We start from the raw sequence: 71,288 nt of genomic DNA, 5'->3' as shown, positions 1-71,288 counted from the left end.
TCTTACAAACACAATCAATGCTGATTATTTCATCTGCATCTTAAAATTTGTGTAGATTTAGTCATATTTGTTGTCTTTTTTTTTCAATTAGGCTTCGTTTTAAACTACCAGGCAGCAGCATTTGCTTATTGATCCGACATAAAAGAGAAATGAAGCAAAGCACAAATCTTACCCTTCTCCACTCCTCTCTCGTAGCCGTCAAACAGAGTGTGAAGTCTGGCACAGTTGTACATCACAAACACGCCTCCTCTCGGCCCTTTGGTTGACACGCTCCCTTCTCTCTGCACATCCAGAGTCACCTAGAGCAGACAGCTGTCAGTCAATATAGCTCAACTAATTACAACACAGAGATCTGTGTCATCAATGTCTCTGTGAACAGAGACACATTTGCCCAGTCAGTATTAATCAATCAATGCAAAAATATATAAAAAATAAAACACACACACACAATCTGCAGTGATAACTCACAGGACTACTGTGAACGGTAGACAGCAGCTCAAATCTGACAGTGGCTGAGGTCATGACTCTGATGATGTCATCCCATGTCTGACCTAGAGGATGACAAGGCTTCATAAGAAAGGAGCGGTGCACACACACACGCACACACAGACCACACTGGTTAATGTGCGCACACACCTTCTACTTGACCTCCATACTTCATCTCTGACGCCTCCTTCATCTGACCTCTTCTCAACCTGCACGAGCAACAATAGAGACCATAATTACACGCACAGTTGGGCTACAGAAAAGATGCTGATGACACACAGGTGAAGAAAAGTATCAACAAGGCCCACAAGTGTTTTTTAATTTAGAGTTTCAGTAAAATAAGTCTGGTGAAGAGATGAGGTGGAATAAGGAAGTCCAGCAAGACAACGGAATATAGGAAACACAAAGGCAAGTATAGAAATGGTGAACAGGCATGATGAGAGCGATGTTGTGTCTTACTGCAGATACTGTGCAGCAGTGATGTCAGAACCAAGAGTCTTCACAGGCCGACACACCAGATGTCTCTGCAGACACACAGAGCAGTGCAGGTAAATATAAAAACATGCTGCACTACATGACTGACTCTGTATTGTGTGTGTATTTGTGTACGTGTGGTGGTTACCTGTGCATGTGTTGCTCCACGAGCTCTCCACAGCATCGCTATCTGCTGCTGGCGAAACTCATCCTGACAGGAAGTCACATGTAACACTGTTGCCGTGACTACCTATGAACGAGACAATAGAAATATACAAGAAATTTGTTTTTTTTTGTCTGTTACTGAGAGAAAAAAAAAATATTGTCTGGGTGTGTGTGTGTCTCACTGTGCAGTGGGCCATGGCTAAATCCAGTTGTACCAAGTGTAAAACACTGTCCCTGCACACTGAAACAGATATAACAAACGATTGATTAGCAGGAAATATGAAGTCTTCTCTCTGACCAAAACGTGATCCTAAATTAAATATCAAAGGAATAAGTAAGATGATGTCCATGTCACGTCTTTCCTTTAAGTCTTTCTTTAATCATCTGTAGACAAGCAAACGTTTTATAGTTAACTGTTTCCATTAAAGGAGGTGCTGTTGAGGATTCAAACACTATTTTTACAACTTCAAGTTGTTCCAGTTACAGTGGCATTAAAGGCACTGTGCTTTCAGAAAATATCCAGACTGCTGCACTTTTTGCACTCTTTGTATACGTACTGCAGAAAGTTATACTTAAAGGTGCAAAATCTAATGCAACTGGCCATACACTCCTCCTAATGTCACAGAGGCTCAGGAATAATGTTCATATAAAAAACTGAACTCACCAACAACAACAGTACAGCCAGTACAGTACAGACCTCTGTATTTTGAATTTGAGTGTAGTAACCGTTTTTGGCCACATTCTTACATATGGGGCCTTTAATAATATACTATGACAAAGCTAAAAGGTTTATTACATTTAATGTTAATCAAAAATGAAAGTCAAGGTATTCTTTCAGATCCTTAGTTCAGTGCTTCCGTAAAGTCTCTATGCTGGCAGTTACAGCTTCAAGTATCCACTCGTGTTGTACACCTGCAATTAAATGGTGAACATAAAGCGTGTTAAAAGTAAAAGGGTCAGAATATTTTCTGAAGCTACAAGTGACAAACCATCAAACAGATATTTTGCTCCGCTCAAAACATTCTAGACAAAAGGAGACGATGTCACAAACATGCAGCCTTAATTAATGTTCATTTGATATACAATCATAAACAGAACAGTCAGTCTGTTGACGCTATTGTTTTATACAAGCTCAAAAAAATGCCAACCTTAGGCACAGACAAAAAAGGAGATAAGGGTTTCAAACAGAATCAAATTACACTATGTTAGGTGATGTTTTCAACATTTTTAATGAAAGAGTCACACAAAGACTTAAGCCTTTGTCAATGTGGAAACAAATACCGTATTTAAACCTGATTGAGTGATAAGTGAAAGAACACGGTACTAAGTACAAGTGCAAATAGCCACCATGATTAAAATGTGATATAAACCTACAAATCGCTGATGCGAGAAGCTGACGCATTCTGACAGAGACAATGATCACAGATGTAACAGTGACAAAAACTGAACACAAGCTGTCAGCTGGACACTTTGGCTATGCATGATAGACACAGGAGTAAGAAGCCAAGTAGGTCAGTTTCCACATGTGTTCAGATCAACACCAAGATCCACATTAATGCCAAAAATAAACAGGGCCAATCGCAGAATCACAAGGAAAAAAACACTTGACAATTGAGGCATAAACCGTGATAACAATCATCATTAGATTATCAATCAATAACATAGTTATCAAACACACTCGTACTGTGACCTTACCTGTGCAGGTACCAAGACTTGGGTCATATCCCAGCAGCCCCTCCTCTTGGAACACTCTTTTCAGGTTGACCCTGAGTGTCCCCTCATTCTCATCCACCTCTGACTTCCTTCCATTCTTCTTGCCTCTCTCCATTTCCCTCTCTCTGTATGGGCAGTTCTCCAGTGCCTCCTGGACCTTCTCCTCCTGCTCCTCGTTGGTCCAGCTGGCTGGAGCGATTGGCCAATCGATTCCTAAATCTTGAAGAAAGATGCTGATGTTGCTGTCTTCGGGAAGCATTGGGCAAAAGGACACTGAAAATCTGAAACAAGGGCAATGTCACTCTGATGGCTTCATTCTTATCTACATGTAAAACATTAAAGTTTTCAGAAGAGTGTAAAGAAAGGGAATTTAATGTCATGTATTGAGGGTTCTGGAATTGTTGGATTTATCCCACATACTCACCCTTGTCTTCTCAACAGTGCCCCCATGTGGTCAGCCACCAGAATAGTCCTCAACTGGCCAAGGGTCAGTGTATCAGGAGTAGGTATGTTGGGTTTAGGATGCAGCACTGGGCAGTTCACCACCACAGAGCCCTGCCTCTGACTCGAGGGCTTCAGATACTCTGTGGCTCCGCCGGACAGAACCGCTTTGAAGGCTGCAGCCCGGTCCACCCTCACCCTCAGCCCATCATCCATCACCTCACCAGCAGCCATAGGGAGAACCCCACTGCCACGAAGGGACCCGACCATGGACATCACTGCTGGAGGAACCTGAGTAAAAAGAGACCCAACTTACTGATGCACACATGAGAATAACATGAAGTGGGCGAAAAAGCTGGAGTTCAGGTAATAATATAAGCACAAATGTCGAGTGCTTGATTAGTCCCACTACAGGAAAATGTGCAGTGTTACAACAGCAGATATGGTTGTGGAAATGTGTATAACATAAACAGTGGGTAACCATAGTATGTATCATGGGCACATGAAACAGTGTTAAACTGGTGTGTTTTACACAGTTATGTGGATGAAAATGACATGTAGTGCATGTGGTCTATGGAGAAAAGTAGTGGTTATAACATCAGCAGGGAGGAATGGCCTGCGGTCATCACTACACAGATCAGAATTTAAAAACATTTCAATCATATCTTCATACAGTAAACATTAGTGTTTAAGTTTGTTTTTCAAGACATCCAAGTCTGAAAATGCAACTATATAGTGTCTGCGACAAAAAAACATATGTATTTTGTGTACTAGTACATTATTACAAAAGCTCATATTACAGTGTAGGACAACATAAACAGCATCACCCTGCATAAACACACACAAAACTCTTATTCTAACGAGAGTCTGACACAAATAAGAGACACCTGACCTCTGTGTGTGCGGTTTGTGTCTGACCCATATTATATCTGCCATTCATGGGTTAATAATGACCGCCACAGGCTGCTGTGGGGGCCATGGTCAATAATGATGGGACAGACAGTGGATTGCAGAGGTTTTGCTGCATCCCTGTAACATTTTACGTGTCTGAATTGAAGATATGTTAAAGTCCAGTCTGCTCATTTATCTGTTTAATTAAGTAGTTGAAGCATTGGAGCAGTGTGATTAAGCAGATTGTTCCAACTAATGAAAATGAGGGGGGAAACGCCCAACTATCAGAAATTGTGAATTAGAAAACAAGCACTAAACTTCTTAATTTTCCTTTTCTATCCATCTATTTTCAGTGATCGATGTCTGTCTTTTGCCTGACAATTCTTAGCTGGTATCATTGTTATTATTATTATTATTTGCACAGTTGCAGCTTTTTTTAATTTAATTGACTAACTTTACGAGAATAACTATGATCATATATATTATTACGTATAACATATAATAATTTCACATTCAAGCAAACACCATCCTTCAGCGGGGCTATAAACTATACTATACTGTTTAGTGAACTATTTTATTTAGCGGAGGAACAAAACGTTTACTTGAAACATACACAATTATTAGTGTAATGTGCCAACTAGCTGTATTTACCATGTGAAAATTATATACTGTTCAATGGCGACGCCCAGTGTAGACTTCTGCTTTTATTTTAGACCTTTCTTCGATACATTTATAGACACAGACGATTTAAAACTTAAAATGCTGTCAAACACAACAGGTATCAATCAAAACAGCTAACCTGTCCGTCCGCATACAGCGTGTTCAGCACCGTGGTCGGCGACAAGAAGTCTCTGTTTCGCAGGTTTTTGACGCTGCTCTCCTTAAACCACAGCTTCTCTGGTTCGGGGAAGATTCTGTCTCCGTTTGTTCGACTGGAATCGTGGACATTTTCACGTTTCCCCCGCAGTGCAGAGCTCAGCGCCCGGACAGTGGGGGTGATCCGCAGAGGCGAAGGCTCCTCGATGTTCTCCATCATCGCCACACCGACGCGAACAGGTGAGCTTGCTAACAGGCTACCAGCACATCCACACTCTGCTCATGTCCTCTGCATAAAGGCGGTCCCTCTTATCGGCGGCGATACAATCCACCGAGTTCTGCGCGATTTTCCAGCCGCACCGATGATCAATGATCGATATTGGCAGCAGCAGGAGATCTGTGTCTGCATCCGCTGTTTTTCCTCTGTGCGGAACCAGTGAACAGCATCCGTGTGTCTGTCGAGCCGATTTTTCGTGTTGGACCGGGATGATATCCCTCGAGTACCACAGCGCCACCCCCTGCATGACAGTGCAACTACAATCTGAACGGACCCACATTACACAATTTCACAATTATCACAAAAAAATGCAAGATTTTCAAGTAAATCTAAATTTCAAGTGAGTTAAGTATTGTACACATTTTATACACATTTTATACAAGAATGGAGATTATAAGTAAGTGCGTAAGTGGACTTGTCAAATACTTTTGACCTTTTGATCGTTGATATTTGTGGTAATCAGTTGATCATTTAATATTTAAAGAATAAACATTCATGGGCAGTTTTGGTTTTCCAAAATAGTTGGATGTGGATTATTTCTCCCTAAATGTGTCAATTTCAGAGAAAGAAATTGTGGTAGGCATTCATTTTCCACTTTTCATTCCAACTAGTGCAGACGATTTATGTTTGTTTGTTTTAGCAATAAACAACAAAACAAATGACTTACTTTTTTTTTTAATTAACATTTCTTTGTAAAATAAAACATTTGACAGAGTCACCTACTATTTCACAAACAACCTTTTAGGCAGTATGGAAATACAACAAACATTATATAAATGCATCAATAACCCATTTTATTTATTTATTTATTTAAAAAAGCGTCCATAACAAATAGAAACCATTACAATCCAAAAGGGTAAACAAAAGGAACAAAATTGGAGTTTACTATTTTTTGCTAAATGTACAACAACACCATGTTTGTATTATGAACAACACAGACGAAGTGACAAGCGAGTCGACTTCCGGCTCAGAAATGTGACGTCACGGACGCAAACATACAAGGGAGGTCTTTGTAGTAAGTTGAGACGCTTCGGCTGCAGCTTTTTCCAACAGAGAGAAGATGCACAACTGGCAGGAGAACGAAATCAAAGAACTTCTGACCATCCGGGGGTCGGAGTCGATCCGTAACCAGATCACGGGCACGGTCAAGGACTCGGTAGTTTACAGCAGGATCACCAAACAACTATCGGAGCGGGGGGTGTTCAGGTCACACATGCAGGTGATCAGCAAACTGAAGGCGCTGAGGAAGCAGTACCTCAAGTATCACCAGCAGAAGATCCGCTGCGGGAGCGACCGCGTCGACTGGCCGTTTTACGAGCAGTGCCACCGGGTGTTTGGGAACGCCCCCGCCGTGAACCCGGTGAAGCGCCAGCGGAGTCCCACTCCTCCACCTGCATCCTCTCCGCCGCCGTCGCCGTCGCCACCGCCTCCGACTCCTCCGCCGCCGACGTCCGCCCTTAGCGACGAGCACCAGGAGGTGGTGGTCGGCCTCTGGGACGAGGTCGACAAGCACCTGGGTCCCGTGGAGGCAGAGGACGACGAGGACCAGTACAGTCCACCAGAGCCGCTGCACACCATCAACACCTGTACGTATGTGTTTTCTGTTCTAGAGGAAATAGAAGTGGACAGAGGGCTTGACCTCATTTTATATCATAATGCATGTCCACAATACAGATTCATCCAGATGTTGTTCAATCATCTCTCGTGAATTACAACGTTGTTATGCGATGTATAACGATGTTATAGATGAATAGAAACAAGCACGTCATCTGTTTTCAGACATAAGCGCTGGGAAATGCGTGGAAAATAGGTTGCGGGCATAATCCGGAGTTTGCCGTTCACATCATAATCCTGCAGAACACAGCGGGAGATTGTCTGAGCCAGACGTGTTTACGTCAGCAGGAATTTCCGGAACAGTCATGCAGAGGAGGAGGAGGAGGAGAGGGAGGAGGTGGCGCCTGGCATGAATTCGCAGGATCCAGGATCCTCTCACTGTGAATTTTCCGGAGATTTCCCAGCTGGGTTCTCTTCTCACATGAGCTCACTTGGACATTTGCCTGGAAAAAGGAAAAACGTCTGGCAGGAGAAGTTCGGGAAAATGGACTTTTGTAGACACTTTAATTCAATTTAAGGACTGGCAACATTGTTGGCATTTAGATCACATATTCATATATAATACTTGGCCTTTTGTAAAGGAAACAGTGATAGAAGTTGAACTATTATACTACTATTAGAGCGTAAAACGAATAGAATAATAATTACATCTTATTTCTATACCACTTTTCATGAACTAAAAGTCGCTTTAAAAGCAAAGAAGGCAGCATTAATTAGTTTGTCATTCATCAAAGAGGTTAAGCAAGTGCAGCTCACACTAGGCTGTCATTATAAAGTCATTTAAAAGGAATCGGGACTTCAATAACAGACTGAATGGCATCATAACCAAATCATACAAAGCTCCAGGGACAGCTTTGAAGTGTCTACTCAGTCCTACTCAGTCACCCGGATTAAAAAAAAGTGTCCACACACACCTTTGTTACCCAAAAAACATTTCTTTATTACCATCCAGGTGTCATTTCTGTATTGGACCTGAAATATTACCTGTTTAGTAATAATTATAAAAAAGGAAAGCTGGTGTGCATTCACAGTTTTATTAATCCTGTCCAGGAGCCAGTGTTTGTTTGCAGACAACAGTTCAGCCTCTCAAGTTCTGGTCAAATGTTTAAAAACTGCATTGCTGCTGCTACAAAGTCAGGACGCGTTTGTTAAGTTACTCTTTCTATACATCCAATCTTCTTGAATTTGAATCTGTTTTTGTTATAATAAGGGTTAACGTTTCTACTAGATTTGTGTAGTACAGTGTTAATACGAGTATAGTAAGGATAACATTTTGTGGCAGTTTTTGAAGATCAGATTGTACTTGGTCTTGTCTTAAGTCGTTGTCAGAATTCAGGATTTTAAATCGAGATCGGTCAAGACCACAACTCACTAATTTGTAGTCAGTGTCTCCTCACTGACGGACTGCTTTGTGTCTTTTGTTTTTTCCAGCGTACAAGGTTCCGACGAAAAAAAGGAAAACGACAGTAATGGACCAAGTCTCCGCTTTAGTTTCGGCAACGGTGGCCCAGCTCAGCGAGATGGACGCAGCCATGCAGGCACAGGAGGATGCCCGGCTGCAGAGGCTAATGGACCACGAGAGGGAAATGCAGAACGATCTAATGAGTCAGCTCGCTGTCATGCACGAGCGGATCAGTCGAGAAAACCACGAGAGACAACGGGAACTTGTCGACAGGATTCTCTCTAGATTCCCTTCGCCTTCGGGCCGCTGACGGACGCTTTCTTTGCGCGAGCGGTGATGCTGTGTGACAGGGTTTTTCCATGTGCAGGGACCATTTCTGACTCTGCTCTCCACCAACTGACTAGTGCCTGACAACCCCCCCTCCCCCCTTTTTACTATTTCCACTGCATTGAAAATCAATTCACTGACATCATCTGGCCTTTAAACTCGACTCTACTCGTCTGCAGCTGAAAGGGATTCAGGTTAAAACCGTCGGCTCTGCATCAAAATGAAAAATGAATCCTTGAAGTTGGATGGAAGTAGCAGTTAAACACCAAGGGGCAACTTCACTGGTGGCAAATACAACTCCCGTGAAAGTCGATGGAAAAATGAGCAGTAAACATTATGCATGATGTTGAGGATGTTCCAATCAGAGGAAATTGACTGCGAGTATTGTCCGATGTGAACGTTCACTTTCAAAAACCAGGGTTTGTTTTGTAGTCTGCAGCTAAAACCAGACCATGTTCACACTAAAGCCCTCGCGTGTTATCTGTACAGTTTAACAAACCGACACAAATGAACAACAACCAAACGATGACTTGAAAAGGAACGCAGGCACTGATGTAGCATCAGTCCACTTCTGCGACAGTTTGTTCAATACTTATTGTAATACAATGCAAAGACAACTGTTGCTAGTACACCTATCAATCTTCCTGTGAATTACACGAAATGTTCAATCATTTTCCACAACCGTTTTTTAATTTAACCTTTGTGTGTTCATTTGAGTATTTTTGTAGTTGTAGTCTAGATGACAGCACTGGCAGACATAGCATTGGTCAGGTGTTTTCATGTAGTGCAACATGTCAAGACGTTAAATCAACTGAGAAGGAAACCCCTTTTATAGGATTTCTGCAGCGTGTGTGTACGTTCTCAGTCAGTTCAGTTTACACACACACACACACACACACAATACATTTACAAGTACAATCAAAGTCATGTGACAGCGGGAGTACAACGATGAGGTTACTTTTGTTACTTTTTGTCCTAGTTTTCACAAAATTAACTGTGAAATTAACTCTCACTGGAGTGTTGACTATAATCATTTGTTCACGTGGAGGAAAATGATTTATTAGGAAACACTCACCGGCCACTTCTGTGGGTATTTTATCTACCTGATAACATATCAGACGTGGTCTCTTCTGCTGCTGAAGCCCCTCTGCTTTAAGGTTTGTTTCCAGTCTGCCAAACTAAGAAAATGGAAGGACATTTTACCTAATATGTTATATTGATGTAAGTCAGTGTTTCCCAACCCTGGTCCTCAGGGAACAACACACCTGATTCAAACGAACAGCTCGTCATCATCAAGCTCTGCAGAAGCCTGATAACGAGCTGTTCATTTGAATCAGGTGTGTTGTTGAAGCAGGGCAACATCTAAAAGATGGAGGGGAGTGTTCCCTCAGGACCTGGGTTGGGAAACACTGGTGTAAGTTTTTTGTTTTGTTTTTTTTATTCATGATATTGAATCATTTCCCAGTCCGAATTGGCAGCACTCAGTGTTGATGATTTACTGTTTTCTGGTCGTCACTGAATAATTTTCGCGTTTTCTGCCCATTCTGTGTAATGAAAATCGTGTTGTCCTGTTAAAGCTGTAGTGCGGAACTTTTAAATGGGGACATATTATGCAAAATCTTTTTTAATCATTTAAGTCTTCATATTTGGGACTCTGGAGTCCCTATCAGTTGGCAAAGTGTGAAAAAAGGTGACTCACTTTGAAAACCAGAAATCTGCGAAAAGTAGAGTTCTACACAAACTTCCAGCCTCAGAGGATTTATCTGTCCAGTGGATACATGTTATATATGACGGCAATGTGCCTGCTAGAGCCTGCAAATGATCACTTTTCCAAATGCTAACTCCTGTTAGCTCCTAGTAGCCTCTTTGGCTGATGTCATTTCCTTCCCCATTAAGTTTGTTTTACTCTTTTTTTAAGGTGGACCTAAAGAGATACTACTAAACAGAGAGTTCTGAACAGGGCTGTTTTGACAGGGTGATTGAACTGCTGTGGTGCTTCATCCTTATGGTATTTTGACCAAATCATGTCACAGACATGTTCATTAGGACACCAGGGAACTAGGTTAACTTGGAGAAATAGGGTATAATATGTCCCCTTTAAATCACCCTTGAATTTGTTTGTCTGAAAATCCCAATCCCAAACAGCAATTTCTGAAATACACCAACAACCGTGTCATATTCGAAGTACCTTAAATCAACTTTTTTTCCCATTCTGATGCTCCGTTTCCTCACCACTACGTCATCTTAGCCATGTCTACATGCTCTACGTGCCTCGACTTGTCAGATAAGACAAGCAGCTGAACAAGTGTACCTAATAAAGTGGTCGGTGAGTGTAAAGCTAGAGATTTAACCCACGATTTCAACATGAAAGGGCTGCGAAAAATGTAGAAAAAGAACACACAAACCAATAGCGTTTCGAAATTGAGATTTATTAAAAACTGCTATTTTGCACCTGTCAGGTGTCACGGCACAGATGTAGAGGTGCAACACAAGAGTAGGAAAATGATGACCAGGAAGCTCTTGAATGGCTGTAGTTGGTGTCATTCTTGGCTGACACGGAATTCCCGGTTGCGTTTACTGACGTCGGCAATCCGGGAGAAAACGTGTCATTGAGGAAAAAACACCCCCCCAAAAAAAATCAATCGCACTTCTTTCCAAACTGTCATTTATGCATTAAACTGCCTACATGTTACTTTCAATTTTTATTTTAGGAGAAAGAAAAACCGATACCCTTCCACCTCCCAGGAGCTGAATGAGAACATTTAAACCTAAATACACTTTGTCCGCGTGGTTCAGTTCAACATATTGCACATACTTTTATACTGTTCTTTACTATGACCAGTGTTTTTACTTTTGAAATAATATGTTACTGTGTTTTTTTTTAAGGAACAATAAAGTTCTCAGCTGGTATAACATTCATTTACTTTCAGACTGCAAGTTTTCTTGTCGGTGACTCCCGTTGCCTCGGGAGGTCTCTGTGCGTTGTGGGATGGAAACGGACCTCATAACCAGCTGGAGTCCAGAATCACAGCTGCATTATGGGTTCCGTTACAATCCCACCCACCAAAAAACAAGGGTCAGGTCTGCACTGCTCTGGTGACAGGTTACAAACTAGGAAAAAGATGTAAAAAAAAGAATAATAATAAACATCACTGTGATGAACTCTGCCTTTATATAACATGTTATACAGCAGCAAACAGGCCTTCAACATTTTTATTATATTGGTTTTGTGTTCTCGCTGTAAATCATTGTTAATCTGAGGAGCTCTGTTTCCAGTGTAGAACAGAAAGTGTACTTTAAAAAGGATGTGGCTGTTGTAACACACACACCCACACACACACATAAACAGTGGTTCCCATGACAGAGGACACTGCATTGACTTCCATTCATTTCCTGGAGATTTACGCTAAACTAAACCATACTTATTTCTGACCCAATCCTAATCCTGACATCAGCCTAACTTTAAAACACGTCTTCACCTTAAAATGTAGTAAAAAAGTGTTTGTGTCTCCATAATGTGACTGTATGAACAGATTTAGGTCCCCACAACATCAGGAATACACACATTGACATCAACAGTAACGCTTGACATTTGTCTGTAATGAAACCAAAAGCTCTCAGATGTGGTTTCACACTCATGTGACTAGAGTGGGAAAATGTACATTAAAGTCACATGACAACATGTTCACTGAGTGTTAAGTGTTATTGTTACTGGGATGAGTTAGTTCACCTGCTGAGTGAACTATCAACTGTTAACTGAGGCACTTTTCTCAATACTGAAGGCAAATAATGTTTCCTTTTCATTTCTCATATAAATTTGATTTACTTCAATGTTTCTTAATCCCATTATCTCCCAGCAGCAGAAACTGTGTTGTTCTGCGCTCTAACATAAAACAAGACCGACCATGGAGTAACTTCCACTCCAAAAGTGTTACCAAAGCACATCATTTTTTTCTCTCTCTAATTTCTGTGATTAAAGTCAGAATTGTGACTTTTTCTCTGAATTTTGACTTTTTGTCTCTCTCTCAATTTTGAGATTAAAAACAGAATTGTGACTTTTTTTCACTAATTATGAGACTACTCAGAATTTTGACTTTTTTTCTATTAATTATGAGATTAAAGTCAGAATTACGTCTTTTTCTCTGAATTCTGACTTTTTTTCTCTCTCAATTTTGAGATCAAAAGCAGAATTGTGAGTTTTTTCTCTGAATTCTGAGACTAGTCAGAATTTTGACTTTTCCCCTCAGAATTCTGAGATTAAAGTCAAAATTATGACTTTTTTCATTGAATTCTGACTTTTGAAACTAATATTAAAACGACGCACTGGTGACCAAATTAGATTGAAAGTTGCAGAATAAAGAATAATATTATCAAAGAATGAATGAATGATATGGAAATACTACTTTACCTCTTGTGACAACACAAATCCAACCATGTAGATGTGTCACTGAATGAGGAGCAATGCTTACTTTAGTCCTGGCCCTGCAGCTTCCTCATGATGCAGAGAAGAATAAAACAACACTTTGATTGTTTCTGAGGGAAAAACACGAAAACAAGTCAACATTTATAAAAAATATATCAGGAAAACACTAGCTTCTGAAATCACTTGATTTCAATTCCTCCATGTCTGTCCGTTACATGTGGCAGCAAAGAATTCACTGACTTATCAAAGACACCATCGTTTTTATAAATAGTTGTTTTATGTTTGTGCAAGATCTTGAAAAACCTGTTGAGAAGACGAGGAAAGAAAGCCAGAAGGAGCACGAGAGGTCAGCCCCGACGAGGAGGAGCTGATAAAATGATAAAAGGAAAGAGAGAGAGAGAAAGAGAGAGAAAGATGAAGAAAAACAAATTAAGGAAGAGATTTTCATCGTGGGATTCCTTCCTGTGGAGCGCTAAACAGGTTTCAGGCCGCCGGTTTGAAGCACTGTTGCTTTAAAAGCTTCAAATCAACCTGGGGAATTTTTTTAAAAATAGTGAAGCATAAAAGACAAAAGAGGACAAGTTCCAACAGGTTTTCAATTTGTCGTCTTGACTTTTGTTAAGAAAACCTAAAAATGTGATTCTCTGTCTTTCTGAAAATGACAGAAAAGTAAAGATGGAACAAACATTCCTCACTCCAGTGAAAGATAGTTTGAAGAGAGAAGTGAAGTTTGAAGAGAAACTGACATAAAGAAGCCAAGAAGACTGAAAGCAAAGCAAAGTGAAAGTTGCACAATCACTGGTGTAAGTGAGTGGTTTATAAAGTATGTTAAGATTCTCAGCTCACCAACATGTCAGAGCTGTGTCCCTCTGCGTCTGTCTGCCAACAGCTCACAGTCCACACTTCCTCTTTAAATACTCCACACATTCATTTCACTTTCACTTCTCCTGATCACACAGGACTCCTCCTTTCCTTCCTTCATCCACTCCCTCCTTCCTTCACTGCTGGAAGGAGAGAGAGAGACACAGCTCATCCACTGAGGATTGACTCGTTCAGTTTTATTTCTCTAAGCTTATTTACAGCTCAATTTTACCTGCAGTCAAGTCGCGTAAAGTTGGATGTCTCGTGCTGCTCTGAAAAAAATGTTGAAAATATTTTGTATTTAAAGGTGGTTTATATAAGAAATGTGTCCTCAGAGATTGAGGAAACATTTTGTACTGGATTCACAGTCAGTATATATTTTAATTCGCAGGCGGTAAACTCTCTTTATGTTTGCTGTTTACAAAGATATCACAAAGGATTTAGGGCCAAATGTATAAAGAAAACATTGGAAAACAGCCTTACTTCTGAGATTAGTCGGAATTTTGACTTTTTCCCTCTAAATTTTGAGATTAAAGTCAGAATTACAACTTTTTTTCTCTGAATTATGAGATTAAAGCCAAAATTATGACCCTTTCCCTCTGAATTCTGGGATTAAAGTCAGAATGTTGACTTGTTTTCTCTAAATTCTGAGATTAGTCAGAATGTTGACCTTTTTTTCTCCAAATTCTGACATTAAATTCAGAATTATGACCTTTTTTCCCTCTGAATTCTGAGATTAAAGTCAGAGTTATGACTTTTTTTCTTTGAATTATGACTTTTTCTCTGAATTCTTACCTTTTCTCTCTGAATTGTTTCTTTTCCTTTTTTAAATTTTCGATCATATGTGGCCCTAATCATCTTCCGTACAAAGACATCTCAACCATTGGAAAAGAAAAACGAGGGTCTGCAGTGGAGATGTGTTCAATCTGTCATCGACTCGATAAAATTAGCCACATTTGCTTGATGTTAATAAAAATCAAAGTGATGTGTATGTGCATGAACACAGTGCATCAGTGCTACATCTTCATTTTAATTTTAGGAGAATCTGATAATCAGACCGCTGCTTTACGTAGATGTAAAGTTTTGAAATAGCGATAATAAAAGAAGTATAAATACATACATGTGAGATTTTGTCGAGGTGCAGACCTCATTGCATACAGTGTAATTATTAAAAATATTAAATGAAGTGAAAATGTGAGAAAAAAACTAGTCCTAATCGAATAACTTAATAGATAAATAAGTTATAGGAGGAGATTGAATCTGCTGTGTTGACTTTCATTGAAAAACTTTGTTGTGTCTTGTATTTTGAGAATTATTCAGACTCACGCATGTTTCTGATATTATATTTTATATTAAAATATAATATTCATCCAGATGGAGCGAGCACTGGGAGTGGTGGGGGTCAGACATCTCAAATCCTCCTGGACAAACAAAACAAAAATAGAAATACCACCAGACTGAAACAAGTATATATTGCTTTCTTTTGTTTTATAATTGTTACATTTATTTATTTGTGTTATTTGTCATTTCAGTGAAAGAGATTTCTTTGTGTGGTTCCTCTCAACTTCTCAGTTCCCTGTGAACCAGACTGACAGCGATGATTCAGACATGAACGCGTGTTCAACTCACACGTCGACACTTGTAGTTTAGAAAATGACATGAGGTGTGTGGATCTTTCCAGAAAACAGATTTTACCTACTACTACAGCATCGATGGAAAAACCCTGACATCATTTTGTTTTAGACTGTAGTTTTAGCCAGTTCTTAGCTTCTTCTTTTAGTCAGAGTCGATTGTGATCATCACATGATTCAGGGAGAACCTGCTCTTTCTTTCTCTCTGGTGTGGAGTAAAACAGGATGGACATGAAAAACTGGCCACAGTGGAGAGACAATAATCCACTGATGATTAACGCTTTAAATGTGATTGTCATTATACTGTAATACATATCATCAGGTCAGTTATAGTAGGTTTAAGGCAGACACATTTGCGTTGGCACATATTTAAACTCATATTCTTATAAATTAAAAGACATAGACTGAAAGGGTATAGGCTAGAGTTGAAGCTCAAGGTGATTTTGCTTTTACCCAAAGTACTTTTGTTACCCATTGGCACATTCTTTAAAAAACAAAATCCTAATCAAAACAAGAAAATAACATTTATTTTCCAGTTTCGAAGTGCACAGGTCCACTAAGTCATATCATTATGTCTGTAAGTAAAGGAATAGTGCATTACTTGTTTCATTAAAGGTAGAACAGACGCTGTCATTAGAATTTAGTGTAGCTTCAAATGGTGCATTTAAAAGGTGCATTTAAAATGTACAGTGTGTAAAATTCATTTATAAATGTATACATTTTCCAAGTGTGTTGGAAAACACACCGAATGCAGCAGTCAGTTAGCGTCAAAATGTAAAAGATGTTTCGTTTGTCCTCTCAAAATGACAGCTTCTTCAAGCAGAGCTGGCTCCTGATATGAGTTAAAACGGTTTATTCCAGTTCATACAAAAGGGTGATGGATGAAGTTGGACAGGTGTGGTTAACAGAGCGTGACTGCAGGAGTCCAATCAGCCCGTTTGGGTTTCAGCCTGGAAAGTCCGGTGGATTTGGTAGAGTAAGTGATTCTCCCTGGAGACCTGCAGCGGCCACAGGGAGGAGAGGTGGTGGTGGTTGGAGGAAAGATGGCTGCCTGTTCTCTGGTGGATCAAATAGCACGACAGCATTCACACGCTTTGTCCTTGAATGGACCTGGACACTAATTTACAATGAGTGAAGTTTAGCAACAATGCACGACAGATTGTTGTACAGGAAACACACGTGGCTTTTACTTCCCTATGGGGAAATTTTGTTTGTTTCCAAGAGTAAATCATTCAGTGATTGGTTGATTTTTATTTTTTTGCACAAATTTCAGTGTAGACAATTGTTTACTATTTTACAGTACACTTTTGATTCTCTGTAGACACCTGTGTTTTATTAAAGTCAGGCCACAGCTGCGGGTCTGATTAGGTCATATTTTACTGGATACGAGTTCTGTCAACAATGTAACATCACATAATTAAATATATATATACATATATATATGCTTATATACTCTATAGACACATAAAAAACAACAAAGCCTTTAGACTTTGCACAATGCTCTCGCTCTCTCTCGCTCTCTCTCAAACATACCTACACGTTTATATATGTATAATATATACGTATATATACGCATGTATATATGTATATATACAAAGTGGCACCCCTGTAAATTTTAATGATTTTTCTTTATAAATCATTGTTTTTGTTAATTCATTGTTTGGACGAGAAATTTCAGTTAAATATATCATACAGGAGACAAACAGTGATATTTGAGAAGAGAAATAAAGTTTATATGATTACAGTAAGTGTGCAAGAATTATTTAAAGCGGACCTAGACTGGAAGTTCCAATTAACGCTATTTTTTAGTGTGTATCTGCGTCATTACCTTGTTTACAAAGCCCTGAAGTTTCGAAACAAACAGTTCAGCCATTGCTGAGAACGCTGTGTTTTATTGTAGCTAGGGATATTCGACAAGAATATTCATATGAAAAGTTCATGCTACAGTGATATTCTACCACTGAACAATTGAACTAGTGCATTCAAAAGTTTAGAGAAGGTTAACTTAAGTTCACCTGTAAAGGTTATAGTGCATTTTAGGTGCATTCTGAAATTGAATCCAAAAGCCAAACATCCCTAACTTTTTGTGAGTAGTGTATATATATATATACATAAACTCACTACCTATGAAAAAGTATACCGAGAGCATAAATTAGAATTACAATTATTTTAAATAAAGTATTTATATTTACATTTATAAACAACTTAGTTCTAGAAAGATAAGTCAGGTGATAATGGACTTCAGGAAATGGGGAACTGCAAATCAAATTTTCATAAATTTCATTATGGCTTGAGAAGTACAAACATTTAGGATTAACTCGAAATGATCATCTTCCCTTTGAAGACAGAACACAGGTTTGTTTAGACGCTGCTGGCAGAGCTTTAGGTCTGATCCTTGATCTTGGATATAAAACATACAGTATATAAATCTTGTATTCGTCCTGTTTTAGAGGAGAAGGTGTCTGCAGATACTGCAAGCAAACCAAAATAGTTAAACGTTCAAAATTAAGGGAAGCACCATTTTCTGGGTGTGAATAAATCTTCCCCTAAAAGAACCATGTGGTGTGAGGCATCAAGGTGATGTGCTGCAACTATGGCATAGATCCATTAACATGCCTGACAACAGACTGACCAAACTGTGTGGAGGGTTTACAAATGACAATCGCTCTGTTGTGTACTTCTGTAGGATAATGCAAATCCCTCCCTTACAACACAACACATAACCAAAGCTACGGAGCTATTCCATCTTTAATTATTCTACGTGGCTCTGACACACACTCACTTTTTTTTTGCTCAGTACGAATTAAACATGAATACAGACGAACACTGAAACATGACGCATTTGACTCAATTTAATCAGGGTTTTTCAGAGCACTTTAAAAAAAAACAACAACAAATGAGCAGACAGACTGGAGACACATGCATTTTTGTTTTACCATTTGTTAGCAAAAGAATGAGGACGTTAAACGTGTTGTTTCAACAGATAAATCCTGCTCTAATCGCTCGATCAATCTCTTGAGGCGTCATCCTCAAGGATTGGAGACTTTTTTTCAGGCCCGTGTGTGGAGTGTGAATAAGATAAAGTCTGTTGTAGTTGTGGCGTTTGTTTGCATAATAATGTGTTGGAAATGTGCAAGATTTCCTCATCTTCAGGTTGAGCAGCTTCAAAACAGACGTTTCTCGTAACTGTGGGAGAGAGAGAGAGAGAGAGAAGATGAAGTGATATAATCACAGAACAGAAGAATTAAAGTGAATAGTTTTGAAGGAAAGGTGCATGTACCTGTGCAGGCCGTGGACTCCACCCTCCATCTGAGCTGACGCCGTTCTCTTTTCAAATTTCAGATCTCCTGAGTACATCATGGCTCTGCGAGGGGGAGGAACCAAACATGATGACACCACAACACTCTGACCATTATTCACAGATACGAGATATTAGTTTGTTTTACTTAAAACTGTAGTGCATGCTGTTATAAATATCCACAAATGTTGGCCTTAAAGGTGAATTATGTAATAAATCTAAAGCAAATGGCCATGAAATCCTGCAAATGTCACAGAGACTCAGGAGTAATGATCATATAACATTCTGAACTCACCAACAACAGCAACAGTACAGCCAAAATATAATATATATATATAATATTAAAAATACAATATCTTGCAGACTGCAAATCATGTGGCGCCACCTACCGCCGTCTACCAATCAGTGCAGTCAGAGTCTCGTCAACCACGAGTTGCCAGTTACGTCAAAAAACGAAACCTAAAAGACCTTGGTATTTTTAATTTGAATTCTGAAGCTCGAAATAATAAATTAAACCAAAGGCAAGGTTTATTAAAATAAACAACAAGTAACACTTTGACTCAAGTATTCATAATTTGGGAGTTTATTTCCAGGCGATTTTGGATATTATTTAGCACCAAGAGGAGCGTGTTTGCTGTCGAAAGATGCATAACCTCATGTGTACTTGTGGCCCTGAGACGATCTTGCAGGACGAGCATGGCTGCGCGTAGTTGTTTTTAACAAACGCGGGGAGGAAAATTAATACATTCATGCATACTTTTTGCAGTCAAACTCTATGGACAAAATGTAATAACTCATGAAATCGCAATTAAGACTTTTTAATACTTTTTAAGACCCTGCAGACACCCTGTAATAAAAGCTTGGAGTATGACTGAAAAAACAAGAAGTGCACGCAAAAAGTTTCCGAAAGTTATCTACTGCTCCACAAATACGGCAGTTTGATAGGATTGACACTTCTGGTGCCCACCGCCCCAGCGCTGCATTTACACAAACACTCCCTCAGTCAGGTCTGACTGAACCCATTTTCATGTGAAGAATGCAGCATAGAAATAATGCGGTACCGTCACCAGTCTGTCCTCATTCACATCCACCTCAGAAATAATTGACAAGTTCATTAAAATGCAATGAGACACTGATTGATTGATTGTGCGTGTGTGTCCTTACCTGAGCTGTGTGAGGCTCTTGGCACCAATGTCCTGACAGGAGTGCTGAATACCAGCCAGCAGGTAGGGAACAAACTTGTGGATGGAGCCTTTGTCTTGCACGGCTCCAGAAACACCCTGAGCAACTTTAATCTTATCGCTCTCACTGTGAGGAGGGGGAGCAAGGGGGCGGGGAAAAAGAGGTGAAAATGGTGATGAATCTGATGCCACAAAAAACACTTACAGATCATCTGTCTGTCACCGATATATCCGCAAATGGTGTACTGCCATCTAGAGGTTGGAAATAAACAAAGCCATTTGATACTGTTGTGATAAACACTTATTTACAAGAACAACTTGACGATGTCAGCCCCTCTGTCTTTTATCATTGGACTCACTGTTCCTCTCCTCAGCAGCCTCAGAAACTCTGAAAATAACTGAAATGAGGAAGTGTTGTCATCTGAGAAAAACTAGACTTGCCTATTAACATGTCGTGAGACCAGACTGGACCAACACTTGTGAGTCTGATTTATTATCAGAAAAGATGCCATGTAATTCTGTCATGTTTTACTGTTCTACGCAAATAAAACAAATGCAACTCAAATATCTTTAAATTATCATCCTTGAAACACAATGGAGAGTAGAAAACAATTTGTTAATGACGTGGTAATGCTCTTTTACATTTAAAATGTATTACACAGAGTTTAACTGACACAACGTGTGTATGTTATGCTTAAGCATGGCTTGAATAAACCTGGTGTAATAAACCTTTTTTAAGAGACAAACACTTTTAAACACTACACATAGTCAGGGTCATTTGCAAATTCAGATGATTTTTCTTATCTGTACCTGAAGTATCTGGTTTGGGAGCCCAAGTTTTTGTCCATTGCATCCAACGAACCCATGCCACGGTATTTCTTCAGCCTAATGCCGTCAGAGAAGAAATATTCACCTGGAGCTTCACTGGTGGCAGCAAGCAGAGAACCCATCATCACTGATGACAGAGACAGAGATTCAGGTTTGAAAGTTACACTCATAATAATGAGTGAAAGGCTTAAATGAGGTAATTGTGTTATCACAACTTTTATCCAAAAATCCTCTTGAATATTGATTAAAAAACACAGCAGGTGAAGACATAAGGGAAATCTATATGCTAAAACAAATACTTATTTAACATCATGCTCAAATATCTAAATCACAAACTTCCTGCCAAACCTGAAACGCTCACATTTCCTTCCATACCTGTGGATGCTCCCAATGCCAGAGCTTTAGCGATGTGCCCGACATTCTGGATGCCGCCGTCAGCGATGACCGGCACGCCGAAGCGCCGAGCGTACTCTGATACTTTATAGACAGCTGTGGCCTGGGGTCTGCCACATGCCAACACTGATGGAGAGAGAGAGAGAGAGAGAGAGAGAGAGAGAGAGAGAGAGAGAGAGAGAGAGAGAGAGAGAGAGAGAGAGAGAGAGAGAGAGAGAAGGATTAAATAACTACTGCCTTTACATTAACCATAGTCTTGCACTTTTGTATTAGAAATCTCCGTCTACAGAAAACAGAACTCGCAAGCCGTTTCATTCCATTATTATTGATAAAACTCGACTCTGACGGTTTGTCATTTTAGCCACATGAGAAATAGTAACTTGTAACATGAACACAGATGAACTCTGAAACATGAAATCACAGATATTTTAAATTAAACTGTGAGCAACTTGCATCACAATCTTGGTATCCAAGCACTATGTGAATTTTGTCGTGACATTTATTTAAGAAAGACTGAGGAAGTGAAACATGTCACATCAGCAGATAAATCCTGCCCCACATTAGAGGATTTTCAAATTCGACTTGATTTATTTTATTTTTTTCAAGTGGGAGACCACAGCCACAACGTACTTTGTAACTGATTATTAATGTTTCAACCTGAGACGACACAGACCAGACGATCCAGTTAAGACACCTAACAAGGACATAACACTAAGCATTTAATCAAACAATTTCAGGGAGGAGATTTCAGGGATTTGGGATCTCACAGAAACCTGCGTGATATAATGCAGGTTCAGAATATAAACAGACATGGAGCCGGACTGTTGGCATCATCAGTTAATAGCTGGTTTATGTGTGATGTTTTGTGCTTAGGAACGCAAAAAAACAGTGGATGAATGAAGTCATGGCTGAGAAAACAACTTGGCTTCTACAAGTTACAGTTCTAAACCAAAGTACGCAACATCCATTCCTGGTCAACTCGCTCTGATTGGTTATTGTGGGGTTCTGCTCATACCTCCAATGACTGTTCAGTCAGAAATATCAAGCATGTTTAATACCTTTACAGTTTTAAATTGGGAAGAGCGATAAGCTTCTGTTAACCCTAACCCCTCACACTACAGTATCATTTGGCCAGATAATCTGTTCAAATCAGCCTAAAATCGGCCAAAGGGCCAGATCAGGACTAAAATCTAGTCAATTATCCTCGAGTGAAGAGCAGGTTTCTCCTCAAGAACCACTTTCAAGGGTTTGAGACTTTTTCAGGCCAAGTTCCCTCAAATTCAGAAATGCAGTAGTTTGGTTACAGTACTAAAAACCTTTGAAAACAAATACAAAAACATATAAACTAAAGGCTCCACTCAGACTTTGTAGTAACAAATGGCTATGGCAAATCACCCAGGGAGGGGAGGATGGGCTTAAATGTGTCTTGGTGAGACATTGGCATCAGCACATGTAAAACTATGTGGTTGCATGCGTTGCAGACCACTTTGGGATGTGGTTCAAATGATTGGATGCATTGGGGTCCATTTACACATTAAGTTAGAGCTGTAGATATGCATTTGTGATAGGATCACTCAGGATGAACGTTAATACCAGATCTGAAAGAAGTCAAACAGAAGTTTGCATAATGTATAAACAAAGAAAACAGCTGTGGTGTTGGTGTTTTTTTTTTGCCTTCTCACAGTAAATTAACTCTGTATTAGGTGAGTGATAGAGATTTTTATTTATTAATTTTAAAAAATGCATCTGAGGGAGACACGCACATGCAGACATAGCCAGTAGATTGACTACTATTACTTAAAAAAAATGCATCAGTCTAATATCAGTCTAACTGACTGTAAACAACCTATGTATATCCAGGTCTAAGATCAAAAACCTTCAAAGCTTTGATCAGCTCTCAAATGTAGAAATCTCGATTAATTCCAGGAATGCCTGTCCATCTGAATGTTCATCAGATAAATGGCAAGTGACCTACAAAGGGCAGTGTGTGCAACGCTGACTTTGGCGTTGTTTGAGTAAATAATGCAAGAGAACTGGGTGCTGCACTCATTTTCATCACTTTCAAGGACCTGTGGAAACCCTGAAGATCCAAAGCTAGATCTCAAAATGTACAACAAACACTGCCATTCAACTGATTCCACCTTGTTCTTTTAAGTTTTCAACCCATCAAGCAAAGGACAGTGATGTTCATTCACAAAGAGCCAACAAGCAGATACTGCCCTCTTCCTATTTTATGCTCGGGAGTGTTTTTTCTTCCTGGCAACTCAGGGCTGCATCATCTCCAAAATAGTTATGTCATGTATGATGTTGCATTATCATCATAGATGGTACACGGAAAACCCTGCCATTTTGAGATCATGGTGGAGTTAAATATGTTGAAGCGTTAATAGACGGCAATAGCTCTATGTTCAAGTCTCGTGTCCAGAAATATTAGTTGAGAAATAAAGGCATCTAACAAAAAGAGAAAAAAGCTGTAGAGATACAAAAATCACCTCATCTTATTACAGTGTCTCAGCTGTGATGCTGTGATTCTGTTCAGACTGAGCGCGCGTGCACGCACACACACTCAACTGTCCTGAGCTGGACTGCAGCCATAATTGCTACCGCTGCTGAAACATGTTTCATCAAATTGTCAAAAATTAAAAAAAAGAAAAATGTATTCTAGGTAATGGGGGCGGGACTAGATAAGCCTTTGCTTCTCCCACTTTCCCTTTTGGTCATGTGTATGAATTAAACTGATGATGTGTGCTGATGTTGATTTAACTGTCATGCCTGAAATAAACAAATAAATAAATAATTTCTCAGTTTATTGATTGAAATGTGAAAAATGTTAATTTGGTGTTTCCCAGTTCTTCAATGAGTTGTTTTAATTATAAAATTATAATAGGCTCAAAATGATTACTCGATTGTGAAAACAGTTGGTGATTTACTAATTGATTAATGAAACACTGCAGCCCCACACAGGTGTATGCAGGTGGGCCACAGTACGAGGTCTAAACTGCCTATTACAAAGTTGTCTGAAGACATGAATAAGATGAATAAAGAAATGTACAAATGTTGAAGCTTCAATTAAGCTGCCACCAAAAAAAACAAAAAAAAAAACATAGCTGTCTGTTCCAGCCAGCCCATGAGCATTAATACCTCAGCTCTACAGAGTCTCTGGCTGCAGGCTTCACCTTTAAGCCACTCTCTACCTTTGCTCATTCCACTGTCACGTTAGGAATGGATTCGATTTGATCATGACTTCCTGGTTTGGTGCCATCACACGTCTGATCCAGCCACGTAATTGTGACGTATTTTAGTTTCGTTACTGCTGTATTTTCATTCCAAAATCTGAATAATGAACAGACGCGAAAGAGAAGGAAAATGAGACGGATCGCGGACAGTGAGGGGACGAGCAGATTCATGCAGTCTTTGTTAACTAGAGAAGCAGAAGTTAAGCTTCTTCTTCTGGAGTTAACACTGCGCATGTCAAAATAGTCCATTCCGACTTAATGCTTGAACTGTGTGTATGCACACCACAATCAGGTAATTGTGCATCCATGTAAACAAAGGAATTGTAAATTCCAATTGTAACAAATTTTTTCTGAATTAAGACATTTTGCACATGTAAATGATTGACGCATGACCAATAGTATTCATAAGCAAATCGAATGATACGATAGGTACAACAGATGGAGGATCCACTCAGGATGATTGACATTAATGTGGACATGGGAACTGGCAAACTCCAAAACCCAGAACACCTAATGCCAGCTCTCAAAACCAAACAATCCATCTTCCACTACTTCTAATAAAGCAAAGCTGTTAACCATTCAGTGCAGCAGGCTGTGGAGTGAGAGGGAGTTGGGTGTTTCACACTGTGATATTTGGAGCCAATAAGAGCCCAGCACAGGCCAGAGGGCAGACTTACTGCTGTATCCAGTAACAGAAGTTGGGGTTTTGGGGCTGTGGAGCTCTAATGCTGGTGGTACACTGAGGGGAGCTGGACATGGACAAACAAAAAACATGAAGGTTGGAGGGTAGGAGAGAGGATTTAAGGGACAACAGAAAGTATGGAAGAAGAAGGGAATGAGGTAGGAAGGACAACAAGACGAAGATGACAAGAATGAAGAAAAGTAAGCACAAGAAAATTAAGAACAAGAACTGATGATCTGAAATGAATCTATAAAAGATCAACTGACCTAAAGAAGAAGAGCCAGATCTTCCACTACGCCTTTTAAATCATAACCATCCATTTTCTACTGCTTTATCCTGCACAAGAAGGTGGCGGGAGGCACTGTGCCAATCTCAGCTGACATAAAGCGATAGGCAGGGTACACATGGACAGTTAAGCCAGTCCATCACAGAGACACACAGAGACAAACAACCATTCACTATCACACTTACGTTCAATTTAGTGTGTCCAATTACCAAATCCCCATATTTCATGTTTTTGGACTGTGGGAGGAAACCGGAGAAAACCCACGCACCCACTGGGAGAACATGATTTTAACATTCAAAACGTAATTTTCTGCAGACAACACAAACTGCACAATTTAAGTTTGTGGATTGTCATAAAAAACCATGAGGTGATCACAGCTGAACCCCAGGCAGATGACACTTGTGCTCTTAAGCAAACTGCATGACTAACAAAGGTAATCAGTTAATAGATTTCTGTAATGACAGCAGCCACACCATCCAACGTATCACAGACAGAATGTCAATCAACCATCACAGAGGGCTCAGTGCTCCAATCTTAGCTTCCTGAAGCATCCTGCAACTTGCACCGTCTTGCTTTATAAACACAATACAAAGATAAAACACACTGTGCCCATAAACCTTTCCGTCAAGCTGACGCAAATGTCATATCCAGGGTTTAGATCAGAAAGCAAACTCGAAGCTTCCCACCCTCACTCCTAAGGCCTGGTTCACACCAAACATGTCATGTGTGCTTTGCTTTTCAGTTCCGTCATCTATCTATAAATTCCAGGAACGTCCGTGTGTCTGTTATTCGCATATCTCCCGATTGTCCGATTGATTTCAAATTTGACAGGTGTCTTGCTACAGTTATGAGTAAGTGCCACTTGTTTGAATAAGTAATGCAAAAGATATCGTTAAATATATCAGTAAAAGTAGCACACATTGGCTTTCGCCGCTCTACTTCAGTCACTCCCCCTTTCACTCACACAGCACTGACAGGACAAGGCACCCGACCCAGCAGGTTCAGAGGAAGCTTCTTTCCTGCAGTTGTCACCCTACTGAACTCTGGCTCTCGAGCTCTAGTCCCGGTGACAACCAACCATGTAGTTAAATTTTCCATATTTATTGCATGCCATTATGCTAGTATCAGTATTTTCCTTCTACCATAAAGAAATAAAAATGTCACTGAACTTTTGCGGTGTAACAGTAACAATGAGCACTCAAACACACCAAACCAACAATTACAAAAAATACACAAAAACAGATTTTGCACAAGCACTGCACTAGTGTTTTTCATTTCTGCACCCATGTTCAGAGATTAGAATGTTCACACTGCACACATCTCACACGAGCGAGCCGTGCAGCTCAGGCACTTCTACTTTTAGTTTCCACACGCCTGGCGTGCGTGGTTTTGAGCAAAACAGACAGCGAGAAGATCTGTTGATAGTGATAATGACCTTCTACCACACCTCTCACTGTAGTTTTAGCGTCTCGGCTGAATCTAAGGCCCACTTTACATTACGCTTTTTGCGACAGCGGCGAAATTTACCGATGTCGCGACATCTTTAGACACACCGCCCGGAAATCTGGCAGGACACCCGCGGCGCTTCCTGCAAGTGAGCTGTGGCTGCATTTGTGACTTTGCCTCTGAAAGTTTCTTTTGCGTTGATTTCCTCCCTTCAGATGTCTCTCCATTTTTTTACGAATACAAATATTTTTATTTTATTTCTGAATTGAAACTGGAACTTTGGCAGAAAAGTTAATCAAAAGACACCTGAAGAATTGAGAGAAAAAAAAGGAAAAGCCCATCCCGGATATCCACATTCCACAAGAAGCTCCTTCTAACTTCGCATGTTCCACTAGTAGAGTAGAAATCTAGCCAAAATGTTATATACCCTGTAAAAACATTCAGTAAATTGTACAGACAGTGGGACTACGACAGCAGGAATTCTCTTTACACAGGGTTCCCGCTGTCGCCAAAAGCGTAATGTAAAGTGGGCCTAAATACATGAAAAACTCTCTTCCTCTCTCTCCCCGTCTGAGTAAACAAAAATCATATAACATTTTCTACCCATTCAGAAAGTGACGCCATAATCACATTTGTGGTGTGAGAAGATGAGCGAGGGAAACACAGCAGACACTCGGCCAGGGTAAATGCACGCGCAGGAGCACAGGCGTGTGAAGTGAGTATAATGCTTTTGCCCTTCGCCACATCAAGTAACCACATTAGAGGAGCCACACTGGCTGCTTTGAGGCTGGTGAAGCAGTTAGTGAGGGCTGGTGGTGTTTGTTGAGTAAGCTCGTCAGTCACTAACCCTCCTGTGTGATGCAGATGGAGCCGCTGCCCATCCCCACCCTCAGTGCGTCTGCTCCTGCGTCGATGAGATTCTTAGCTTGAGCTGCAGTAACCACTGCAACAGACAGAGGGAGACTCTAAGAAGGGATCAAGGAAACCCAGAAACCTTGCCGGCTGATAAACACTCATGGTTTTAATAAATCTCATAAAAAGTGCGCACTATTCTATCATACTGTAGAATTCTTATTTTGACTATGTAATACTGCTTAAATCCATGTTGTGTAATGTATATTGGCGAGTGTAGTGTAGTGTAGTTACCATTTCCTCCAATGACCTGTAGATGGGGGAACTTTTCTTTGATATATTTTATCATGTTAATCTGGAAGATCGAGTTGCCCTGAGATGAGTCCTGAAGGTAGAGAAGGAGCACATTTCAGTCGCCACATTTACATGCACAGTTTAGTCCAACTAGGCTGTAGTCCAACTAAGACAGACAACGGGAAAAACTTGCATAGTCCGAGTATACACAAGGAGGGGAATATATATGCATTTGCCATGGACTAGAGCTGAACAATTAATCAAAATTATATCAAAATCACAATACAGCATACAGTAATTTTCAAATCGCAGGAGGCCCGATATTTATTAAAGCCAAAATATGTCAAAATATAATTTTAGATTCATTATTGTCTTGATATACATGTTATTCTACAGACTGAACATGTTTGTTTCTTACAGATCTGCACAAATATAAGCCAATGATCCTTTTAAATATGTTTTTCGAATGAATGAGAAAAATATTAAATAAATACAAAAAAAGAAAAAAATCACAATTTCCTCGGATATCGCAAATCATATCGCAATCACAATTCCTGTCAAAATAATTAGATAATTTATAATTAGATATTTATTCAAAATCGCCCAGGGTCCTCCCAGTGAGCCGAGCCTGACAACAGTCCGTCTGTGTGCAATATACATGCATGGAAAAAATCTGAGCATAATCCGATAAATTTCATCATCATTGTAAATCTGTTTTTATAACCTGCCATAAATAAATAATAAATTGTCCTTACCAATACTACCACATCCACCCCGCTTTGCACCAGCAAATCCAATCTGTACTTGTCATCGTTGTGGGTGCCGATGGCTGCGCCACAAAGCAGTTGTTTACGTGGATCTTTGGAGGCCAGAGGAAAGTCTCTGTTCTTTTTCAGGTCTGTGCGAGCGATGATGGATACCAGCGAGCCTTCTTCATTTACTATGGGAAGTTTTCCTGCAGGGAGATTCAAACAGGCTCAGACTGGGAGTGTTTCAATGCACAGTCAAGTCAATCTACAGTTCTAGCTTGTACAAGTGCAGATGGTTCAGTGGTCAAATCCAATGCAGCATTAGTGACTTTCAAATCAAAGTATAATTAAATACTATTTTAACATTATTACTTGTCTTTTAGCATATCAGGTGAAAAATAAAAGGCACCCCTAAAACAAAAAGATAAAAGCACTATAGTTGCACATACATTTTATAACTTAAGTCTTACAAGTGTAAATTATATTGAAGTGTGTTCATCTTTTTTTCCTTCTTTACTGAAAACTCTTTACTCTGATTAAAACTGCTGCCGACATTTCTCTTTTCACATCACACCATTTTTCCCTCCTCGCTCATCATCTTTCTCGGTACTGTCTCACTCACTGTGTACAAACAAGGAGTGCGCGTCTGTTTACCTTTAATCATGCCAAAATGTAGTTTTAACTACTGCTCTGTAATCACCTGCACATCTGCTGCTGCAAATATTTCACAATAAAAGCCTTGCTGAAAAGAGAATGGATTCAGGGAACTGATATGACAGAAAGCTTTTACTGTGAAACAAGAACAGAATGTGTTGCGTGTGTGGCATATGTGACAGATACAGATGTTGAAACTATGAATATAAAAGATAATTATCCATTGTCTGTACTTGCCATGAAATCTAAAAAATAGACCAAGAGCTTTGTTCTCAAGGAAAGAAGAGCAGTGCAGTTCACTCGATTCAGACATAAATGAGAAATATCTCACACGCATCCATTGTGGACCCAAATCACTGATGTGATTGGCTCAGTGTTATTTCACTCACCTTTCTTACTCCTCTGGAGGATTTCATTGGCTTCTGTCAACGTCACTCCAGCATGAGCAACCACTAGGTCCTCTCGCCCTGTCATGACCTGTGAAGATGGTGACTTGTAAACGTGTATTCCTAAGGTTTTTGGGCACTTTGAGCACTATCAAGTTTATTATCAAGTTTACTGGTTATATAAATTCTTAGCTGATGAATGCATCTTCAGTTTGACAAAGCAGTGTTCGAATTAACCCGTGACATTTGGGGGAGCCCTATTTTCAGGTGGCACAACTTCTAAACATGTCAAATGCACACACGTGTGTGGAAGTGAGAGGCAGCACAGTAATTTTGAGTACTATGAAAACTGACTGTAATTTCCCTACCGTCTTACAACAACAGTAGGAACCATAACAACTTTCCAGTCAAATCAAGTGGCTGAACAAACTCAGTGAAGAGAAGTTCAAGAGGGAACACAACCGTAAAATAAACGAGCGAATAAACACATATAGATAAATTTGACTATTATTAGCCCATTCTTTCAGGAACCTCATTGAGCAGAAAGTCTGTTAGCTGTGACACAAAAATGGACAATGTTTCAGAGCTCCCCCTCAATGTCTCAAAGTAGACTTTCAGTGAAGGTTGTGTCCTATTCAGAGGAGCCGATCTCCCTTTCGTTCCCCCGTAATTTTAAACCTTAAAGTTAAGTTCCTTGATTGTACTTTTGTGTTCACCCTTTAATGCCATGGTTTCTGTAGTCACCTCTGGAAAGATAAGGTGCAATATTTAACCCAAGAGACAGAATGTATACGTTTAAACTCCATCTACCTCACTAAGTGGCAGGTTGTGGTCCTCATCCTTCAGGAAATCTATGTCTCTAGAGGAAATGATGCCCACCAGCTTGCCACCCATTTTGCCATTGTCTGTGATGGGGATGCCACAGAAGCCATGACGAGCCTTGGCCTGGAAGACGTCTCGTACACGCTCGTTGGGACTCATCACCACAGGGTCTGTGATGAAGCCCTGCTCATATCGCTACAGGAGGGAAAGAGAGAGGGAGGGAGGAGGTGAGGAAAAGGAGGGTTGGGATGAAAAGGAGTTTTAAAAAAATGGGGGGTAAATAAGAGAGCTGTTGTAGGAAAACATCACTGCCTACAGCAGAGGAGCAAAGGGTGCTGGGTAAAATATAGTTCAACTGGTTAAATCTACAGCCAAAGTGACTAAAAGGACAAAACAAGCACAAGAGAAAAGAGTAAGCGAGATAAAGATACACATATATGACATTGGGGCTATCACCGTTTGCTCAAAATTTGACATATTTCGAAAGTGAAGTGGAGCTGAAATTACGTGCTCAAAACGCAGGCTAATAGACCGTAGAATCCAGCAGAGGTTGCACATAAGGTTTACCAAGGATTGTAAATAAAATGGGTAGGTAATTCTGTCAAATGATTCCATTTTAGTTAACAGTTGTTGGAACTTTCTGCAGTTGTCATTTCCCACTCCAGAAGTGTTAATTCCATCCTTTTTGAAAGTATAAATACTTGAAAAAAATACACTGACAGCACTATTAATGGAGAAACAAATAATATAAGTCATAAAGTCATTAAAACTCTGCTGTTTTCCAGTGTGTTAGGGGAGCAGCATCAGTTGCATGTGGGTGAGTTCAATTTATTTCAACAAGTTATGGGTCATAAATTTGATTGAACTTGATTTGTGTTCAGCGAGAGCCCTCCATGACAAGAGTGTTGAGGGAAGTCACGACACTGAGAAAGATGTGAGGCTGAGAGAGAAGGCACAGGTGAAGAAAATAACAAAAAAAACCTCAACAATGAAAAAGATTGATGCAGGGCTGGACAACACATATCTAAGATGTCATCGAATCATTATCAACTGTGATGATGACTTTTCCTGGTTTAAAAAGATATACTCGTATGTATTTTATTGAATACACAACAAACGGAATCACAAAATCATATTAAAAAAAAGTCACTTAAGCTTTATACCGTGAAATTTATGGACCCGCGACCTGTCCAGGGTGTACCCTGCCTTTATCCCTATGTCAGCTGTGATTGGCACAGCACGCCCCCACGACCCTCATGTGGAGGATAAAGTGGTAGAAGATGGATGGATGGATTATATTTTCAAAATAAAATAAGGGGGAAAAACATTGACATTCATCTATATTACCTTGACTTTGCGAACTTCATTGGCCTGGAATTCTGGAGTGCAATTGTGATGGATGAAGCCAATGCCACCTGTCAGCTGGGGAGACAATGATTCAGTGTCTGTGTGGTGACACGCAGACAAACTAAGGTTCATTCATGTCATTCAATTAATTCATTGCTTAACATCCAATGCATGAGAGAATGTGGTCCGTGATTTACATAATTGGAAATGGAGAATAAGGGAGCAGAACTGGGTCTCAACAACGTGTTGTGTGTGTCACACTTACTGCCATTGCAATGGCCATGTTGGCTTCTGACACCGTGTCCATGGGAGAGGAGACGAATGGAGTCTTCATGGTGATTGTTTTAGTGAGAGCTGATGTCAGGTCCTGTATTAAAAAACATACACAAATTCAACATTTTAATCTTCAACCATGCACTTCATCTTTCAGTGATACCAACACTTCATGTCAAGTAAAGTAAATATTTGATTGCCTCAGGGTCCTGATTTGTGTCATAGTTTACTTTACAGGGTCAATGTGACATCTGTGATTGTACGTATGAGAAGTTATGTTCCAACTCCATGTGACAAAACGATTGTATCCAGTGTTTATTAGTCCAAAAACATCCAGATATGGGGATTAGGCAAATTGGACACTCTAAATTGACCATTGGTGTGAATGTGAGAGTGGACTGTGATGGACTGGCAACTTGTCCAGGGTGTACACCACCTCTCGCCCTATGTCAGCTGGGATTGCCCCGCGACCCTCATGTGGAGGATAAGCAGTAGACGATGAATGCAAGATAAACATTCTGTACTTTCATGATTTGATACCAACAGTCAATTGGACACGACATGCACAGGCACAGGCTTGACTTCAGAATAACACTGCCAAACTTCATTGGGACACCTCAAAATGTTCCCTTGTAAATACATTATATATGCTGCTTTGACCATATTTTAATCATGTTTATGTCAATGGCAACAAGTACAAAATGAGTCACAAACAAACTTGTGTGTGTCCACATACTTTGCTTTATTTAATTCATGATCAGAAAAGAGCACAACAGTGAAGAGAAGCACCGAGTGCCCATAGGTACAGCCATTATGTGGTTATAGTATATTTAAAGCAGACAAGTTCTTATTTGTGATTGAAAATGCAGTGTTTACAAACAAACATCTTCATATACTCTCATAGATCACAATTAATATGTGTAACAACAAGCAGCTCAATTTATTAAAAGCATCTTGGTTAATGACACCAATTAGATATCATAATAAAGACAGACATCCGTCTAAAACTATTATTGTGCTTCTAAACAATAGAATTATATTTTAAGAATCACATTCATGTTAGTTCAGGGTTAGTGAAACGTACAAGTGAAAGTACCAGGAACAAAAACAAAGTATGGCAAGCCTTAATCCATTGAATTCTGGGAATGTTAGGGTCTTAGTAAATCTATTACAACTCACCACTTGATCCGCTGTGAAGTCGATATAACCTGGAAGAATGAGGAAGTCACTGAGGGAGAAACAAGAGAAAATAATAAGGTTTGCCCAACATAAACACATCAAGGTCCTCAGAAAACAAATGATGTGGATCATGTATCAGGACACAGCAATTATGTTTTAGTAAATATTTTCCAGATCAGAAATCTAAAACCAAAAGGGGCATTCAAGGACGAAAATGACGCAAGTGACTCAGCACACTACCAACATGGATTTCTTTTTTGAGAATCCTTAGAACTTATCACATTACAGTTTGAGGACCTGTGTAACATGTTACTGCTACATACAAGGTATGATCAGTGCTGGTGCCGGAATCACAGTGAGGGTCATGTGACAGCAAGACCAGAGAGAGAGAGACAAGAGGAACAGGCTTGTGTGTGTGAGCCAGGGCCTATATTTGGGACCAGTGTGTGTGCAGAAGGAATGTCACTGCCCCAATTCCAAGAGACTGTGATCCAAATGACATTTTTTTCCCTTTCTAGACCAGGCATGAACAAGACAAAAAAAAGATATACTATCTGTAGGTTAAGTTCAGAGCAGTCATAACTTCACTACTGCTACAACCATAACCATCTTGTGAACTAACGTACACTGACCATGTGCTCACAATTAAAACGCGGGACTGGAATAAGTGAAAAGCAGATCATAAAAGTTGTTCAATAAACGTTTATTTAAAATGGAGATATCTGGTGGTGATACTGCGGATTGTAACTGCTAGGTCAGGGAACAACGTTGACCTTGACATAAAATAAAAATCATGTTTACTTCTCTGGTTTATCATTTAGGGCTGTTGCAGAAATACAGCATATCCCCGGTAGCACACGTTTGAAGCCGGACACGCTTCAGTCTGATCATGGCTAATGTGTTCTTCGGCTTCTGGGTCAGCTCTATTTAGTTTGGTGGTGTTGCCCAATTAGTTAGCACGTTATACCATGTCATTGGGGTGCGCCTAAACAGGTTAGCTCGGTTCTCGGTAGACATTACTTGTAGGTGAGCCCGTCTCCTCCGGTGAAGAGCTGTTGTCCTGATAAACCGTCGTCGGGGACGTAGCTGGTCTGCCCGCTGATCAGATAGTCCGCCATGGCTTTCAAATGTGCACCGACTGTTCAGTCTGTCAATAATACACCAACTCCACACACGCTGCGGTAGCAACGAGTGAACTCAAACACACAGAGGCCCGGGAACAGACACCGAGAACTTTCTTCCCTTTACTTCACCGTCTGTCCGTCCGTCCTCCTGCTCCGCGAGCTGCGAAGAAAATGCAGACGCCCGCAGAGTGACCGAGTTACCGCCACGAACTGGGCACAAGCGAGTCGGTGCCTTACTGAAAGTCTAGAAGCACCAGGTCGAAAAGCGTGTCCCCCTTTTCTGTAGCTTCTCTCATCTGGCCGCACACGTGCGCTATTCCCGTCGGACCGCGGCGTTACTGACGCATACGTCACATCCGGTCGTCCCGCCCCCCTCATTTTAATATTGGCTGAAGCCAAAATCTCTCCGTCCAAAAACGTAGCATTTCATAAGATACAGGCAAGGCAGTTTGTATTAATCTCCCAGTTTTTTAATACAAATCAAATATTAACTAATGTAAATAAAAAAAGAGAAATATTAAAACAACAACAGAGATATGGTTGATCAATACAACGTTAAAATAAATACAATCAATTTGCATACTCTGCCGCAAATCTCATTTCCTCTGTAGACATTTAGACTGTGTTGATGTTAATGAGATGTCTTATTTAACATAAAAACAAATGTTAAAGGAATAAAACTCAATATAAACTGAAAAAAACATATTTAAAAATAAATAAACAGGCCCATGGAATGATGGGTGGATTTCCTAAAGTGACATCAATGAGTACAATTGGATTTTTAGAAATAATGAAACTGCCATGTAGAGTCAGGGTCAGTATGGCTCCGATATCAAACTGATATCGGAGCTGTTCAAACTGTTTTGGGTAGAATCTACTCTAGATTTGAATTTTCTGCTTTTATTAATTTGTTTGATATTTGTTGATTTTACTTTGTAAGGACAAAGTATTTTCCTGCACTCTTTGCTTATTGGTTTGTTTCGAGTTACACTGAGGTACTATTTTGAAAGTTGGTGTTAAAAAAAAAAAGGTGTAGAAGGTGGTGAGGTGTAAAAAAAAAAGGAAGAAAAAAAAGCACTCATTCTCATGAAGAGGCTTCATCTGAAAAGAGCATCACTGTCCTTCTCTGGAGTGAACACTAGAGGGTGAATTTTTACCCACACACCATGCGCCTGTGTAACAGTGAACCTCGGTCTCTTCCACACATAAGGTCATGCAGAGTTGTAGGGCAGTTAATGCAGTCTTGGCACACAGTTACGTCTAACTATATTTAGCTGCAGCTGACACACCAGACCCTGCATCAAATAAGTTGCCAATCTTAGGTCAGAGGTGACCTGGGGTTCTGCAGCAGGAACCACTGACGAGAAACATTAAAATCTGTCAAAATGCTTTTTTTGGGGGTGTGTGGACCTGAGATTTATTTTTTATTAACAATAGTAAATGTGTGGCAATTTAATGTCCTTAAATTGAGTTTGCCACTACCTACAGTATTCTCAATCTACAAACCTTTGTGTAAAAGTAGTTATGGTAGTGATATTTACCTACAAGGACGGGTAGATCCCTACATTTCCTCTTGTAATATTGACAAACAATAACCCTGATTTTATATTTGCAAAAATCACTTCTGCTTATCGTAAACTCCTAACTTAAGAAGTGAACTTTGTGCCTACATGTACATACGTGTGAGAGTGTGTGTGCATGTAATGAACACACAAGAGACAGGAGCTGGTTTTAAAAACTCTTTCAGTAACTCTATTTCTGTATTAATGTACAACCGTTGAAAATTACAGCAATTTTTTTTTATTATTATTTTTTCCTTTTTTTTTTTTTAAACGATCTATCTATCAACAGCCATTTTCCAGAAGAAAAATGTGAACAATGTGAGCAGAAAAAGGAGCGAAAAGAGAGCAAAACAATAAAGTGAAAGGGATTAAGGTAAAGAAAGAAAGGAGAGCATGAGATGGGCGGGATGGAGACAAACAGGTGACGTTTATTTTCTGCAGCGGAGTGTTTGCGCACGTGTCGATATGTGCATGCTGCGTCAGTGTCAGTGGGTGGTGCTGTAGTGTGTGTGTGTGTGTGTGTGAAAGACCGAGTTTACACTTGCTGCTCCATCATCTGATCAGAGGTGTTTCTGTTGAGACTCACACTAGTTTTGATCTACATTAGCTGAACAAGTTCAAGCACCAGTATGAGAGTATAAAGAGACAAGAGTGGGAGTACTTCAGTAGTTTTATATAGGCAACAATGACTAGCTGCCATTTACCAAAGTGAAGGTGTACTTATTATGAAACAGTGGTGACAAAAATCTAAAATAGTTGCCATGTTATCACACATTCATCTTTGTCTATAACATGCTGCATATACGACAATACAGCATAGGTAAGAAAATACTGTATTTTGTTGTGTTTTTCACAAACAATAATGTGGTGACCATTTTTTCACAACAAAAGCACCGTGTTCATGTCTACTGAGAATTGTAGACTGCCATGCTGAGCTGCATCTGTCAGGTGGTCAAAAGCTTGAATCAAAGCAGAATGAGAGCAGTGGCAGCCATTATTTCTTGCTTTCTCTGACTGTGTTTGGAAAGTTCGGAACATTTAGTTTTGCACATGTTCAGACAAATTGATTAAGTGCGACAGTGCCTGCTAGTCACTATTGTCTATATAAAACCACTAAAGATCGGCAATCAGCACCACGTCTTTAAAGAAAAAAAGTTCCCTTTCCTGATACTTCATTCGCTAAAAGCTTCTGCATACTCGCATACGTTTTTGTGTCTCCAATTGCATCTCTTCATTTATCATTCCAGCATCACAGGAATAATGTTGAAGAATAACAGCTCACTCACACACTCTTAACAGACAATGTGTTGCTTTTAGCTGCTCATAATAATAAATGCTTATGTGAATCAAAAGCAAGCCCTCCGTTTTCAAAACGCATCTTTTTGACCTTTACGATCAGAACTGAAAAGCTCCAATGGTGAATAAACCATGATGAGTGTGATGCTCTGAGGACGAAACGAGGCGAAGATGAGGGTGATGAGAGGAAGGGGAGCTACTATCGTGCCTTTCTGTGACCCTGCAGCATAACAGGAGGGAGAGAAGAGAGCAAATGAGCAAGTGTAAAGAAGCAAAAAGGAGGGGCGAGTACAACTGCACCAAATGATAGTCATGGAAAGAAGCAAAAGGTGGGAGGGGCAAGGAAGGAGGAAAGGAAGGAAGGAAGGAGATGCTGGTGCTTCGCAGTCACGATGGAGCCTCAGGTGTCGTGAAAATCCTTCAGCAGCGTGCGTCGCCTCTGCTCAGCAATGTGCATTTGATTCTCCAAATCCTAAAATAGACAAATTATTTTTCAATGTAGGTCAACAATAAGTCTGCAAATATTTTATTTTTCATGCAATTGAAACAGTCGGGCTTATTAGTCTGTCAAATTAGTCAGAATCATTGTAGTGGATGGCATGCTTCATTACCACAAACACAAATAACACGTTTATTTGGCCTTAAATAATAATTAATTTTTATCATATTTGTCTGTTGGTCAAACACAGCATGTCCACATACATTACAGGAGCACTGTGCCAACACTAACTATCCACTATCCACTATCATCTGTGACAGCAAAAAAAAAGTGTTATAAAATGGTTAATTAGGATTCCTAAAGCCAAAATCTTACGAAGCTCTGATCTTTTGAATCAATTTAGCCAAATATTTATTTACTTTAATGTATTTAAACTGCTGCCCAATAACACGACAGGTGAATCACAGAATCCACAGAACATACATTTCTGCAATAGTCTTCTTCCCCCCTCTTCCACGAGTTTGTGTTTAAAGTGAAAAATCCTCCCATAATGCATTATGCTGTCATACCCCTCTGTCGCTGGCGCTGAGCTCCCCCTCGCCTCCCACCACTCCTCTCTCGTAGGTGTCAGCTCGCTCCACCTTCCATGACAGGTTTTCAATCTCTGCTTCCAGCTGAGCCTGCTGATACTCAAACTGCAGAGCACAGACAAAAGAAAATCAGACAAATGGGTAAGGGGAAAGAAGATAAAAGAAGAATTTGTTTAAATCTAGATTCATCGACATCAGTCTGAATAGTCACTACATTATTATTACAATATTTGTTCTGGTAGAACAATCAATCAAAGAGAGGAGTTTGTCTCACCAGTTTTTTGCGTGGGCCAGACTCCATGTAATAGGCATATGGATACGTATACTGCAGTGTGTAGCGGCACTGGAAACATTAAGACACACATATTATACTTAAATAAAAAGTGAAGTCAGACTGCATCAGAATTAAGAGAAACAATGATTGTGATTCAGCCCCTTCACTGGTTAATATTAAACCTAAGATGTAAGACACAGGGAAGCTCTTCATTTCTGAAATCCTCCGGTTAGGACAGAAAAAGTTATTAATCTGATCAAATTTGTTCTTCTAAGAATATTTCAATGAGGTTTGAAAAACATGATATTCCTTAGGTGCATGCAAATAATTTATATTTTATAATAGTTATGATGGTGATAAGCTTTCACGTTGTACACTTTGTTAGCACCGAACCCATCAGTCTCACAGTTCTTGTTGACGTTGACAGATTTTAAGTCAAATTTAAATGAACTTCATGGTATAATTATATTGAGGTTCAATCCAAAAATGTTTTATATTAATATAGTGGAGCCATTTTCGCCTCACTCTCTTCGACTAAGTAAGCAAATAAGTACCTTAGCCAGTAGCTTTGCAGCATTATGCAGATACTGCCAGTCAATCCAAGTTCCCAGGTTGTTCATCACTCTCTCTTGGATTTTCTCCTGGATTCTCTGGTACGTCTGAGCCTCTAGCTGTAGAGACTTGTTGTGATTCTCCCACTTGAGAGGAGGAAAAAGAGGAAAACAAAGGAATTTGTCAAATCAATATTTGCTTGAATTTCATCCAAGAAGTTGTTTTTTTTAAACCAACAGTTTTTTTCTGAAACCATTTTTTGCTACTTGAATGTCATTAGGATAAACGATGGACAAGAAAGTCCTTACCCTCTCAAAGTAGAAGAGGTATTTCTTGAGGGCCTCTCTGGCCTGAGCCTGTTGGCTTTGGTTGACTATATCAGGGTTTTCTTTGTAGCGGCTGCACTCGTAGTATTCACTGCCATGAGTCTTCCAGTCACCGAGACACATCCAGCAGAAGTCTGACAGGAGAAAACACAAACTTATGGACCCAGCTACAAACAAATGACACAACATTCACAGTGACTCTCTTCATTGAAGGGCTGGGATGTAAGGTAAAGTCCTGACATTTCCACATTCCTGACCTTTCATTCTAACCATGCGTTTTCTTCCACTTCTTTAAGTTCAGTGAGTATTTTTAATATGATGTATTATGTCATCAGCAAAGCTCGTCACAGAACGACGCATTAATGCTTCACTGGCTGCTACAGGAGGTATGAAACCCTGAGACACGCTTCTTACCGTGTTTGCACTTGGAGCATTGCTGAAACAAAGACAAAAGGAAGTCAAATTAGTAAACCAGGATCATTAGAAAATAAACAATTAAGCAATACGTTGATATAAATGTATTTTGTGCCTAATTTAACACAACTGAGGTTCCGAGGCTAATAAAAACATAATACAATCTATGAATTATTTCCTGAGAAACTATGTGGGAGCAGTTCAAATCACCGAGTCTGAACCAATATTTCCTGAAACATTGAGTGGCTCAGTCTCATGACCATCCTTTCACCATATATGATGTCATTTGTTTCAGTGCTTTTTGAGATAGTAGATGGCAAGTATAGCAGCAGCAACAACAAAACAGGGAACACATATCTGCCTAAAACTGAATTCGCCAACTTTCAAACTATTAAAGAAGAGGCCTTGAGCTCTCAGTGAGTGAATATATTTATAGCATTTCCTGTGTTCTGGGAAAGTGTGATGTTTTTCAGCTCTGACTCACCATGTGATTACAGCCTCCGTTCTTCTCAATGCAGATATTGCACTTGGGACACTAGAGGAGAAACACATCATTTCAATCTATTGCAAAAGCATCATGTATCTATGAAGCAAGTTGTGTCTGTGACGGGCATATCTCGACCTAAGATTTTGGATATGGGTTGAGCATGGCCCGATGGTGTGCATCCTTGATTTTCACATTTTTTGGAGTCATTTAAATTTTCGCTGATTTATCACGCTACACAAGGGAGGGGCACCGTCAGGATAGTCTTTCATAGTGTGGCAGCGGGGTGTGGTGAAGGCAGCGGCTGCTGGAGGAGAGGGAGGAATGGCTCAGCCGGTGATCAGACAGCTGGACAGAATCAGGTCTGCTATATAAGCATGTTTGTAACCTGGTTCTGATCTCTGGCAGTAGGCTGGGTCCAGACACAGAGAGAGGGAGACACTCATGGAGAGTGGCACGAAGAGAGACAGAAAGAGCGCACCAGAGTGCCGACTCAGCAGGAACAGCTGTCTTCATTTGCTTTCCTTATGGTTGACATTAAACAAACTATTTACTCAAACAACACTGTCTCTCCCAAACGAACTGTGAGTGGAAAAGCTCACACATAGCAAGCACAGTCCCCCCAGGCTACTTTTAAAACAATGCATCTGCAAACACTGTGTCATAAACATGTGTTTGTTGTACAGACACTGTGTACAAGCTCATAACTTTAAGGATTGATGAGTATTCTACTGTGACAAAACATAGTTTTACCGTGAGCGTTTTAAAAATGCATGGATGTGGCCACAATGGCCGCGGTTCTACAGGTCGCAAATACCCTACTGCTCTCTCCATATTGGAGAAATACCCTATAGACAATAGGGCAAAAAACTATGTTTGTTAATGTATTGAAGCGTCATAGCCTAGCCCGACAGTTTTCATTAGCCCAAATAGCTCGACAGTTGACAATTTTTGAATTCATCTCCTACAACGTCTAAAGTAAAATCTCTGCTTAGCATGCCAATGTCTGCAACTCCATGTACTTTTCATAAGGTATGCACACCATCCAGCACATATACATGTCCTACAGGCACTGCACTAGTTACATTAAAATAAGATTACAGCACAGTGTTGGCAGAAATTGTTTTTTATGTGTTGTGAAATGTGAAAAATGCAAGCAGGTTAAAGTGACAGGAGTTACAATATCTTTAAGTGTTTTGCGTGTGTGTTTAGAACATTTAGATTCATCATACATCTTTAGTGTGTGCGCTGATGTAGTTGGCCGTCTCTGAATCGTCGGCACATTTAGTCAGCCATTTTCGGATCGTTGCACAGTCTGTGGGTGCATGGTACATCTGACGGCATTTAAAACTGTAAGAAGAATCAGAGTCATACAGAAGTGAATACATTTTACATGGCCCCATAAAAAAACTCACATGTTCTATCGCCATGTACAAATCTGTCACACAAATATGCAACAGTATAAAATCTAAAACATAATTTGTGGACGGATTTTGAATAATTTTGCAACATGGGTTTCAACCTGTTAATCTGGCTCAATGTGTGTGTGTTTGTGCGAGTGTCCCCTACCAGAAGACTTCACTGCATCGGCTACACTGAACCCTGCGTGCCCGAGGCTCCTGCACCTTTATGACGATGGGACAGTCTGCGCCCGGACACAACTGCAACTGGAAGTGACTCTGTGGGTCCAAGACAGACCAGGAAACATGAGTGGTGTGAGGATTATTCAGATTTAGAAGGACAGGTTTACTGGAAGCAGGTGTTCACAATGTTCCAAGCACCACAAAATATTGTAATTTGAGATATTATAGTTCGCATTGTTACAGATGTTGAAGCACAAGCCTAAGTGAGGTTTCCTTACACCCTCACCATATACCTCGGACATCTCACTTGCTATACTTGCACAGCATCTGAGCAAACAGTCAGCACACATACACAGAAACACACACCTCAACGTAGTCTCTGAAGAGGTAGCGTCTATATTTGTCCTTCAGCTCCTCTCCTGGCAGCAGCGGCAGGACAAAGTCTTCAGGCATCTGCAGGGAACAGTCTTGAGCCATACATGAGATACCTACAAAAACATACACACAGCATATTTTATTATAGAGAGTCCAGAATCACAACAAAACAGCACCATGTACAATTCAAGCCCTACAAAAGCTGAATGTTTAAATGTTGTTATGAGTGACATTTGAGGGTTTACAGATTAAGTGTGACCCAGAAAGTGGATCAGTGAACATGTCCTTCATACAGCCGATAGTGAAATACTTATCAGGCTCTGAAGGACTCTGGCACATGGAGTGAGTTTTTTGCGAGACTGTTAACTTGCACAGGGGCACACAATGTTACTGTTGACACATAAATAGATATGCACTTGTGGCACACTCTGGACAAGGACGGTCTGGTATTTATTAACACCAGATGGAGTCATCAAATCCCAATATAACACCTCCAGTATCTACAAAGCCACAAGCTACCAGTGAAATTCAAATACAAACATGTTAACACCTTTAACTAATAACATGTGCACACAAAGACCCAGTCAGGATGTAAACACATTTGTGTGTCTGAGAGATAGAGGAAGAAGGCAAGAGCTGTGCGTGTGTGAGTGAGAGAGAGTATGAATGTGTGAGAGAGAGGAGGGGCAGTTGTGAGAGAGAAGTCATCATGTTTTGGTAACACAAAGTTGCATATCGGAGCTTTGAACACGGTGTCATTATAGGTACAGCGTATCCCTTTGGTGAATTTGACATCAGTCCAGTGGCTGTAATTAACATTACGGTAGATCAGAGACTAAAACTGATGAATCCACCTACCTACTCCCATGCCATCTTTGACCAGTACAGTGCAGTGCTGCTCCCAGCATGCTTTGCAAAAGGAGTGCTGACATGGCAGTGCCAACAGAGAGTCTCTCCGTACGACCTGTAGACACACACCACAGTGGAGGGACTGATGGGCCTGAAACACACAAACACACAAATCATGAGCACTTCAGCAAAAAACCCATGATCTAATTTCACCCTGTAAACAATGTCTTCAAATATTTTCTGACTTAATTCTGCCTTTAAAAGAGCAATGCCCAGAGCATCAAAAACTGGATTAGGTAAGCTGAAATAAATACTTGTCAAAATACATGCATGATTATTAAAGCTAAAAATCATAGAAAGCATCCAATATTTGCCATCAAATTCACACATGAGTCCTGATTTATGGCATCTGGTCTGTTACTCACAGGGACTGATCTGCAGGTGCTGCTGGGCTGGACCAGAGCATCTGACAACAGCAGAGATGAGTTGGACTTATATCTGTGGGAACATGAACAGAACCAGGGGTCATAAAAGGACGAGAAACAAAACAAATTGGAGCTGCAGTGCAGAATGAAAGGTAAAGAATGAGAAAGCAATCAAGGAGCAAATACAAGAGGGGACACATAAGTTGCAAAGAGACTGAGATGATGGAAGCACAACGGAGAAGTAAAAAAAAAGAGAAAAAATGGAAGGTGAATTCAAGAAGCATAGAATGGGCAAAGAGCAACAATTAATTCAATAGTAAAAGTAAGGTAGGCAGGATCATGGATGGAAAGAGGACACATACCTGTCCACTATTTGTGTAACCTGCCAGTGAAAATGCACCAGGATCAGTTTTGCTACAGCTGGCAAAACCTAAGAGAGACAGAACAAAGTCAGAGGGGAGATTACTGTGAAACTGTCTCGATGACATTCAGCTTAAAGCATTGACATGTTGCTACAGTTGCAGATAACTGACTCAAGTGTCGGCTAATCTCAATCGTTTTCGCCTTTCATGGACCCTCAATCTGCTGCAAACCCTGCTTCAATCCCAGCAAACGTTTGAACAACACATTATGACTTTTCCTCGAGAGTTCAAATGAAACTTGAGCTCAGGAATCCTTTTTGTATTAACTGATTCATCATCATATACCGATAACTATCTAAGCTAACAATTTATAGTCAAAGAATTGTATTTATTTATTTTTTTCATTTTGTAGATGGTCCTCGACTGAAAGAAAGCATCTGGCCCAGGCACTGAGACATCATGTTCTGTTTCCTACTGCATCTTGACAAACCCCTACTATTAATCAGATTAACAAAGCTTCCCTCTGTTGCTACCTTAGTAGATTTCTGCTGATATTCCATTTGCAAGCAGGACAGAAGGATGTTATTACTATTCTCTGCACAGTGGTTGTTTTATAAGTGTTAATGAAATGTAATGAAACCACTCTTTCATACTTCACAATCCTCTGTTGACAGAGGCAGAAAAATGTGACAGTCAGTTATCACTACTCATGGAGGGGAGCTGATAAAACATTGTTTGAACTAGTGACACTGAGAAGGTAATCAGATAAGCTTATATTATTCTTAGGACCACTTCAAGCAATAAACAGCCAAAAGCCCGTCTGAAATGAGTTAGCTTTAAACTGCTTTGCACGTGCTTCCAAGGACACGATTATAATGCAAAGTCTGTCTCAAAGGTTGTGTGATCGTGCCACTGATCAATTTATCTGATTTTAAGACATGCTGTCAACACCCCCTTGTTTCTAAGTTGATTTCAAATTAAGCTTTTGCAAATTCTACAATGATAACACCATGTGCAGCATTGAACAGTCCAGCTTTGCTCACCTTTAGTGCAGCAGCCACAGTGTTAACCTCCTCTATCAGGACCCTTTGACTCTCTTTATAGGTAAGACAGGTGAATTGGTACTCCTCTGGGTCAAAGGAGTCAGCTCCCTGTTGTTCCACATCACTGGCCACACCCTCATAGTACGCTGCAATATCACCCTGGTCCTCTTCATCTCCTCCATCATCATCTTCATCCTCCTCTTCTTCAGAGTTCACCCCAAAGTCTTCCTCATTGCTGTCTGACGCCTGGCTGTTCATGTCCACAGACATCCAGTCGACTGAATCACTCACCCAGACAGGTAGACAGCCCGCACACCTGTCGGAACTAAGTGGTCTGGTTGGTCGAAATGGCTTGTTTTTAAGCCCCACGTTCTTGCTTCTCCCTGCCCACCTCTCCACCAGCTTGCGGCGCTCCTCAGGGTCACTCTGCCTTCACGTCTGCCTGAGGCGCGTAATAAGCGCACTCAGCAGCAGCGGAAGAAACAGAAGAAGTCACACTCCCCGTCACTCATTGGGAAAGCTGGTTATCGTGTGATCTAATGATCTGAGGAGAGAGGGAAAAAAAAGACTGGAGGGAAGAAGCGAGAAAGGACAGAGATGGAAGAAACAGGAAAAGAGTGGAAGGGAAATAAGTGAGATCCCAAATTTAACAGAAAGCTCACATTTTTATAACTTCTCAAACATTGTATACTGATGGAGGGAAGCACTAAATTATCATACAAGCTGAAAATCTTCCCGAGCGTGGGGGTGGGGGGTCTCACTCAAATTAGAAACACTCAATGAGCTGAGAAGGCAGACTCAAGCGAAAGTATATACACATTATGTGATATGTGTGATCTGATCTTCATCCAGGTCACAAAGGTAAACAATTTACACAGAAGAACAATTATAGTCCTTGTTGTATTTATTGAACACACCCATTACATGCTCCCATTGCTGGTGGGAAAAGTAACTAACTGGCTGATCCTCTTTGGCAGCAATAACTTCCAACAAGTGCTTACTGTGGCTGTGGATCAGAGCTGCACAATGTTTAGGAGGAGTTCCGGACCTTTCATTCATTCGGAACGAAAGACGTGGATACATTAATGTTGCCCTGTTAAACTCAAAAGGCCCAGTAATTACAAATCATTTCCTTATGTGATATATATCAAAATGTCTTTAGCGAATTTCAGCATTACCTACATTTTTCGGTGCGAGAGAATACACTTTCTTTCTGATGGACGCCATACTCTACTTTTGAAAACGTGTCTTTTATCCATTTGTATATAGTGGGATCTGGTACCAAACAAGCATTTTCTCATAACAAAGAATGCAAGTTGTAGTTTGAGGCATTTCCATTGCACCACAATATTTAATTTACAGTGGTGCCTGTATACATGTCTTATATAAACATTACACACATTTGATCTATATTTATCTTAAGCACTAGTTTTATATTTAACTTCATAAAAACTTCATACATAATATATTCGTATAACCCGTGTTTTCCATCCTACACCACTGTTGATCAATAACACACATGCAGGAGACGCACGGCAAGGGTGAAAGCTTAACACCACAGTTTAGAGGATTAGCTTGAGCTTTGAGGATAACACAAACAACTGGAGTAAACTTCAAAGCAAACCAGGCTGCAGCACTAAACAAAGATATGGGACTAAACAGCCCGTCTCCTTAAGGTTTAAAAGCTAAAAACAAGCATGCAACAGCAAAGCAAAAAAGTATTTCTGAATTAAGATATGAATACCAGCAAAACCCCAGTGACACATCTTTTGAGTCACAACTATGAATGTGAAATTTCCATGTTGAAAATTTCTAAAAATACTTCGTGGTGTCATTTTGACACCACTACAATCCAAGAGCGGTCCTAACTTGACAACTGTTAATCTTATGAGATAGGAGAGTATATTGACACTGTAAAAAACAGCGTTGCTCTCTTGGGCTGGGTATCGAACTTTGCATGGTATTACTTAAAACTGTGATGTAAAATCAAAAGATATGCATGTTAAACACCAAACTTCAAAACGTACAGGGTAAATCTAATCAGTGTCACAGAGCCAATAAGTAGTATGCGGCATGCTGTATGACCAAGAGCTAACAGTTCGTCAGATTGGCCAACTTGATGCATGCAGGGAATCAAGACGGAGATGGAGCTCACCCCCAAAGGAGATGTGAGTGAGAGTGAGTGTGTGCCGATGTGTTTTGAGAGGCTGCCACTTCTTTAATGAAGGAAGATTGAGAAGATCTTAAGTGCACAGAATAAATGAGAACTTCCTCCTTCAAATGGAGTCCCTTGTAAAGAAATCTGCTGAGGACAGCAGCACCAGTGCCACAATATTTGTCAGTAAGGTTAAGTTAAGAAAATGTTGATATTTGTTTCCTTGTTTAAATACGTTATTTTACTGTGCTGTTATGAATAATAATACAGGCCATTCACCCCCTCACCCAATTCCACATTGGTAGTATACTTTATAACTCCAACACTTATACAAGCAGACTAATGACCCTCATTCACATCTTGAATCAGGTGAAACTAACCTGAAACTGGGTCAGGAGGTGAACAACCTCTAGACAGGAGTTTTCAGTTAGAGCTGAAGATGCCTCTTAGATGAGAGGTAAACTGGTTTAATTACACTTTTACAGATAAGCCAGTTTTTTCTTCTCTTCACATTGGGCTCTGCCAACCCCAACGTAAAGGGGAAGTCGTCAAATAATTATCAATTTACTACACTGACAGAAAAGGGAAAAATTATAGAGAAAAGGGATGACGGGTGCCACCAGTCATTAATTTGATGGTGACTTGCCATACATGCAATACCATGCAGAAAGAATTTTACCATAACATGTTTTTTGTTAAACTAATTTAATAAAAATGTTATTGAAAACAATATTGTTCCGGAGTTGGTCTAAAAGTCCTGGTATCATTTTGTATCAAAAAAAAGTGTAATCACTACCCAGCTCAGGCGCTCTTCGAGTGCTTTTTCTCGTTACTGTAATATTTGTCCTCTATTGCCCAGCCACTTGGCAGGACATTTGCATTCCTTTCCATCTAGATTATACATGGTGGAGGTTTTCTCACATTGATGTCCAGCACCAGTGCCATGACAATTTTTTTGCAACATTGGGGTACTGATGACTGTTCGTCTTTGCTTCTCTCCAGGTCACTTTATATTCGCATAAGTTTAAAAGAGAAGTGCACTCTGAAGATGACACAACTCCTGAAGGCTTACTCTGGTGTATTACTGTATGCCATTTGTAATGACTGTGATCGGCAGACACAGGATCATAGTTGGCAACGGGTTTAAAATGTGACTTCGCAAATGTCCACTTGGATATAAAACGAGGTTGGCAGGGGAAAGCCTGGCCCCTGAACCAGCCCAGCAACACACGTATGCTTGCGTTCTGCCCGGTGCAGGCTAAAAATAGGCAGCTAACTGGGTGACACACATTTTGCTAGGCTAATGTGTCACAGCAACTCAAGGCAGGTGGAACAATGCGTTTCGAGGGGTGGACGAAAGTAGTTAGCGGTGAGATTAGCCAACACAGAAAAACCGGCGTGATTGTTGCTGGATATCTGCACCGACGCCGAAAACAACGGCAGTGTAGTCAAATCCACAGAGCGACAAGCTAAGTCACTGTTAGCTAGATTAGCTTCCTGGCTAACATGCTCACAGTAGTTCAGCAGCGAAGTAACGGTATGTCGACCTTACGAGTGACTGGTTATACAGTGGCGTCAAGATTAGAATAACACGTGCTTTTGAAACTAAAATAAAATGTTATCGAATAATAATTATTTACGGCACCATAACTACCTTGGTAAATCACCCCCTGTATCGCACCCTCACGCTATGTCTCCGCCTCTCATCCACTCAAATCCGGGGATTGAGATGTAAACAAGGCCCTCTGGAGCTCGCGAGTAAACCAACACATTTCAACAACCGCGGCGTCAATTTACACCGGTGGCGTTTACCTCTCAGGGCAGCGTCGGCTCGACCCGCGGTGGCAGTCAAGAAGTGGTTTTGGTGCTGTGGGAAACCCCAAAGAGTGACTGACTGTGATCGCATTGATGGTAGGCGGAAGATACACGGTTACAGGGGTGCTTATCTATGACGTCACATCCGCTACTCTCGCCAGTCAACACACCAGCCTCCTCTCCAAAATTAAAGTGCATATCAAATGTTTACATGTGAAATACCCAGTAAATGTAGACTTATCTAAATTCTAGTTATTCAATTGATTACGTGGCTTGACAAGGAAATATATTGACATATACCCTATTTATATGACAGAGTAACCAAACTGCTAAGCTATAGCTGACATTGTTTCAACACCAAAATTATACTTTCTTTATTGCCTCCGTAACTCTGATGCAAACATTACTTACTACATTGATTAATTGTTTGATACATTAGTACCGCCTGAATTTACTTTATTTAAAAAACAAAAAACATTTTCTCTCCCATCTCCTCTGGGAGAGGCCATGTGTTGACATAATTATCATTGAAATATTGATTAAAAAAGTGTGGTTCTTAAAATATTAAGGTTCTGTCTTTCTTTCCACAGAGAGTATAACATATTAAAAGGACATAGTTATAATTTGGAGAATGAAAGTGCCTAAGAGGCACTCCAGGGCATTAAAAAGAGGCATTATACGCCTGGGGCTTTTGGGACTCCTGGGGGTCTGGTGTCACAGGTTTGATAATCCATCCTCGTTTCACATTTTACCCAACTTTTGACAGTCGTGAAATTTAATTCATGTATTTTATGGACGGCAAAGGATTAAGATTCAGAGAAACATTCTTAAACTTACCTGAAGTAAACCAATGGCAATTGTTCAGTTGTTAATTTCCTTGCCTGTACAGTCGGTGGCAGAGGTCAGGGTGTAGGAGCCAGTTTTGTGGCTATGCATCTAAATGGAGCACTCAAAAGGGCTTTCAGTCTGGAGGTTCAGGATCGATAGCTTCATAAACAATGCATTACCTTCTGCTGGGCTTCTCAGCAGCACTGCAAAGAAGCAGAGGGCGAGCCTCTGGGGTTACTGTACTGGTAATTGGTCTCGAATCACTGTGGAAGAAAATATATTGCCTGGAGTAGCTGATGTTGCTTTTGATGCACACACAATATAATTCACTAAAGCTGCAGATGAATAACTACACAGATTATCTGAAAATAATAGTGTTATTTACGGGTATTTTCACTGCCTAAACCTTTAGTCATGAGTTTGGCTGATCTCTACTATTACGAAACGACAAAAACACAGATAAAGTCAATTTAAAGAGTCTTCAACATTCATTTCATTTGCTTTTCATTTGTATTGACATTTTTTTGTTACAAAAAACTTTTCATACATTATTTCTACTACTATTACTATGACAGAAAAAAGAGGCTGAAATTATGTTTGTGAAAAATCAAGACCTGAAAGTGAAGTTAAGACCACCAGGATCAAGTCAGACTAGAGCTGTAGAGAATTTGGAGTGCACCAACTGGATCTGCACCAGAGCACATAGTGTTCTTTCATGTATTCAGCACTGATGTATTGACATGTAGTGTAGCTCTATAATGCTTTCATACAAAATCGAACAATAGATCCAGTAGCTAATAAGAATATGTACAACAGATAATTTGACGATCACCACAGGAAGAAAATTATTCGGTTTCACTCCCTTTCTGTCCGCTCCTCCTTCCGTTAGTCCAGCTGCCAACCTTTCCAGGGCTGGACAGATTTGCTACACCTTTTCATATACTGTTGCACCTGAGACACATTGTATCCTGCTTTAAAAAGCATGTAAACGCGTTAATACGAAGAGCAGCACAGTGTGATAAACCGCGATTCATCAAAGCTTTTCTCAAAAGTTTTTGATCAGTCATTCTACTTTCTCAAAAGGAAACATGTGTTTCTCTTGTCCTCTCCTTTCTCGTTTTTTCTTCAGTCCACTGGAGTTCCCTCCGTCCTCCTCTGCTTGTCTGTTTTGAGGCCAGGACATGGCCAGAGTTTCAGATGCAGTCTTAGCAGCATGACTTTCCCCTTCAACCACCTCCTCATCAGAAGAAAAGCCACCAGCGTCTTCTCCAAGGTTCGCCAGTCCAGGGTTCTTCTTGCCATAGCGCTTCTTGAGCCTTTCTCTGATCTGGAGTCCTTTCACCAGCAGAGTCCAGTTGGAGATCACTTGCTTTTCTCTTTTCTGGATAGTGGAGGAAGAGAAAAGCTGATGTACATGCTGGTGCTGAAATGTTCACTTCAAGCTTTCAAGTAGAAATGGAATTGAATAAAGCATTGAAAATTGAAGTCAACAGTATCTCCAGTTTTAAGTTATTCACGTACAGACCCTCTGTGTTGGAACAAACTGATTTATTAGACCCTAAGCTGGTTACTGTACTTTGGGAAGTAGTAATACTATATCAGAATGGAAAGAAAAAGTAAACACAGGAAAAGACTGGTTGGTCTGAGCTTCATTGTACAAAAAGATATTGACCCAAACTGTTGGAAATGAAAGAAACAAATAGAGACTTTAAAGGATGAGTAAAGACAAAAGTCTTAAACCTCATGTAGCTTGTTAAAAAAAATTAAACAAATGACAAGTACGAGCATCCTTGGGAACTTCTCTGACAATGTATATGAACAATATTTCATTCCACAATCTTTTTTTCTTTCTAAATGTTCAACTCTGATGAAGGCTCATTTATTTCAAATCATACATTTGAGATAGTTACTCGCAAAAACGTTTAACCAATACTTTCGATGATCAATGATAAAATGAGCTAAAAGATAATCAGTCCACTAAAAGTATGTGGAACAGGTAAATAGGGCAAAAAAAAGTGTGAAATAAACACAACTTAAGAATCCTACGTAGCGCCTAGAAAAGTAAAATTATGTTTACAATAAAAAGGGTTTGATTGATTATGTTATACTTGAATTCATCTTTGAGTCACATATGTTCATATAAATGTATCGTTTTCTAATTAATGACATAAAATGAGTTCAAAATAAAGCAAGCACATACCTCTTTCTCCTTCTGCTTCTGATTCTCTTGATCTTCCTGCCAGGCAGCTCTGAGAATCTCCTCGTGCTCCTCACACACGATGTATCCATCAGTCCTGACATGCAAAAAGACACAAGGGAGCTTTGTATGAAACTAACTTTTAACCATCAATATTTAAGGTCAGTTTTGTTTTTCTCTTTTTATTCAGATCAGACCATGGAGGAGAGTTACAGCAAATGCTCTGATTAATGTTTCAATATGAGCACATATCAGTGCTCATAAATATATAAATAGCATAAATATGTATTGCTTGTGATAAAGAATGTTTAAGAAGAGGCAATAATAATACACAGTATACAGGATTGTGTGTCCTGACAGTGGTGGAGACCTCAGATAAAATAAACTATTAAAACCAATAAAGACTGTAATAATAAATACAAACACAGCTGTGGAGTTTGTCTGTGGGCTCTAACTTGTCTGATGTCATTAAACATCCTACCTCATGACTAATGATATGCTCCCATACTGATCCTACCCCACTCCCCCCTTTTTCAGTGTTCAACAAAAAGACATCAAGTAAAAAATCTGGCTTACACAGCATGTGAGTATCCCCCATGGAAGTCAAAGCCTGTGACTGCAGGAGCTGCATCGATGTCCAGCTTCCTACCCACACGGTTCAGGTTGGACAATCTGAGGTGAACACAGCCCACCGGCAACATACAGGGCTTAAACAGGTAAACGTTACCGTAGTCGTTACGGGGAACCTGATGGCAACAGACAAAGATGACAGACCGCCGTCATGGATTTATGCAGAGAAGTCAGTTACGTGGAAGAAAATCAATGACACTTCATTTCAAGGACAAATACAAAATATTTTCTTTCATATTTATAGAATTCTGTCTTTCATAAAACCTTTAGATTTGGTCTATTGGTAATAAATGTAGGTGCCATATGAATAATTATGTATTTCATAGTAGTTTCAGTTTATGATTGATTATGATTTGGACAAATTCCAGTTCTGATGATACCACATTTAAAAGTGTTAGGTTAGGTCCTGAGTATTATTTCATTGCTATTAACACTATATTTGGTGGACATGAGCTCTTGTGGAGACTTTTTTGGGAACATGCGTCGTCAGCCATAAACTCCAGACTCCAGATAGGTTTTATAGGACAACCTATAATAACCTATGATATAAACAAAATATTGCCTTTAGAAATGTGCTACTAATTTTCTCTTACCCTGCTTTTCATTTAAAAGCACCTGGTATATATTCATTTTTACAATTGCTGAGTTTAGAACTTTATAATGCCTGCTCAATCTAGGCCCATAAAGACAGCTACCTTCCCATCCACAGCTATAGGTGGTTGGTACTCTTCAGTCTGCCAATCTCCAAACAGCGCCAGGTCATTTTCCTCCTTCAGCTCTGACATGACCCTGGCCTTCCGTGAACGATTAGAGAAGCCCCTCACCATCTGACAGAGAAAAAAAACACAGCGATGAGAATGATGAAAATGAGGAGCTTCCCAAGTCACATCCTAAGGCAAAAACTTTCGAAGTTGATGCTGAAGGTACTGAATGGAAACAAACAAGAACAAACAAAACAAGCCAATACTATTTTTTCTCACTTTGTATGGCTCCTCTCCCAGTCTGACAGTCTGAGCTTCTTTCAGCCATGTGTCTCTGGAGTGGAGTGTGTGCACACAATCCCTGGAGAGAAAGATATAAACAAGATTAATAAAGAATATGTGTTTGTCAGTGGCAGATTCAGGCACAATGTCTTATGAGTGTGTATTTTGGATGAGCTCTGTTAAGTATGAACAGTGTCTAAAAAACATAATAGTCAGTAGAACATCACAGAGCTACTAGCTGACTCTGAACATGAAAACCTCATGTTCAGCATATTAAATAATCACATAGCACCACCAGGTGGACGGTGAAGCACACAACAGTTCATTCAGAGTGCATTCAGGTAAAATGAGATCATGAAACTTTGCAGTGCAAGTGGTGATATTTTAGCTGAACACATATGAATCAAATGTGTGTTTGGTCAAGAAATGTGGTTAATGTGATCCAGTCTCAGCAAGAAGACCTGGGTTCGCGACCTTGTCGGAACAAAGGCCTTTCTTCATGGAGTTTGCATGTTCCCCCTTTGTTTGTGTGTGTGTGTGTGTGTGGGGGGGGGTTATCTGGGTTTCTGGCTTCTTCCCACAGTCCAAAAACATGAAATATGGGGGATAAGGTAAACTGGACATTCTAAACCATAGGTGTGAGAGTGGATTTCAGCACCTACCCGTGACCCTCATGTAGAGGATTAAGTGGTAGAAGATAGATGGATGATCCAGTCTCCGATCAAGTATGCAGCAACTGATAATATTACAGAATCATACTCCTGTCTAAAGTAGTTTTAAGTTCTTCTTAAATAATACTGTCCTACAGACCTGGAGTACACTGGCTCTCCTCTGCAGTATCCCAGTACTGCGGCTGTCGATGGGTAGATGGCTTCATACTTCAGCAGGTGTCTCTTTAATGCGTACAGTGGATGGTTCTTGTACTCACTTACAGAGATGGGCAGGGGTTTGTTCTGGAGTTTATTCTGGAGCTAAGTGGAGTCAACACACAGAAAAGAGAGGAAATCAGTTTAAGCAGAGAATAATAGAGGCCTTATACTTGATGTGATACAACTTTTTCATTAGAATTTTTCAAATAAAGTATCTGATTTCACTTGTATAAGCAAAGAGATGCAGTGATTTATGTGGGGTATACTACAGATAAAAAGACAGACAGTGAAATCACCTGTATGACTATATGAAAACAAGCATGTACTTCTCCACTTTATCAACTCTCTCATGGTGCTCACTTTTTTATCTTTAAACCTCTTGAGTGACTGAAACAGCTGATCAGATACAGACATGATCTGCCATAACCTTGAACAATTTGGAGGATAATCTATGTACACATCTATAACCTGAGGGTTCATAATCATAATCTGTCTCACCTCCTTCTCCTCCTTCATGTCCCTCTCATCCTCTGGTCCCTGGAATGGCGCAAGCGTTGCTTCCCACCACTCTTCATCCACTCGTCTCTTCCTTGTCAAGGTCATCCAGGTGGGGTCGTACTTCTTTCCCAAATCCTTCACAAACCCGTCGTCATCCACCGACACCACATACGTCACTGGAGTCGTTGCATTCTTGGAGCAAAGGTGAGGCATCCCGACACCGTGCTCAACATCCACGCATACCCAAGAGGAGGTTTTTTCCAGATACACCTCCAACCATTCGTCCGCGCCGGGCTCCGTCTTCTTCCCACTCCTGCGCTTCGGTGTGTGATCTTTTGTTCCTTGTACTTCTTTAAAATCATCCTCCCCTTCTTCCAACTCTTCATCTTTTACCGGTTTTTGCCCTCCATCTCTCTTTCTTTCTGCTGCAGTCTTCTTGTTGTTTGTCACTTTAGATTTTCTGCTCCCTTTTCCCTTCTTTGCAGATTTAGTCTCACTCTCTGAATCCTCACTCTCCTCCCCACTGGTTGCCTGAAATTCTTCCTCATCACTAAGCCCCTCTTCTCTCTCACTGTTGCTCTCCTCCTTGTAGCTGACCTTTGATGCCACACTGCGGCGTTTTGAGTTCTTTGGCCTCTGTCCTCCTGATGTTACAGCCTTCTCCTCCTCTTCCTCATTTATTTCTTTTCTCTTGGCTTTTTTTCCTCCTCTGTCTTTCCCCCCTGTGGCTGGTCTCTTGGTGCCAGGAGAGACCTTTGGACCAGGAGAGGTGATCTTGGAGGTTTCTGGGTTTGTGGGGCTTTTGCCTGCAACACCATTCGAGGTTCTGTCTCCTTTACCCTAAAGAAAGGACAAAGAGAATATAAATACAATATATTTGTAAAAAAAAAAAAAGCACTTACGATTTCATAAAATAACAGAGTTTGTCTTTTAGTTGATGAGTTTTGCCGTTTGATGAATAAAACTATTCATAATGCCGACAAAAGACTCACAGCCAGAGGTACTTGAACCCTGGAGGTGAACAGAGTTTCCAGATGATGCATAAAAAGACTGTGGAGGATCTTACTGTTTACTATTTCAGTAAATGGAAAAGTCCATGTCAAAAAGTTACTTTGATATCAAGTTCCTAAGCTACAACTAGCATTTTTCTATTATTTGTGGCATTTCTTTGACTAAACAAGTAATTAGTTATTTGAGAAAATAATGATCTGATTATTAAATAACTTAAATCATTATCAGTTGTAGCCTTACTAATATATTGTATATTATTATTGTATTACAATCGACTCATCTCTGAGCATTTAACTAGAGCTGTCAACGGAGTACAACATCATGGAGAAGGAGAAGAAAAGCCTTTTTTCCACCAAGTGGTACAATGCAGCCGACAGTGGATGGGCCCGATTTATAAATGATGGAGCAATTTACTAAACTGTGTCAGCTACGTATATAGCAAGACATCATACCAGTGTGACATCATAGACAATAACTTCCCCAAGGAAAATGAAGGTGACCACAAAAAAGAGCAACAGTGGAGGACATCCAGCATTCCATGTTTTTATATCTTTGCATGTGGCTGTTTATCACAAGAAGAAGAGTTCTGTTTGAGAGAAGGCTGCATGGAAAAACATCTCCATTTTTCACTGCTGTCATCTGTAAGTGATGTTTCTGTCGTCCAGTCAGCGGATTGCATTATTTTTTTATTTCCACGCTGTAGTGTGCTCAGTACCCCAACAAAACGGTGCCAAAAATTTGGACAGTGGAGATCAGTTATTTTGGTAGCCTTCTAAATGTCTGGCAACGGAAAATGCAAATAATTTTTTGATGTACTGAACTTGGCTTGCACATTTGTACCTTGGCTGACGGAAATTTGAAAGATATTGGCTGCAGAGAAAGAACCAATCTGCAGAAGAGCTGCAGAGACCTCATGACCAACAGGAACAGCTGCAGAAAACACAAAACATCCAGGAAAACATCATTATCTCTTCTTCATTTGTATGTTCACTTTAAGTCTGTATTTCATTTAATTAAATCAACATACATGAGTCATCTCCTGGTGGTTCCTTGCTGAGAGGCTGGCCAGCCGCCTCTCAATGAGAGCCCGGGGGTCTGGACGCTCCTCGCAAGGAAGACTGGGATTCAGGGTGAATGTTGCTCTAAACCTGAAAAGAAAAAGTGGTAATTGAGATTAGTTTGATGATTCTAATCTGACCCTGAAAACACAGTGGATCACTGGTCAAGACATTTCACAACAGATGGACAATGTACACAGTCTGACAAGAAAGAACAGACCATTTGAGCAATCCAGAGAGGTAGTTTTGGTCAATGCGTTCCTTGGCAACCATGCCAAAGTGGGTGGGCAGCAGTGACAGAGTGATGGCCAGCAGATCTGGTTCACTGCACAGACGATTGCGAAACATCCCACTGGCAATCAAGCACATGAGGTGAACCTGACAAGACAAAATTGAGAAGTTAATAATGTCCAAGGTCTTTCTGCGGTGAATCAGACACAGCACAAAGGACGAGGTAAAGAACAAGTTTGAATTTGTTTACCTTATGTGTGTCTATCAGCGTGTCTTTTTTGTATCTGTTCATCATCCGCCTCAGATATGTCTCAAACTCTGCCTGCTTCTTCTGCCTGATCAATCAGAAGTTCATGATCAGTGAAAGTATTTTGTAAATGTTTAGTAGAAGTAAATACAAATAAGCTTTCAGTTTAATGTCAACATTCTTATAGTTGAATACCACTTACTTTTTCCTGACCTCTGGAGTCTCGATCTCTATCTCTACTGGCTGAGCAAGCAGGGCGGGTTCTGACGAGTCAACTGGACCCAGTGGTCCATCTAGCTCTAACACACACAGACACAAACACGTATTCTAAATTCCTCACCATTGCATATAACATTACAAACCAGGGATAATGTAGTTATAACACATTTTTAAAAAGTACCTTCCACTTCCTCCCAATCATCCTCCTCGTCTTCACTGTCATCCTCCTCCTCTTCTTTCTGTGGTTTCCTGGCATTAACTGTTACCACAGGTGTCGGTGAGGTCACCATGTTAAAGTCGTCATCGCAATCAACCTTCTCGTCCTTCACTGGTGATTTGAAGTATTTACTGGTGTTGACAGCAGTGGATTTAGGAGAAGAGTTGCACTTCCCCAGTAGTTTTGAGGACAAACGTGACTTGGGTTTGATCTTCTTCACAAGCGTCTCCTCTTTTTCTATGATGCCAGTGTCTGCGTGGACAGATGGAAAGGTTTGGTTGCTAATTCATGCATCAACTTGGTTTTTTATGGATACAATACAATAATACTAGAATCTCTGCAAACAGAGAAAAGTAAAACACACAGGCACTTTTGGGCCATAGGTCACAGAGTAATATTTAAAAACAAGTTTACAGTGATCTCAAACACACAGTCTTGTTTGTTTACAGCAAACCAAAGGTAAAAAAAATGCTAATAAAACACAGCCAATAAGCAATATAAATATAATATAATGTATAAACAGTTGTGCTATACGGTTACTGAAGGTGATACATGAGCCCAGAACACACACCAATCCTTTGACATACAAACATGTTTTCATAAACTGGAGCACAGATGCGTATCTGGAACAGCCGAACCATGACTTACATCCACCCAGAGCACCTGCACCCTGGCTGAGTGAATAGTGTGGAAGCAACAATAAGAAACAAAAAAACACCCAGATGAGTGATCACAAATAATAAAACTATTATTATTTCTGTGATTACAACCACTGAGAATCCTATTATCTCAACATCAGATGCAAGCTGAATTGTTAGTACCTAGAAGTCTTTAATGGAATATCATCAATGGAACCACAACAAAGAAATATTGTTATCATACCAGAAACATGTCTGGTGAGGTGGGAAAAGTGCACAGCTTCTTAAAGTCCCTACCTCAGAGAAAGTAAATCTGAGCTGACTGATCTACTTTATAACTTAAGATCTAATGCAAACGCACCATTCTCTCTTAAATAGTAGAGGATGTTACAATGATCCTTACATTATGGGAAATAATAGACCACTGTGTCAGAGCTGACTTTTCTCACCTGAGACTCTTTTCTTAGCTCTCGCTGTTTTAGCAGCGTTGCTCTTCGCGTTCAGCAACTGTCGCGTTTTCTTTGAGTCGACCTCTCTCTGTGCGCACTCTCTTCTCTTCGCCATGGTCTCTGCTCTCTCTTTTTCTTATCAAGAGTACTTTCATCGAATATGATACAACCAAACTAGAAGAGCACCGGTCCTCCCACTAAAGGCATGCTGTAATTATCTAAGGTTCCTTTCTCTCGTTACACAAGGCTACGGCAGGGTTCCGGATGTTTTGGGAGGCAGGGGCGTGACGTCACATCCGCTTCTTGTTCGGTGCGCCGCTCAGTAATGCACCTGCCCTCTTAAATATGAACGACAGAACAACTTAATGCAAAGTGACTTTAATGTTTATTTTTCACCTTGTGACGTTTACTCGGATAAGCTTTATACATTCCAATACAAATGTGTTCCACGGTGGTGAAATACCACATTTGGTTCACTGTGTGGCAGTGTTGAGCTTTATTTGAGGTGCAGTAATCAGAGTAGGATATTTAGGGTTCGAGCACGACTGTGCAAGAACCCTATTGTAATTGAAGGAGTTATTATTATTAGGGTTCGAGCACGACTGTGCAAGAACCCTATTGTAATTGAAGGAGTTATTAGGGTTCGAGCACGACTGTGCAAGAACCCTATTGTAATTGAAAGAGTTATTATTAGGGTTCGAGCACGACTGTGCAAGAACCCTATTGTTATTGAAGGAGTTATTATTAGGGTTCGAGCACGACTGTGCAAGAACCCTATTGTTATTGAAGGAGTTATTATTATTATTATTATTATTATTAGGGTTCGAGCACGACTGTGCAAGAACCCTATTGTAATCGGAAGAGTTATTATTATTATTATTATTATTTTTCCCACGAAGAAAGTGCTTTTTTGAAGGCCTAAACGGATCTCAAACCTCACGAATTTTTGGGACAACATCAGACCTAACTTAAATCGCCGAACGAAAGTGGTTCGGGGAATGTGCATCAAAAAATGGAAGTGGGCGGGGCTAAATACTGACGCAAAAAAGTGCTTCTAGGTCAACTCCTGTCGGGAATAACGTACATGAACGAAACTTGGTACACACGTTCATTAGGTTGTGCCATGGGCAAAAGTCAATCACAAGTTTTTTGTGAGTCCTACAGGAAGGCCGCCATCTTGGATTGAAGGCGAAAACGGAGGCGTTTTTGGCGAATTTACAGCATAACTTGCCGTAGATACCAAAATCTACAGTTTTGGAGCAATCGCCTTCAAACTTGGCGAGGTCGATGTGGACCAGTTGAGGTACGATCTAATCTGAAAAGTTTTTTGAAATATTGCATGGCGCACGAGATAGGTGGCGCCAAAGTTGGCGAAAATTCCAAATTTTCCCAACACGCAACGAAACGCTTATAACTTTGCGATGGAAGGTCAAGTCAGAGCCAAACTTGCCATGATTGATGATGGGTAGTTGCTGAAGACACCTATGCAAAAATGATCACGTTTGAAACCATCGCCTCCTGGTGGTGGAAGAGAATATATAAAAAAAAAGTTAATTTACGATTTCGGTAATAACTTTTACAGAGATTGTCGTATCTGACTCAAAATGACACTGAAACATTGAAAACACATGGTAGATGATGCGTGTTGAATATGACAGCGCATTGTTTAACGATGTAGCGAGGTGCGAGGTGCAAAGTCGGATTATTGCGACAAAAAAACAAACACTTATAACTTTGCGAGTCCTGGTCCAAACTGAACCAAACTTCCTTGGATTGATGTTCCTCCAGCCCTGACAATGTCTATATGAAAATATTTAATTTCGAAAACAGCGCCCCCTGGTGGAAACAGAAAGAATTTTATTTGCTATTAAATCTATCTAGTCCTAGAGCTTTTGTGCTATCACCTTCAAACTTGGCGAGGTTAATGTGGACAGGTAGAGGATCAAAAGTTGGTGAAAGCTTTCGAAAATGTCGCACGGCCTACGAGATAGGGGGCGCTAAAGTTGGCGATCATTCTGATGTTGACCAAATCTCTTATAACTTTGCATTGGAAGGTCAGATATGAACCAAACTTGCCGTGGTTCATGATCGATAGGTCTTAAAGACGAATATGAAAAAACGGTCACGTTCAAAAACAGCGCCTCTAGTGGTGAGAGTATTATTACCCAAAAAAAGTACATTTATGATGATAACTTTGTGGAACATGTTCCGATTTGAACCAAACTTCCTTGGATCGATGACAGTCCGACCCTGAACAAGTCTAGATGAAAATATTTAATTTCGAAAACAGCGCCCCCTGGTGGAAACAGAAAGAATTTTATTTGCTATAAAATCTATCTTGTCCTAGAGCTTTTGTGCTATCACCTTCAAACTTGGCGAGGTCAATGTGGACAGGTAGAGGATCAAAAGTTGGTGAAAGCTTTCTAAAATGTCGCACGGCGTACGAGATAGGGGGCGCTAAAGTTGGCGATCATTCTGATGTTGACCAAATCTCTTATAACTTTGCATTGGAAGGTCAGATATGAACCAAACTTGCCGTGGTTCATGATCGATAGGTCTTAAAGACGAATATGAAAAAACGGTCACGTTCAGAAACAGCGCCTCTGGTGGTGAGAGTATTATTACACAAAAAAAGTACATTTATGATGATAACTTTGTGGAACATGTTCCGATTTGAACCAAACCTCCTTGGATCGATGACAGTATGGCCCTGAAAAAGTCCGTATGAAAATCTTCAATTTAAAAAACAGCGCCCCCTGGTTGCTGGATATAACATTACATATCAAACTTTTTTATGCTGCTATAACAAGGATTGTTGTATCCTCCTCATACCTGATATGTGGGACCACAAAACCGCTCCGACCATGTCAGCAACAGACGACTTCCTGACAGGAAGTGGATCTGCCGCAACAGGAAGTAGAATGTAACTTTGCCATACATTGCCCGATCACCACGAAACATGATATGTGAGTCAATAAAACTTCCCTGAACATGTTAATGGACACACCTTTGACCCAACAGGAAGTCAGCCATTTTAAACAGGAAGTGCCCTGTAACTTTACCGTACATTGATCAATCTGCACGGAACTTGACACGTGAGACCAGGAACCTATCCTGGACATGTCTGCAAAAGCTAAACTCCAAACAGGAAGTGGAACGCCAAAACAGGAAGTAGAATGTAACTTTGCCGTACGTTGCCCTATCTCCACGAAACATTATATGTGAGTCAAGGGAACTTCTTTGAACATGTTAATAGACACGCTCTGACCCAACAGGAAGTCAGCCATTTTAACAGGAAGTGCCCTCTAACTTTACTGTACATTGACCGCTCTGCATGGAACTTGGTATGTGAGGCCAAGGACCTATCCTGAACACGCAAACAATGTCCTCCCGACAGAAAGTGTAACGCACTTAACAGGAAATAATATATGACTTTACTCCACAGCCCAACATCCGCACGGACGGCGCCAATTAGAACTACGACAGCAAGCAGCGAATGAACGAGAGGCGAGATCAGGGCGCAAGCGACGAGGTGGGCGCAGGTCGCGACGTAGCGTCAAGCTCGAACCCGTTACCACCGCTTGCGGTGCTAGTTATTATTATTATTCTTCACACAAAAAAAGTGCCTTTTTGAAGGCCTAAACGTATCCCAAACCTCGCGAATTTTCGGGACAACATCAGACCTCGCTGAAAATTTTGTAAAAAAGTGGTTCGGTGAATGTGCGTCAAAAAATGGAAGTGGGCGGGGCTTCAGACTGACGCAAAAAAGTGCTACTAGGTCAATTCCTGTCGGGAATAACGTACATGAACGAAACTTGGTACACACGTTCATTAGGTTGTGCCATGGGCAAAAGTCAATCACAAGTTTTCTGTGAAACCTACAGGAAGGCCGCCATCTTGGATTGAAGGCGAAAACGGAGGCGTTTTTGGCGAATTTACAGCATAACTTGCCGTAGATACCAAAATCTACAGTTTTTGAGCAATCACCTTCAAACTTGGCGAGGTCGATGTGGACCAGTTGAGGTACGATCCAATCTGAAAAGTTTTTTGAAATCTTGCATGGCGCACGAGATAGGTGGCGCCAAAGTTGGCGAAAATTCCAAATTTTCCCAACACGCAACGAAACGCTTATAACTTTGCGATGGAAGGTCAAGTCGGAGCCAAACTTGCCATGATTGATGATGGGTAGTTGCTGAAGACACCTATGCAAAAATGATCACGTTTGAAACCATCGCCTCCTGGTGGTGGAAGAGAATATACAAAAAAAAAGTTTATTTACGATTTCGGTAATAACTTTTACAGCGATTGTAAAAGTGTCACTCAAAATGACACTGAAACATTGAAAACACATGGTAGATGATGCGTGTTGAATATGATAGCGCATTCTTTAACGGTGTAGCAGCGTGGGCGGTGCAAAGTCGGATTTTTGCGACAAAAAAACAAACTCTTATAACTTTGCGAGTCCTGGTCCAAACTGAACCAAACTTCCTTGGATTGATGTTCCTCCAGCCCTGACGACGTCTACATGAAAATATTCAATTTCGAAAACAGCGCCCCCTGGTGGCAACAGAAAGAATTTTATTTGCTATTAAATCTATCTTGTCCTAGAGCTTTTGTGCTATCACCTTCAAACTTGGCGAGGTTAATGTGGACGAGTTGAGGATCAAAAGTTAGTGAAAGCTTTCTAAAATGTCGCACGGCGTACGAGATAGGGGGCGCTAAAGTTGGCGATCATTCTGATGTTGACCAAATCTCTTATAACTTTGCATTGGAGGGTCAGATATGAACCAAACTTGCCGTGGTTCATGATCGATAGTTCTTAAAGATGAATATGAAAAAACTGTCACGTTCGAAAACAGCGCCTCTAGTGGTGAGAGGAATATTACCCAAAAAAAGTACATTTATGATGATAACTTTGTGAATCCTGTTCCGATTTGAACCAAACTTCCTTGGATCGATGACAGTCCGACCCTGAACAAGTCTACCTGAAAATATTTAATTTCGAAAACAGCGCCCCCTGGTGGCAACAGAAATAATTTTATTTGCTATTAAATCTATCTTGTCCTAGAGCTTTTGTGCTATCACCTTCAAACTTGGCGAGGTTAATGTGGACGAGTTGAGGATCAAAAGTTAGTGAAAGTTTTTTAAAATGTCGCATGGTGTACAAGATAGGGGGCGCTAAAGTTGGCAAACATTCTGATTTGTAAAAACAGACAACAAAACGCTTATAACTTTGCGATGGAGGATCCAATGTCCTGCCCTGGATTGATGCCTTGAAGTAGTCTATAAGACAATATTCAATGTCTTAACGACGCCCCCTGGTGGCAGCAGACTATGCCATCTACTGTGCAACACTAAAGAAACTGGTATAACTTTGTAAATCCTGTTCCAATCTGAACCAAACTTTCTTGGATTGATGACAGTCCAACCCTGAAGCAGTCTATATGAAAATCTTCAATTTATAAAACAGCGCCCCCTGGTTGCTGGATATAACATTACATTTCACACTTCTTTATGCTGCTATGACAGGGATTATTGTATCCTCCTCATACCTGATATGTGGGACCACAAAACCGCTCCGACCATGTCAGCAACAGACGACTTCCTGACAGGAAGTGGATCCGCCGCAACAGGAAGTAGAATGTAACTTTGCCATACATTGCCCGATCGCCACGAAACATGATATGTGAGTCAATAGAACTTCCCTGAACATGTTAATGGACACGCCATTGACCCAACAGGAAGTCAGCCATTTTAAACAGGAAGTGCCCTGTAACTTTACCGTACATTGATCGATCTGCACGGAACTTGACACGTGACACCAGGAACCTATCCTGGACATGTCTGCAAAAGCTAAACTCCAAACAGGAAGTGGTACGCCCAAACAGGAAGTAGAATGTAACTTTGCCGTACGTTGCCCTATCTCCACGAAACATTATATGTGACTCAATAGAACTTCCCTGAACATGTTAATGGACACGCTCTGACCCAACAGGCAGTTAAACATTTTAAACAGGAAGTGCCCTCTAACTTTACTGTACATTGACCGCTCTGCACGTAACTTGGTATGTGAGGCCAGGGACCTATCCTGAACACGCAAACAATGTCCTCCCGACAGAAAGTGTAACGCACTTAACAGGAAATAATATATGACTTTACTCCACAGCCCAACATCCGCACGGACGGCGCCAATTAGAACTACGACAGCAAGCAGCGAATGAACGAGAGACGAGATCAGGGCGCAAGCGACGAGGTGGGCGCGGGTCGCGACGTAGCGTCAAGCTCGAACCCGTTACCACCGCTTGCGGTGCTAGTTATTATTATTATTATTATTATTCTTCACACGAGGAATGTGCCTTTTTGAAGGCCTAAACGGATCCCAAACCTCGCGAATTTTTGGGACAACATCAGACCTAACTTAAATCGCCGAACCAAAGTGGTTTGGTGAATGTGCGTCAAGAAATGGAAGTGGGCGGGGCTTCAGACTGACACAAAAATGTGCTACTAGGTCAACTCCTGTCGGGAATAACGTACATGAACGAAACTTGGTACACACGTTCATTAGGTTGTGCCATGGGCAAAAGTCAATCACAAGTTTTTTGTGAGTCCTACAGGAAGGCCGCCATCTTGGATTGAAGGCGAAAACGGAGGCGTTTTTGGCGAATTTACAGCATAACTTGCCGTAGATACCAAAATCTACAGTTTTGGAGCAATCGCCTTCAAACTTGGCGAGGTCGATGTGGACCAGTTGAGGTACGATCTAATCTGAAAATTTTTTTGAAATATTGCATGGCGCACGAGATAGGTGGCGCCAAATTTGGCGAAAATTCCAAATTTTCCCAACACGCAACGAAACGCTTATAACTTTGCGATGGAAGGTCAAGTCAGAGCCAAACTTGCCATGATTGATGATGGGTAGTTGCTGAAGACACCTATGCAAAAATGATCACGTTTGAAACCATCGCCTCCTGGTGGTGGAAGAGAATATATAAAAAAAAAGTTAATTTACGATTTCGGTAATAACTTTTACAGAGATTGTCGTATCCGACTCAAAATGACACTGAAACATTGAAAACACATGGTAGATGATGCGTGTTGAATATGACAGCGCATTGTTTAACGATGTAGCGAGGTGCGAGGTGCAAAGTCGGATTATTGCGACAAAAAAACAAACACTTATAACTTTGCGAGTCCTGGTCCAAACTGAACCAAACTTCCTTGGATTGATGTTCCTCCAGCCCTGACAATGTCTATATGAAAATATTTAATTTCGAAAACAGCGCCCCCTGGTGGAAACAGAAATAATTTTATTTGCTATTAAATCTATCTAGTCCTAGAGCTTTTGTGCTATCACCTTCAAACTTGGCGAGGTTAATGTGGACAGGTAGAGGATCAAAAGTTGGTGAAAGCTTTCTAAAATGTCGCACGGCCTACGAGATAGGGGGCGCTAAAGTTGGCGATCATTCTGATGTTGACCAAATCTCTTATAACTTTGCATTGGAAGGTCAGATATGAACCAAACTTGCCGTGGTTCATGATCGATAGGTCTTAAAGACGAATATGAAAAAACGGTCACGTTCAAAAACAGCGCCTCTAGTGGTGAGAGTATTATTACCCAAAAAAAGTACATTTATGATGATAACTTTGTGGAACATGTTCCGATTTGAACCAAACTTCCTTGGATCGATGACAGTCCGACCCTGAACAAGTCTACATGAAAATATTCAATTTCGAAAACAGCGCCCCCTGGTGGAAACAGAAAGAATTTTATTTGCTATAAAATCTATCTTGTCCTAGAGCTTTTGTGCTATCACCTTCAAACTTGGCGAGGTCAATGTGGACAGGTAGAGGATCAAAAGTTGGTGAAAGCTTTCTAAAATGTCGCACGGCGTACGAGATAGGGGGCGCTAAAGTTGGCGATCATTCTGATGTTGACCAAATCTCTTATAACTTTGCATTGGAAGGTCAGATATGAACCAAACTTGCCGTGGTTCATGATCGATAGGTCTTAAAGACGAATATGAAAAAACGGTCACGTTCAGAAACAGCGCCTCTGGTGGTGAGAGTATTATTACACAAAAAAAGTACATTTATGATGATAACTTTGTGGAACATGTTCCGATTTGAACCAAACCTCCTTGGATCGATGACAGTATGGCCCTGAAAAAGTCCGTATGAAAATCTTCAATTTAAAAAACAGCGCCCCCTGGTTGCTGGATATAACATTACATATCAAACTTTTTTATGCTGCTATAACAAGGATTGTTGTATCCTCCTCATACCTGATATGTGGGACCACAAAACCGCTCCGACCATGTCAGCAACAGACGACTTCCTGACAGGAAGTGGATCTGCCGCAACAGGAAGTAGAATGTAACTTTGCCATACATTGCCCGATCACCACGAAACATGATATGTGAGTCAATAAAACTTCCCTGAACATGTTAATGGACACACCTTTGACCCAACAGGAAGTCAGCCATTTTAAACAGGAAGTGCCCTGTAACTTTACCGTACATTGATCAATCTGCACGGAACTTGACACGTGAGACCAGGAACCTATCCTGGACATGTCTGCAAAAGCTAAACTCCAAACAGGAAGTGGAACGCCAAAACAGGAAGTAGAATGTAACTTTGCCGTACGTTGCCCTATCTCCACGAAACATTATATGTGAGTCAAGGGAACTTCTTTGAACATGTTAATAGACACGCTCTGACCCAACAGGAAGTCAGCCATTTTAACAGGAAGTGCCCTCTAACTTTACTGTACATTGACCGCTCTGCATGGAACTTGGTATGTGAGGCCAAGGACCTATCCTGAACACGCAAACAATGTCCTCCCGACAGAAAGTGTAACGCACTTAACAGGAAATAATATATGACTTTACTCCACAGCCCAACATCCGCACGGACGGCGCCAATTAGAACTACGACAGCAAGCAGCGCATGAACGAGAGACGAGATCAGGGCGCAAGCGACGAGGTGGGCGCAGGTCGCGACGTAGCGTCAAGCTCGAACCCGTTACCACCGCTTGTTAGGGTTCGAGCACGACTGTGCAAGAACCCTATTGTAATTGAAAGAGTTATTATTAGGGTTCGAGCACGACTGTGCAAGAACCCTATTGTAATCGTAAGAGTTATTATTATTATTATTTTTCCCACGAAGAAAGTGCCTTTTTGAAGGCCTAAACGGATCTCAAACCTCGCGAATTTTTGGGACAACATCAGACCTAACTTAAATCGCCGAACCACAGTGGTTCGGTGAATGTGCGTCAAAAAATGGAAGTGGGCGGGGCTAAAGACTGACGCAAAAAAGTGCTACTAGGTCAACTCCTGTCGGGAATAACGTACATGAACGAAACTTGGCACACACGTTCATTAGGTTGTGCCATGGGCAAAAGTCAATCACAAGTTTTCTGTGAAACCTACAGGAAGGCCGCCATTTTGGATTGAAGGCGAAAACGGAGGCGTTTTTGGCGAATTTACAGCATAACTTGCCGTAGATACCAAAATCTACAGTTTTTGAGCAATCACCTTCAAACTTGGCGAGGTCGATGTGGACCAGTTGAGGTACGATCTAATCTGAAAATTTTTTTGAAATATCGCATAGCGGACGTATTTGGTGGCGCCAAAGTTGGCGAAAATTCCAAATTTTCCCAACACGCAACGAAACGCTTATAACTTTGCGATGGAAGGTCAAGTCGGAGCCAAACTTGCCATGATTGATGATGGGTAGTTGCTGAAGACACCTATGCAAAAATGATCACGTTTGAAACCATCGCCTCCTGGTGGTGGAAGAGAATATACAAAAAAAAAGTTTATTTACGATTTCGGTAATAACTTTTACAGAGTTTGTAAAAGTGTCACTCAAAATGACACTGAAACATTGAAAACACATGGTAGATGATGCGTGTTGAATATGATAGCGCATTCTTTAACGGTGTAGCAGCGTGGGCGGAGCAAAGTCGGATTTTTGCGACAAAAAAACAAACTCTTATAACTTTGCGAGTCCTGGTCCAAACTGAACCAAACTTCCTTGGATTGATGTTCCTCCAGTCCTGACGACGTCTACATGAAAATATTCAATTTCGAAAACAGTGCCCCCTGGTGGCAACAGAAAGAATTTTATTTGCTATTAAATCTATCTTGTCCTAGAGCTTTTGTGCTATCACCTTCAAACTTGGCGAGGTTAATGTGGACGAGTTGAGGATCAAAAGTTAGTGAAAGCTTTCTAAAATGTCGCACGGCGTACGAGATAGGGGGCGCTAAAGTTGGCGATCATTATGATGTTGACCAAATCTCTTATAACTTTGCATTGGAAGGTCAGATATGAACCAAACTTGCCGTGGTTCATGATCGATAGTTCTTAAAGATGAATATGAAAAAACGGTCACGTTCGAAAACAGCGCCTCTAGTGGTGAGAGGAATATTACCCAAAAAAAGTACATGTATGATGATAACTTTGTGAATCCTGTTCCGATTTGAACCAAACTTCCTTGGATCGATGACAGTCCGACCCTGAACAAGTCTACATGAAAATATTTAATTTCGAAAACAGCGCCCCCTGGTGGAAACAGAAAGAATTTTATTTGCTATAAAATCTATCTTGTCCTAGAGCTTTTCTGCTATCACCTTCAAACTTGGCGAGGTCAATGTGGTCGAGTTGAGGATCAAATGTTATTGAAAGCTTTCTAAAATGTCGCACGGCGTACGAGATAGGGGGCGCTAAAGTTGGCAAACATTCTGATTTGTAAAGACAGACAACGAAACACTTATAACTTTGCGATGGAGGATCCAATGTCCTTCCCTGGATTGATGCCTTGGAGTAGTCTATATGACAATATTCAATGTCTTAACGACGCCCCCTGGTGGCAGCAGACTCTGCCATCTACTGTGCAACACAAAAAAAACTGGTTTAACTTTGTAAATCCTGTTCCAATCTGAACCAAACTTCCTTGGATTGATGACAGTCTGACCCTAAAAAAGTCTATATGAAAATCTTCAATTTAAAAAACAGCGCCCCCTGGTTGCTGGATATAACATTACATATCACACTTTTTTATGCTGCTATAACAGGGATTGTTGTATCATCCTCATACGTGATATGTGGGACCACAAAACCGCTCCGACCATGTCAGCAACAGATGACTTCCTGACAGGAAGTGGATCCGCCGCAACAGGAAGTAGAATGTAACTTTGCCATCCATTGCCCGATCGCCACGAAACACGATATGTGAGTCAATAGAACTTCCCTGAACATGTTAATGGACACGCCTTTGACCAAACAGGAAGTCAGCCATTTTAAACAGGAAGTCCCCTGTAACTTTACCGTACATTGATCAATCTGCACGGAACTTGACACGTGAGACCAGGAACCTATCCTGGACATGTCTGCAAAAGCTAAACTCCAAACAGGAAGTGGAACGCCAAAACAGGAAGTAGAATTTAACTTTGCCGTACGTTGCCCTATCTCCACGAAACATTATATGTGTGTCAAGGGAACTTCCCTGAACATGTTAATAGACACGCTCTGACCCAACAGGAAGTCAGCCATTTTAACAGGAAGTGCCCTCTAACTTTACTGTACATTGACCGCTCTGCACGGAACTTGGTATGTGAGGCCAGGGACCTATCCTGAACACGCAAACAATGTCCTCCCGACAGAAAGTGTAACGCACTTAACAGGAAATAATATATGACTTTACTCCACAGCCCAACATCCGCACGGACGGCGCCAATTAGAACTACGACAGCAAGCAGCGAATGAACGAGAGACGAGATCAGGGCGCAAGCGACGAGGTGGGCGCGGGTCGCGACGAAGCGTCAAGCTCGAACCCGTTACCACCGCTTGCGGTGCTAGTTATTATTATTATTCTTCACACGAGGAATGTGCCTTTTTGAAGGCCTAAACGGATCCCAAACCTCACGAAATTTCGGGACAACATCAGACCTGGCTTAAATCGCCGAACGAAAGTGGTTCGGAGAATGTGCGTCAAAAAATGGAAGTGGGCGGGGCTAAAGACTGATGCAAAACACTTCTACTAGGTCAACTCCTGTCAGGTATAACGTACATGAACGAAACTTGGGACACACGTTCATTAGGTTGAGCTTTAAATAAA

At 40.6% G+C, this 71,288-nt stretch overlaps 4 protein-coding genes across 6 annotated transcripts in view; all 4 read right to left on the bottom strand.

The window, feature by feature from the left end:
• The window catches only part of dalrd3 (DALR anticodon binding domain containing 3), a gene marked incomplete at both ends in the record, with an annotated part of 6,606 nt that extends 1,400 nt beyond the window's left edge, over positions 1–5,206 (bottom strand). Inside the window, 9 exons of the mRNA XM_083895285.1 lie at positions 173–299; positions 469–551; positions 637–695; positions 946–1,010; positions 1,109–1,210; positions 1,308–1,366; positions 2,821–3,119; positions 3,263–3,570; positions 4,970–5,206. Of these exons, the coding sequence (XP_083751411.1) occupies positions 173–299; positions 469–551; positions 637–695; positions 946–1,010; positions 1,109–1,210; positions 1,308–1,366; positions 2,821–3,119; positions 3,263–3,570; positions 4,970–5,206 (1,339 nt within the window). The remainder of the gene's footprint in view (positions 1–172; positions 300–468; positions 552–636; positions 696–945; positions 1,011–1,108; positions 1,211–1,307; positions 1,367–2,820; positions 3,120–3,262; positions 3,571–4,969) is intronic.
• Positions 5,207–18,355: 13,149 nt separating this feature from the next.
• impdh2 (IMP (inosine 5'-monophosphate) dehydrogenase 2) lies at positions 18,356–34,868 on the bottom strand. 2 transcript variants are annotated; one of them, XM_083895182.1, is made up of 15 exons: positions 34,448–34,868; positions 33,428–33,476; positions 32,241–32,342; positions 31,976–32,050; positions 30,617–30,823; positions 29,810–29,897; positions 28,773–28,972; positions 28,018–28,108; positions 27,719–27,814; positions 25,135–25,206; positions 21,204–21,347; positions 20,811–20,955; positions 19,984–20,127; positions 18,802–18,885; positions 18,356–18,707 (listed from the first exon to the last, which is right to left on the bottom strand). In XM_083895182.1, the coding sequence occupies exons 1-15, from the start codon at positions 34,543–34,545 to the stop codon at positions 18,686–18,688; spliced, it is 1,617 nt and encodes a 538-aa protein (XP_083751308.1). In that variant the 5' UTR covers positions 34,546–34,868; the 3' UTR covers positions 18,356–18,685. The 2 variants fall into 2 exon arrangements, with proteins under 2 accessions (XP_083751308.1, XP_083751309.1); XM_083895183.1 differs by lacking the exon at positions 25,135–25,206.
• Positions 34,869–36,314: 1,446 nt separating this feature from the next.
• Positions 36,315–49,222, bottom strand: arih2 (ariadne homolog 2). 2 transcript variants are annotated; one of them, XM_083894730.1, is made up of 15 exons: positions 49,093–49,222; positions 45,126–45,669; positions 44,083–44,150; positions 43,721–43,793; positions 43,305–43,446; positions 42,438–42,559; positions 42,058–42,167; positions 41,721–41,838; positions 40,489–40,539; positions 40,005–40,026; positions 39,573–39,724; positions 39,267–39,410; positions 38,713–38,781; positions 38,418–38,543; positions 36,315–37,881 (listed from the first exon to the last, which is right to left on the bottom strand). In XM_083894730.1, exons 2-15 carry the CDS (start codon positions 45,393–45,395, stop codon positions 37,810–37,812), a joined length of 1,539 nt encoding a protein of 512 aa, XP_083750856.1. In that variant the 5' UTR covers positions 45,396–45,669; positions 49,093–49,222; the 3' UTR covers positions 36,315–37,809. The 2 variants fall into 2 exon arrangements, with proteins under 2 accessions (XP_083750856.1, XP_083750857.1); XM_083894731.1 differs by lacking the exon at positions 49,093–49,222 and adding an exon at positions 48,935–49,033 and having other exon boundaries at positions 45,126–45,693.
• A 1,421-nt stretch (positions 49,223–50,643) lies between these two features.
• On the bottom strand, positions 50,644–59,301 carry xpc (xeroderma pigmentosum, complementation group C). The gene is made up of 14 exons (XM_083894728.1): positions 59,171–59,301; positions 58,048–58,335; positions 57,850–57,946; positions 57,651–57,735; positions 57,390–57,547; positions 57,139–57,259; positions 56,952–57,041; positions 55,101–55,940; positions 54,544–54,704; positions 53,731–53,812; positions 53,446–53,577; positions 52,697–52,866; positions 52,124–52,217; positions 50,644–51,304 (listed from the first exon to the last, which is right to left on the bottom strand). Exons 1-14 carry the CDS (start codon positions 59,283–59,285, stop codon positions 50,987–50,989), a joined length of 2,751 nt encoding a protein of 916 aa, XP_083750854.1. The 5' UTR covers positions 59,286–59,301; the 3' UTR covers positions 50,644–50,986.
• Between the last annotated feature and the right edge of the window lie 11,987 nt (positions 59,302–71,288).

This window comes from Microchirus variegatus (genome assembly GCF_963457635.1).
Source record: "Microchirus variegatus genome assembly, chromosome: 9".
NCBI classification, from domain to species: Eukaryota; Metazoa; Chordata; class Actinopteri; order Pleuronectiformes; family Soleidae; genus Microchirus; species Microchirus variegatus.
The sequence above is the reverse complement of the archived record's forward strand: the minus strand, read 5'-3'. Positions and strand labels throughout refer to the sequence as shown.

What these genes read in the sequence shown, in the direction of transcription:
- arih2 (XM_083894730.1), bottom strand. Translation starts at nt 45,395, where the DNA reads ATGTCTGTGGACATGAACAGCCAGGCGTCAGACAGCAATGAGGAAGAC. An exon ending in CTGTGGCTGCTGCACTAAAG is followed by an intron (nt 44,151 to 45,125) that starts GTGAGCAAAGCT and finishes TGTCTCTCTTAG; the next exon opens with GTTTTGCCAGCTGTAGCAAA. An exon ending in CGATGCAGTGAAGTCTTCTG is followed by an intron (nt 41,839 to 42,057) that starts GTAGGGGACACT and finishes TTCTTCTTACAG; the next exon opens with TTTTAAATGCCGTCAGATGT.
- impdh2 (XM_083895182.1), bottom strand. Translation starts at nt 34,545, where the DNA reads ATGGCGGACTATCTGATCAGCGGGCAGACCAGCTACGTCCCCGACGAC. An exon ending in ACTTCACAGCGGATCAAGTG is followed by an intron (nt 32,343 to 33,427) that starts GTGAGTTGTAAT and finishes TTTTTAATACAG; the next exon opens with GACCTGACATCAGCTCTCAC. An exon ending in CATCTGCATCACACAGGAGG is followed by an intron (nt 25,207 to 27,718) that starts GTTAGTGACTGA and finishes GTCCATGTCCAG; the next exon opens with CTCCCCTCAGTGTACCACCA.
- xpc (XM_083894728.1), bottom strand. Translation starts at nt 59,285, where the DNA reads ATGGCGAAGAGAAGAGAGTGCGCACAGAGAGAGGTCGACTCAAAGAAA. An exon ending in ACATGAAGGAGGAGAAGGAG is followed by an intron (nt 54,705 to 55,100) that starts GTGAGACAGATT and finishes GACTCCACTTAG; the next exon opens with CTCCAGAATAAACTCCAGAA. An exon ending in GGGGGATACTCACATGCTGT is followed by an intron (nt 52,218 to 52,696) that starts GTAAGCCAGATT and finishes TTTGCATGTCAG; the next exon opens with GACTGATGGATACATCGTGT.